Source organism: Cannabis sativa, unplaced genomic scaffold (genome assembly GCF_029168945.1).
Source record: "Cannabis sativa cultivar Pink pepper isolate KNU-18-1 unplaced genomic scaffold, ASM2916894v1 Contig2, whole genome shotgun sequence".
In the NCBI taxonomy this organism is placed as follows: Eukaryota; Viridiplantae; Streptophyta; class Magnoliopsida; order Rosales; family Cannabaceae; genus Cannabis; species Cannabis sativa.
The window spans coordinates 1029964-1101616 of NW_026870038.1; the positions used below are offsets into that span (position 1 = coordinate 1029964).

Consider the following 71653-nt stretch of genomic DNA (forward strand, 5'->3'; position numbering starts at 1 on the left):
GATTGTTTGATTTAAGGACTTTTGTCTATTTTCATTCAATTTTACTATTTCAGTGATTGTTCATGTACTAAATCATACTCTCCAAACTTTGATATCTACCAAATCATGTCCCTCGAACTTTGACATGTACTAAATCATGCCCTCTGAACTTTCATCTATGTTAGAATTTTTTTACTAAAATTGGACAAAAGTCCTTAAATTCAATAATCTCAATAGTTCAGGGGTATTTTTAACGACATTAAAAGTTCAGAAAGTATGATTTGGTACATGTAACAATTAAGAGGGAAAAAATCTTTAATTAGAGGGTAAATACCATTTTGGACCCTGTGTTCTGCAAAAGTTACAGATTGGATCCTGTATTTTGTTAAATGACAAAATAGACCCTGTATTTTCTAAAATAGTAAAAATAGGACCCTAAGCTTAATTTTTAACAACTTTTTTTTTAATACAACCAACTTGAAGACAATGCTTAATACGAACAGATACAAAAAAATGTAAACAATTTTGTCATAATACTTTTAGATCGGATTATAATTAAACTTTATTTTGACAAAAATCAATTCGGGGTCCTATTTGTACTATTTTAGAAAATACAGGATCCATTTTGTCATTTAACAAAACACAAGGGTCCATTGATAACTTTTGTAAAACAGAGGGTCAAAATTGTATTTACCCTTATTTACACTATAACATAATATATATTTAGATTAAATATGTGTATAAAATAATATGAGAGCCAATTGCACAAACAAACCACTCCTATAGTCCTATGCCACTCACTCATTGGCCTTCATAATCCATTTTGCTTACTCAAAACAACTCTCCACACCTTTCATTTCTTGCTGGGTTTTTCTCATTGGCCAAGTTTAATCATTGGGAAATGATAGAGTAGAAGGAGAAGAAGAAGAAATGCTCTCTTCAGCCCCATTTGCCCATCCTATCTCCATATCCATATCCATATCCTTTGCTCCCACAATTCCTAACCCTGTAACAATTGGAGTAAGATTAAAGCACGAAGCTTTACAACTCACTCACTCCTTATCTTCATCCACAAACCAATCTGTTCTTACCCAAGAAGAAAACAATTCTGGGGTTTACTATGATAGTCTCAGAGTTTTGGAATGGGACAAGCTTTGCGATTGTGTTGCCTCTTTTGCTCGTACTTCCTTGGGTCGTGAAGCCACCAAGGCAAAGCTTTGGTCTTTGAATCAAAATTACCATGAAAGTTTGAGGCTTTTGGATGAAACAAATGCAGCCGTTGAAATGCTTAAGCATGGTGGTTGTTCTTTGGATTTCACCGGCGTTGATGTTCTTCTGGTTAGTTTTTTTCAAAACCCATTTTGATTTTTGATGTGTTTTATTGGTTTGGTGGGAAATTCATGGTTTTGGTTACTAAAACTCTAGTGGGTCATTTAGATATAGTATAAAGAATTAAGTTGAAACAAGAATGGAAACACAAGAATTTTGTATGGGAAAGAATATGATTCGTTTTAATATGTAATTCTAATCATTTGCTAAAATTCAACCAAGTTAAGCTTAGGCATTTCTTCACTCTTGATCTTAATTTGAGACCTTTAGGCAAGTTTGTACTCATATGTAGTGTTGGATTTTGTGGACATAGTCGAGCTTTGTAGGTACAAATATTTAACTGTGAATTTTGTTGTGTATTAAAAATAGTTTCGTATTGAAATAATGTCAGAAATAAAAGTAACCTCACATAAGGAAAATGTTGAGAGTTTATACCTACAAAACACACAAATGACAAACAAAGCATACCAAGAGAAATGGCTGAGACAAAACAACAAGCAGTACTAGTAAATCCAGTATGAGAAAACAGAATGTTAGGCCCGAGGATTAGTATGGTGAGTAAGGGGTTAGTGGGGTATGCAGGAATTTAGTCTATTCTATGCATCATGGAGGGCTTTTACTCTCTGCCATTGTAAGAGATCTTAGTCTCGACTCTCGAGAGTTGAGCCGCAGACAATCAAAATTAACCAACTGGACCAGGCAGGGGGTTCTGGGCAAGCTGCGCATAAATCATCTTGTTGCGTGTCTTTAGAGCCCCAAGCAAATTTTGATTCAAATGGTGAATTTAAAAAGCAGCCATCCATCCTTTCGATTGGAAAAATTGATTTTGCTACAATGCTTGTATTGATTTTCTTTGTCATAATTCTAAAGTTAGTTACTGAAGGATGAGGGGTATGCCTTCAATGTCTTGGTGCTACCAGGGTGTTAAAAGATTAATTATTCTAGATTACCTTTTGGCTTCCTAAGTTTCACACCCGACCTTTGAGGTTCTCATTAAAAGCACCAAGTTACTTGGTTTGGATTCAATCAATGTGATTGATCCTACATCCAAGAGTAAGGCAGCAATGGCCTTAATGAAATCCACTATAGAACCGGATGAATACTTACACCCTCTCGAATAACATTCAAGTATTAAAAGAACACTTAAGCTATGCGCACCAAAATACTGATTTTGTAAAGCTCTTTCTAGTTTCCACACACTTGTACAATTAGCAAGCGTTCTCACACCTTAGGGTGATCATACCTAAGGCTATTCATTGAAGCTGAACAAATACAAGAGAAACCTATAACTGAATCTGAATGTAGCTAAAGCCACCAAGCTGCAGTCTTGAAAATAATCGTAGAACAGAGTTAATTAATAACTAAAATGTTTTCCCCTTCTATTTCGTAAATGGATTAGCTTCTTCTAAGTGTTATAAGTTTTGTATGTGAAGGTTCAATCTGCTATCCAACGTGCTCGAAGGAGCTCACTAGTGGAAGGCAATGAAGCAATGGCTGTCGTCTCTCTCTTACAATATGCCGATGCTCTACAACATAACTTGAAACTAGCTCTGAAGGAAGATGCAGATTGGTATAGGCGTTTCATGCCTTTGACAGAAGTAGTGAGTATTACTACCATATCCATAGACTCTTTAGATTTTAGCTGAGCACCATATGATTCAAAGTTTCCAACGCCTTATTTTTTCTTAACTTAAATGTGTGCAGATAATGGAATTTGTCATAAATCGGTCATTAGTTAAGTTGATACAGCAAATTATAGATGAAGATGGCTCTGTGAAAGACTCTGCGGTTTGTTACTGACTGCCTTTTTCAAGTGTAATACAATTCGCTATGTTTGACATTATTTTCCGCTGCTACAACCAAGTCATTGTCTTGATTGATTGTTCAAATGTTTTTCCCATTTGGTCTATTCTTTTAATGTTCGGTTTTCCTCCTATATTCAGAGCCCCAACCTAAAGCGATCACGAGATCAAGTTCGGACACTAGAAAGAAGGGTAATAGCTATTCATTCAATTTCATATTTTTTAGTTTTTAAACATTTACATGCTTATAGTTTGCTTGCCAGTTTAACTTCTCAATTTGGAAAACTTGGCTCATCTCGCTCACTTAATCTGTATTCAGGTATATCAGTTAGTGGACAGCCTAATCAGAAATGAAAGGAATGATTCGTCTTTAATGGTAAGAAACCTAAGTCAGATACCTTTCACTTGGCACCTTCAAGATCATTTCCCCAACCCAACACGCTTAACCGTTATTTTTTCAGGAAGTGTGTAACATTGAAGGAAGGTGGTGCATAAAATCAAGCTCTGACCGTATGACAAGTTTCAAGGGTCTATTGTTGACGAGGTCTGTAAAATTTGCTTTCTCACTTTCAAGTTTCAACAACTACTTTTGTTCTAAGATTTCTTCATTTGTTAGGAGCTCAGTTCTTCAATATTTTTGTCCTGAGAGTTAATATATTGTTATAGTAATTCAGGCGTTGGAAGTATTGTAGAGCCACTCCCTGCTGTGTCTTTAAATGATGAGTTGCAACAAGCGAGGGCGTCAGTGGCCAAAGCCGAGGCAGATGCACTTTCAATGCTCGCAACAAAGGTCACTTGCAGCCTAACTTACACTTTCATTTTTGCCTGTGATTAGAATCCTTTCACTTATAAGTTTTTGTTTTATTGCTTCGGTATCAGATGCAAAACGATCTAGATGATATCGAGTTGCTCTTGAATAGCATCATTAAACTAGATGTGGTAGGTGACGATCCCTGCTCTCTACCCTCGCTTATTCTTTTAGTTTCTTTCTGTCATTGTTAAAAGAGACACTCTTCAAAACTTGTCTTGTTGAAATGAGGACGACAAAGAAATTTTAGCCTAGCTCATCAAGCAAGTGTTGTGATATGCTAATGCTGTGCTTTAGGTCAATGCTCGGGCAACCTATGGTATGTCATATGGTGGTTCTTGCCCCGATCTGTCTCCACCAAGAGATGGTGGTTCAGAAAGCAAAGATTCAAACAATTTATCGACTTATAAGAGGGACTGGATCTTGTATATGCCGAAAGCTTACCATCCATTACTACTCCATAAACACAAGCAAAATCTATGGAAGGCGAGGAGAGAGTCCAAGAAAGCTTCTGAGGTATGATAATAAAAAATAGAATCTACTTTTACTTTGTTTCATTCCTAAATCGCTTGCTCTATGTCATGAGTTAGTTTTTAGCCTCTTAAGCATGCGAAAAGAAATTCATTTAGGATCATCAGTGAATATTGTCTTCTCAAACCCGAAGATAATACTGCAACGAGAGGAGAAAACAATACAATCACTCCATTTTTTATTATGCGTGATGAATGTTCCATTTTTTGTTGTAAGGAAAGATTGCTGCACTTGAGCAAGCTCGGCCAGTTCCAGTCGATTTTTTTATAGCACAGAAAACTCGAGTTTTGGTTATAACTGGTCCTAATACTGGGGGTAAAACTATTTGCTTAAAGACAATTGGATTGGCTGTTCTGATGGCAAAATCAGGTTCTTACATTTCCTTTCTGTACAACGGTTCTCGTTGGAATTACTGATTTTAATCAAACATGGATTTGGTATCTAGACATCTAGACAACTTCTGATAATTTGCTAAACTTTGCAGGACTTCATGTTTTATCTTCTGAATCTGTACGAATCCCTTGGTTCGATTCTGTTTTTGCTGACATTGGTGACGAACAGTCCTTGACTCAATCATTATCCACCTTCTCAGGCCATTTGAAACAAATAAGTGTAAGACACATCTTAATTCCTCTCACACTACCCGAGTCAAAGCTAATTTTTCTTCCAGAATTGTACTGTGTTTCTTTCCTGATGAATACTTTTCATGTTAACATCTTACAGGAGATTCAATCACAGGCTACTAGTCATTCATTAGTGCTATTAGATGAGGTATGCTTAAATCTAAACCATTTTAATCACGAACACGAGAAACATAGTCTTATGTCTAGATGGGAATGTACCGATACAATGCATACCATGTAATCTTGTATATGTGTTAGGTTGGTGCCGGAACAAATCCCCTAGAAGGAGCAGCTTTAGGAATGTCACTGCTAGAATCTTTTGCTGAAACCGGTGTTCTATTAACCATAGCTACGACTCATCACGGGGAACTTAAAACCTTGAAATACAGGTCAGTTGCCAAGTCAAAAGATGAAATGTTTGCAATTATAATGTCACATTTCGTTTCAGTCGTTTCACCCTTTTGAGATTTTTGTTGTATAGTAATGATGCCTTTGAAAACGCATGTATGGAGTTCGATGAAGTGAACCTCAAGCCAACTTACAAGATTCTTTGGGGAGTACCAGGTTCTTACTCGAAGCTATGTAATTTGTTCTAAAATTACAGTGATCTCAGCACTTACAATGACATCTTAGAAACCGAATTTTTATCTTGCAGGGCGTTCAAATGCAATCAATATAGCTGAAAGGTTAGGACTATCAAGTATTGTAGTAGAAAAGGCCCGTGAACTGTATGGTGCCGCGAGTGCAGAGATTGATGAGGTATCACACAACTTATTGTTCTATAAAAATAAGCTTTTGAGAAGAATATTTCGATTCTTTGATGAGAGCTATTTAGTCTCTAACTTCATATCCCATAATGCAGATTATACTCGATATGGAAAAGTTAAAGCAAGAATATCAAGAGCTTTTAGATGAAACACAGCATCATCTGATGTAAGAATGTTGTTTTCTTTTCTGAATTCTTACAAAAATTACGAAAGAAAATAATTCAATCGACTAATCCTTGAAATGATATGATGAATCACATTGGTTAAAGCTTAAATTTCTCATGTTGAGTTAATGTTGTAACAATAGGCTATCAAGGGATCTTTACGAAAAGCTTTTGGTAGCGAGAAGGAAGATCATGAAACACAGCGCAGAGCAAAGGTTCAGAAAAATGCGTGTAATATCCGAGGCTGCCTCCAAGGCACGCTCTATCATTCACAAGAATGTTCGCCAGCAGCGTGCATCTGCAACTCGAGCCCCCTTAAACATACAGAAAAGTACAACAGATAAAGAAAGCAACCATAAGAAGGCTATTAACTCGGGAAACACTTCTTCTGCAGCGAATATGAAATCGTCTTCTGCTGCTGTAGATGTTAAGCAATCACCACCAATAGGTATCATCTGTCATTGTCAACTTAAGATTAACAAAAATTGTTTGATAGAAGAATTTTAATGGCTATTTCGGTGTCGAATCGTATAGTTGCAATGTCATAATCTTCATAACTTGTTTCACCTTTCAGGAAAATCTAAGCCTCCTAAGGTTGGTGACATGGTACATATCCTTTCCTTGAGAAAGAAAGGGACAGTTCTAAAAGTGGATTCTTTTAAGGAAGAGCTTTTAGTTCAAGCTGGTAATTTGAAGTTGAAATTGAAATTGATTGATGTTGAAACATGATTAGGAACTGATTTGTGCAAATGAAATAGTGTGATTAGTGTTAATTATTGTCTTATAGTAACCATTGTTTAGAAAATCTTAATGATAAAAATATATATAATAATAATAGCACATATAAATTCTTGAACATGGATTTTGAATTAAGAAACACATGAAACTAAAATTTAAATTTTCAATTAGTAACATAAGTTTTCATGTTTAGGGAAATTTTATGGTGCATCTTTTAAAAATTGGTGTACTAATGAATCTCTTTCGTATTTTTGACATTTATATTTTTTCATATGATAGTCTACATCATAATTATTTATTTAAGGCATTCTGTAAATTTTTGAGAAATTCAGAATAATTTAACCGCCAAAAACAAAGTCAAAAAAGTCTGTTGCACAAGTGTTTTTTTTTTTATTATTTATTTTACAAACGCTTGTGAAATAGAGAGTTTGAACCCTACTAGTACTATCTTTATTGTAAATATTTTGAATTTTTCAAAATTGTAAAAAAATTAAATAATATAATTACAATATAAACCATCTTGAAATTATAATTATTTAGCTATCGAAAATACAAAAGAGTGCGTTGATGCATCTATTTTTGGGATGTACTATAGAAGCACTTAAAATGTTATAATCATTATTAAACATCCATTATTAAATAATCTTTAGTGATTAGAAAGAAAATGTAATAATACAATACATGAAAAATCTTAAAACTTGGATTAAACATGTATAAACATGAAAGGGTTTTCAATTAATAACATAATATTTCCATGTTATTATTTGACTTATTTTTCTTTTTAGCCAAATGTAGGTTTCTATAAGGTGAGAGAATATACATATATTTTGTTAGTCCTATTCTAAACCTTTTCACACTAATCTTTTGAAGAAGAGTTCCCTTTTTCTATGCTTTTCTAATATTTTCTTTTTTTTTGAGAAAAGCTTTTCTAAATTCAATGTGTGTACATTATATATTAATTAATTAATTATTATATTATATGTTGAAATATGACAAAGCCATGAGAGTGACACAATTGGTATATATATATATATATATATATATATATATATATATATATATATACTTTTTTGACTTATTTAATTTTTTTAAACCTCTATTACCAACTTAAAATAAACGTATAAGAAAAGAAAACTATCACCAAATGACAAAAATCACTTCCTCTTTTCCTTCCCATTTATGTGTTAGTGGAGTCCTTGTAATTGTTCAAGAACGTGTCATAATATAACATAAAATTATCATAATAAAGAATAAAAGAACAAAATAGAACAGAACAGAATCCACTTCTAATTTTTTATTTTATTTTATTAAATTCAATTCAACTTGGGTTGAATATGAATTTACTTTCCAAGAAGTTGACCAAACATTTAATTTGGTCTCCCAAGTTCTTCATCTTTGGAGTAATAAGTAATAATGTCATTGTTGGAAACATCAACAACCCACCCACATTCAAAGGTAACATCCAAGAAATAGAGCATGAAAATCAAAACAAAAGATGAGATAAACATGGGAAGAGGACCAAATATCCATAAGAATAGAGGGAAAGAGAAGTAGAAAGCTCTTAACCCTAGTGACCAAAAAAAGCTTCCTCTATTCACATTCTTTGCTACAAAATCAACTGTCAAATGTTGGTGTTGTTGATGATCTCTTGATATTTTCTTGTATGGTACATTTATTAGGATGCTTGCATGGCTGAAGTACCTACAAACATAACACAACATACATTTAACACATTATACATAAAAATACGAGTAATGATATGTGCATTTAAAATATAGACTTAAAAAATACATATGGATTAAGGAATCAATAGAGAGTGTTTCGCAAAAAATAAACTTTGTGCCCACCCTGTTATCCATTTACATGGGAAATTCCTGAACCATTAGGAGATCTTATGGCTCCCACCCTTTTTAACAATTAGAGGTAAAAGATACTCCTCGTACTTATCACGTTCTTTATTTAGACAGAAAATCTCTTTCCTACTAGAGAAGAAAAATGTGCATCACTAAACATTATAAAAACTACTAGATTCTTATATTAATGGTTTTACATATATTTATATATGTAAAAGAACATATACCTTATAGATTGGACATTGAATAAGAAGGCAACCAAGAAGCAAGCCAAAATGCAAAAGTACTTGAGAGAAAAGCTGGCCTCACTTCTATCACCAAAAACAAACAAATCAGTTTTGTTTCTACCACCATTGGTCATTAACACAGCAATGAGAGAACTCAACATAATGGCCGTCGATGCCAAGAGGGTCGACGCCATTATGTTATTTCTCAACGTTTGAACAGCAAGAACTCCGTTCTTTGACACATCCTGCAAAATTAAACACAAAATATAACATGTCGTTTATCACAATTAATCCATGCAAATAAAAAATTAACAAATGTCACACCAAATTGATCTCATTATATATATTTCATTCTCGAGTAATATAAAGCATTATTAATACAATTTTAACAATACTATATATTACTCGAGAATGAAATAGAACAGAACTACATCCGAAACGTATATATATATATAAAAAAATAATAATTGCTTATTACCTCCATCATGGCGCGGACCCAATACCGGCGATGAATGGCATTGACACCGATGACAGTCTTAGTTGGATGGTAAATAACTCGATAGAGAAGCCAACCATGGTAAACCACCATACCCAAAATTCCTAATGGCACTAACATATAATCAATAACCCTTTTCTCCATTTTTCTTCTTCTTCTTCTTGAAATATTCAATTTGTTTAGATTGTGTAGTACTATTATGTTTGTGCTTGGTACTAATAAAATTGGGTTTCAAACCGCACAAAGAAGAAAAGGGAAGCAAATTCACATTTGGCTTGTGAAGAAGTGAAGGAAGAGTAGTACTATAAATATGCATATTTATAGGGAAAGTAGAGAGAGTGACAAGGCTGGCAAATTGGACCTCATACGTGTAATGTAAGAGTACCCCTTATTAAGCAAACTCACACTCAACACACTCTTTTTATTTTTATTTAAATTAATTTTTTTTTTTAATTTTTTATTAAAAAAAATAGAAAATATCAATTATGTGTTTTTGTGTGTTTTGTTAAATCACAATTCACATCCTAAGCTCAATCCCTACGTACAGTTGACAACTTTTTATTCAGAATAAATAGTTATTTGTAATTAAAATATAGTATTTAGATATAAATTGTCACTAATTTAATTTTAATCACAACTAATTGTGCTTTTTGTGACTAATATCTTTAGTCACAGATTTTTTGTGATAATATAAGAATAATCATTTATAATTAGTTATTGTTAGACATTTATATGTATAAACTGAATATACGTATGTGTATATAATATATGTATAATCATTTATAATTAGTTATTGTTAGACATTTGTGACTAATTTACACACGCTTTGCTTATTCTTAATTTTGTAATATTTGTTTTTCCAGGTCATGCAAATATGTTCTTGCTACTATTATTTTAAGAACTGGAACAAATGCAACATATATTATAACCTTATTATTATTATTGTTTCCAATATGTTTTTACTGGACATAAAACTTTAATTTAAATTTATTATTCAAATCTCTCTAAATTAAATATTATTTATTTTTTATTCATTTATTTCCTTCCGAACTCATAATATAATACTTAATATAAAATATTGCATACATGCATCGCACGTAACAATATACTAATATATATATATATAATAATTTCAAACGAAAACTAAGATCTAGTAATTTGATTTAGAGTATTTTACATTAAGTGTTGAAAACAATTTTTATATATATATACATTTTATTTACAAGATTTTAAACATTTTGTATGGAGTATGATTAATTTTTAGGATTTTTTTATAAAAATTTTAGTTACATTTTCTATGCCTCATAAAATAATATGAAAACATCGCAAAAAACTATATAGTATAAATATTTTATGAAAATAACGATCTATATTTTTGCAGAATAACTTATTATCCATAAAAATATTTATAATATAAATTCGTGTTTATGTAACATTTTAGTATTTTTTTATTAGTTATGAAATAAATTATTTTAATCTATTTTGTAAAACATAAATTTTAAATTGCCATTAACCAAAAAAAGAAATGAAAGAAAATTGCCTATTTATTAAATTAATTGATATTTTTTTATTTATTAAAAGAAAAAAGCAAGTAAAAATAGAGCATGTTACAGGGCACTAGTGGTGTCTAGCACCTGTAGACATGTTGTCTTGTGATTAGCTAGCGATACTCTTTAAAAGCTATTATATTAAACGACCTGATATTTAGTTAGACCAATAATAATATTGATATGTTACTAATTAAGATGAGATTAAGGTAAAATTGAGTAGAGAGATTAACTAATTAAGGCTCTCGTGCTGCCCACTTTGGAAAGTAATCAACTAATTAATTAGTTAATTAAATACGCAATTAAATATATATACATAATTAATCCTAGTTTAGCAGTAAAGTGAAGCACTAATATTATGACCAAAACATATTCCAACATCATGTTGATCATGTGTGGCTGATTATATAATATTGTTACTTTTTTTAATTAAAATATTAATTTTAAGTTATTTGAATTTCAACTAACTAATATGTCATCACATTAGTTTGAAACTTTTGAAAGTTACAATAAATAATTCTAATTAGATAATATTATCCCTCAATTTAAATTGTAAATTTAAATATTGTTATTGTTGATGTTGAAAATTAATTCAATAACAAATTTGTGTTATGATTTTGAATTCTTTATATTAGGATTGATCTAATCAAATTTATGAATTATGCTAGTTTACATAATTTCTCTTAATTATTGGCAATTCTCTTTTTAGGCCTTCCGTCTTCCGTACTAAAAGTAGTTTGGACTGGTATTCCAGCAAAATTTTGATTAGTTTGATGTGTTCAAGAATTCGTAAATTTTTGAGTAATGAGGTATTCTATTTATAGGCGAGAATTATTGGGTCCGTCCCTTTTAATGGGCCTTGGACCAAATGGGCACTAGCCCATTTAAAGAAACAATTAAAAAAAAAAGAAGAGAGAAATAGCTGATGGTTGTCCTAGAGAACAAGAAGCTAGCAGCCAAGAAAAAGAAAGAAAAAGAGAGGGAAAGAAGAGAAGAAAGCTAAAGAGAGAAAGTGGAATTTGCTATTTTGCATTGAAGATCAAGTAGTTGATTCTCATTCATATTTTAGCTCAAAGTTTGGATGTTGAATCCTTGTAGGCCGATTTTACGATTATTTTCTCTAAAGTGCTCTTCCACAATACTCACTTGGTGAGACCCAAACTTTCTTTCATTTGTGTATCCATCTTTAAGATGATGATGATTGTATTAGTGATTCAAGATTGTTTAATCTTGATGTTGTTGTGAGTAGGGATGCACATTTTCTCCATGGAGATGGGGCTTCGTGGGGACCCGCCCCTAATGGGGCGGGGATTCCCCGTCTAAATGGGGAACGAGGCAGAGACGGGGATTACTTTTTATCCTCGAATGTTAAATGGGGCGGGAACGAGGATCACACTCCCCGTCTCGACGGGGACCTATTTAGTATTTTATTTTATATTTCTAGTAATATTTTATAATTTATAATTTATGTTTGTATTTTTTTAGTATATTAGTATTATTTTTATGAATTATAAGTTGTGGTTTGTATAATAATTAGTTTATTAAATAATAATTAATGTATAATATTTTAATTTTTACGTAATTTAATATTTTTATATATTTAAATTTTTATTATAAATTTTATTTTTTATTAGGGGATTTCTTGCCCCGTTCCCACCCCATCCCCAATAGAAAATAAGCGGGGATGGGGATAGGGGAGCACTCCCTGCCAATTTCCCGCGCTATGTGCATCCCTAATTGTGAGCCTCTAGTTTTACTAGAGAAGAATATTGTAATCTCATTATTGAACTTTGGTGATACATAATGGATGATTTGAGCGGACTACGGTCCCATGATTTTTTCCCGCATTGAATTTCTACGTAAAAATCTTGGTGTCTTATACTTTTATGCTTTATTTGTATATTTTCTATTACTTGTGGTGTTTTGGTTTTAATATTTCTAACATGTTTGATAAATATCTCATTTTTGGCATACAAAGCGAAAAATATTATGAATAATTTCAATAAGTTTTTCCAATAAGTGGTATTAGAGCTAAGGTTAATTGGAGTTGAATTCTTGTGTGTTGAAAAATGGATGAGTCGGATGGAATGATAGAATTGAGCTTGTCAAATTATGCCTCTTGGAAGCAATTGATGGAAGATTTGTACAAACCTATTAAAGGTAGTGAGAAACTGTCTAAGTTACATGATGAGGAATGAAAAGTTCAACATAAAAAAGTCATTGCCTATATTACACGATGGATGGATATAAATCTTCATGAACACATCTCTAATGAAATCAGAGCTGATGCTGTTTAGAAAAAGCTAAAAAATCTCTTTGCCAAAAGAACGACTGATAATAATATTTTTCTACTTAGAAGATTTGTAAATTTAAAGTACAAGGATCGTGGTAGTATGGTTGAGAAAATAAGTCAATTTCAGAGTCTTGCGAACCAGTTAGTTGCCATGAAGATGAATATGGATGATGAGATGCAAACATCATTACTCCTCAGTTCTTTACCTGACAGTTGGGAAACTTTTGTGATAACTCGTTTCTAATTCCACACTAGAAGGGACTTTGACCATGGATTTGGTCAAAGATAGTTTGCTTAATGAAGCCAAAATGAAAGCACAATGTGAATCTTTTTCTTCTTCTGGGACTCTTGTTACTGAAAAGCATGACATGCATGGACGAAGTCAGACTAGAAATTAGTATGGTTCTAGAAGAAGATCCAAGTCTAACAAAAATATTAAGTCTTATCATTGTAACAACCAAGTCACTTAATAAGGGATTGTATAAAATTAAAAAGAGAGCAGAATCAAGGGAAGAAAAACTAGAAAGAGACTAATACAATTGCCACTGAAGGTAATGTTTTCATTGTATGTGATGATGGGTGTGTTTGTCTTGCAACCCAAGATTGGAGTTGGGTTATTGATCCTGATGCTTCATTCCATGTTACTATCGTAGTGATTTCTTCACTTCTTACACTACTGGTGACTTTGGCAATATCAAAATGGGACACAGTGGTTCATCGAAGATTGTGGGTATTAGAGATATTTGCTTGAAAAGTAATGTTGGTAGCAAATTGATTCTCAACGATGTTAGGCATGTTCCAAACATTTGCCTTAACTTGATATCTACTAGAAGACTTGATGATGAGGGTTTCATAAATTGGTTTAGTGAAAGTAAATGGAAGCTCACAAATGGTTCTCTTGTAGTGGCAAGAGGAAAGAAAGCGAATACTCTCTATGTCTTGGAAGCTAAGATACACAAAGGAGAGATTAACTTAGTTCAGAAAGATACAAACATTGATCTTTGGCACCAGAGGCTCGATCATATAAGCGAGAAAGGACTTCAAACTCTTACTATAAAGTAATTCCTACTGGATTTGCAAAATATGCCTCTTAAAACTTGTGATCATTGCTTAGATGGAAAAGCACATAGAGTTTGTTTTCATACACGTCTACCATCTAAAAGATCTAATGTTATTGACTTGATTAACACTGATTTCTGTACTATGCTAACTAGAACTCTTTGAGGTGCACTTTATTTTGTTACTTTTATTAATGACCATTCTAGAATTTTTTTGATTTTTGCTTTGAAATCTAAAGACCAAGTGCTCGATGCTTTAAAAGAAATTCATGCTAAAATTGAAAGAGAAACTAGAAGAAAGTTGAAGTGTGTTCGTGCAAATAATGGTGGTGAGTATAAGGGTCCATTTGAGTACTACTGTAGACTCCATAGAATCAAGCTTGATAAGTCAGTTCCAAAAACTCCTCAACATAATGGTGCTAGAAAGAATGACTAGAACAAATGAAGAAAGGATTAGGTGTATGTTTTCCCATGCTAAGCTACCTAAGTACTTTTAGGGTGGGGAGGCTGTGAGAACTCCAATTGATTTTATTAATCTTTCTTCTTTAGTTGCTCTGAATGGTGATGTGCCTAAGAGAGTATAGAGAGGGAAAGCTGTCTCATATGATCATTTGAGAGTCTTTGGGTGTAAAATATTTGTTCATATTCCTAAAGATGAGAGATCCAAGCATGATGACAAGGCAAAACCATATATTTCTTAGGGTATGTTCATGAAGAGTTTGGGTACACATTATGGGATTCAGTGAACAAGAAATTAGAAGCATTTTTGGGGACCGAAACTCAAAAATAGAAGTTTTCTATCGATAAAAAGTATGACAATACCCTAAATATCGAGGAAACACGAAAAAACAAGATTGTGAAAAAACAGCCTGAAAAATGGCAGGCCATTTCTATAAAAAATGAAAGACTATTTTTTTTGGGATTTTGCCAGTTAAATGGTACCATTTTCTGCTACAAAGAACACAAAATCTGAATTCGAGCTCAATACAACCCCAAACTTCAAACTATGCCTCAGATCACCTAATTACATCACAATAAACATAACCTAAGCAATAGCAGTAGCTCGAACACACATAATCGAAAAATGTCATTGTTGACGCAAGTTTTAGTTTTTGAACTCAAAATTGCTCAACCATTAAACTAGGCACCAAAACCAGTTCAAATAAACTTCAACTAACTCAAAAATAACCCAGCAAACCCATCACCTAGGGTTCAAATATAATCAAACCTCAAACTTTGCATGCTTGAACTAAAGTTGAACTTTCAAAATTAAGGAAGAAAGAGTTTCTAAGGCTTACCTTTGATCTACACCCTTATTTTCTACTAGAAATCACAAGAAATTAATAAAGAAAAACTTTATTTTCTGCTGGTTCTTTTGGCCAAAGGAGAAAGAGACTAAGAGAAGAGGTGTTAATGGTTTTTTTTTTTTTTTTTTTTTTTTTAAATAATTTGCGAAAATGAAACAATAATCAATAATTGATTAATTCTAGTAAGACATTATTCGACTTAAAACACTTAAAAAAGCCTAGGATTCTACTAAAGACAAAGTTAACCACTTGGGTCATTTCTAAAATTGTCCCTTACTTCTCATTTGAGTTATATCAAGACTTAAAAGGGAAAATGGTCAAACACTACAACTCCATTTAAACCCGATATGTCAAATATCACTTATGATTGTCTCGCTAGATAAAATATTCTAAACAATCCCATTTGACTCTAACGGCCATTTGTCACATTTTTATCGTTACCGAGCAAAAATCATAAAAACAATAAATTTCACATATAGCATATATATAATACACCAAGAGTTTAATAAAATCTCTAGAATTAAAAAATTATAACCCTAATACTTATTTCTTGAAAATAGGGCCCCACAATATATATAATCACATATAATCATAAAATGTAAATAATTAATACTAATTACTCTACTAATTATTTATATTATAAGTATGCGGTCATTATTCTTTTGGTATAATGGTTAAGCTAGTTTATTCATATAATAGAGGTTAAGGGTTCAAATACTTTTGATTTTTAAAAAGTTACTTTTTCTATTTCTATCAATAAAATTTGTATTTAGCACTACTATATTAATTATTGTTATTTTTTATTTTAAATTATATTTAATACTATAAAATATATGTTTGTATTTATTTTTAACATGTTATATTATGTAGGAAAAAAGTACAGTCCCTCCTTTTACAAAAAAAAAAAAAAATTATGTCATCCTCAGTTTAAATCTTATATCTGCCACTGCATATAAATAATTTTGTTTGAATAAAATTATAATATAGTTTAAATTTACACTAGGTAAGCATTAATATTTAAATAAATAAATAAAAATTTGTAACTCCACTTGGATTATTAAATTATACATTACATAATATAATAATAATCTTATTAGAGATTACACCATATGTACTTTATTTTCTAAATAAAATAATCAAGAAGTTGACTAACCCTATACATAATATAACAACCAAATTAAAAGAAATATTATATTTTTTATTAAATCTCAATATTTTTTTATATAGTAATTTCCTTGTTAGAAACATCAATAACTTTGTTCTCAAAGGAAACATCCAAGAAATAGAGCATGAAAATCAAAACCAAGCAAGAAACAAACATGGGAAGAGGACCAAATATCCATAAGAAGAGAGTGAAAGAGAAGTAGAAAGTACGAAGCCCTAGAATCCAAAAAAAGCTTCCATAGTGAACATTCTTATCTACAAAATCAACTGTCACTTGTTGGTGTTGATCATCTCTTGATTTCTTTTTGTATGGCACATTTATTAGAATGCTTGCTTGGTTTAAGTACCTATATATAATAATAATACAACAAATTAATTAACCAACATTAACAAAAAATAAATAAAATTAATGATCATGATTGTTGATATTCAAACTTTTTAAATCTTCGCTAACTAGGTTTTGAGTTTGTTTTTCGAAAATATTCTCGCTTTATAATTTACAGAGAAATGTTAAGAGACATCTTAAGATTAATTTCAATCGCTATAAAAGATTATTAAGCCCTATTATTTGTCACATCGATATATATGATGTTGGATATTTTTTTTAGTAAATCAGTCAAGTATGTTGTTCAACTACAATAACAAATTACAACTAATTTTAATCCCCTATTCAAGTACTTTCAAACCAAACTCCTATCTATATCCTCAATCTTCCCAATATCTATACTATGTATTGTGTTATGGGCACTTCATGGTAACAATGCTGGGTAGTTGGATACATTAACGTGTCTAATGCTCTTTACCACGTAAACACTTTATTTATTAGTGCTTAGGGCGGAGCATAACATTCAGAAAATTGAAAAAATTGTTCAAATCGATCTATCGAACACTGTTAAATCGAAACGAAAAATCGAAAAAACTGCTCACGGTTAAAACCGTCAATGAACGATCAATTTTTTTTGAGTAATAAACCGACCGTTATACATATATATTAATTTATTAAGTTTTTTTTTTGCTTAATGTATTGTAGTTACTAATAATATAATAATATATTATTATTTTATTAATATTAAAATTAAAAGAATAAGATAATTAGTTTTTAAATAATTAATGTATATGTTTGTAGTTGTAAAATGTAGAATAATATGTTTATAGAATAAATTGGATCATATTTTAAAGAAAAAAAAGTTCGGTTTGGGCGGTTTAAACCGACCAATTACCGTTCAAAACGGTCAATTTTAAGATAGGTTCTGGATTGGTCGGTCGGTTTTCAATTGCACCAATCTAGACCGAAAATCGAATTCTGAATTTTTATATAGAAAAAAATCGACCAAACCGACTGATGCTCATCCCTATTAGTGCCTGATCTTAAATATAAGCGGACTATATTTGTACCTACAACTCTTGCTAACAAGTCTCATTTTTTTCAAAATATTATGTTATATATATATATAAAAAGGCTTCAAATTTTTTCAAAAATACCATTTTATATAAAACATTACAAAAATATCATAAATTATTTTGGCTTCAATATTCACAAAGTGACCTTAGGTGTAGATTACATATGGAATTGGCTTTCTTCATATTTTAAAAATAAAACATAACATATAATATTTTGATGCATATAAATTATGTATAAATATGTAACAATTATAATTGATCATACCTTATAGATTGGATGTTGAATAAGAAGGCAAGTAAGAAGGAAGTCATTATACAAAAGTACTTAACAGATAAGCTGGCCTCACTTTTATTTCCCATAACAAACAACTCATGTGTACTTTCACCAGTACCGGTAGTCATCAAAATCGCGATGACCGAACACAACATGATGGCAACCGTCGCCAAAAGTGTCGACGCCATCATGTTGTTTCTCAATGTCTCAACCGAAACCATTCCATATTTCGTTACATTCTACAAAAACAAACAAACAAACAAACAGAAACAACGAAGATTAAAATAAACATATAGCTTAGTGATACTACACTTCTTTTCAGATATCCAGAATATCGAAATTCATATTAAAAAAACATGGCGGGACTCACCTCCATCATATTTCGGACCCAAAAACGGCGGTACATAGCATTGACACCGATGACGGTCTTGGTTGGATGGTGTCTAACTCGGTGGAGAAGCCAACAATGGTAAAGAACCATAGCCAAGAGTCCCAATGGTATTAACAAATAATCAATAACCCTTTTCTCCATTTTTCTTAATTTTATCTTCTCTTAACAAAAGTAATGAAGAAAAAGTTCTATAAATATGTATGTATAGAATTGAGTTAAAACTTATATAACAAGATAAGAGAAAGAAAAGCTAATTAAGCTATATGGGATTTTGCTTTGGAAGAGAGACAATATATTTACGCGTATATATAAAGAAAAGTGGCTTAGATATTCTTCTTAATCATCACATATATACGTACGTGTACGGCCTTAATTTCTTTTGTTATTATCTATATAAATATTATTATTATTATTATTATTATTAAAACCCTAGCAAGGCACCACCGTTGTTGACGGCGTCATCTTTGGGTTTTATCAATTAAGGCTGGCATCTTCTTCAATGTCAAACCATGATTTATTAAATAAAGAAAACATGTACACATATATATAAATATTTATAATGAAAAATTAATTGTTAGGTGGTGAATATATCTATGAATAAGTTACATCTTTATTTTTGTTTTCATGTGATGATGGTACATGTGTAATATAATTATAAGGAACCTTTAATTTTATGAATTTTTTAGATAGTTGCATGCATTCATATTTATTTTTGATATATTTTTTTACGTGTGTGTAACAAGTTGTTTGAATATTTAACTTCTTAAATTTGTAAAAATTCTCTTATTACTATACATTGTAAATAAATTATATTATATATATAAAATACCTAATTACTATAATTTATACATTTAGAAATAAATGTACATGAATTTTTTTGGTGAGAGAGCATAGAATTTTGAGAAATGTTAAAGGGTACCAGTGGTGCTTAGTACCTTCTTATGTGTCAATATCGCTATTGGTCTAACTAAGTATCGGGTCCCATATAATTTAATATAATAGTTTTTAGGGAGTATCGCTAGCCAATCGTAACGTGACATGTCGAGAAGGTGTTAGGTACCACTGATGTCTTATAACAATGCTCTAGAATTTTAGTGTAGCAAATATAAATATTTATGTGTGTGTGAGCACTAATTATATTAATTGCTCTCTCTCTCTCTCTAATCTCTCTCCTTTGAAAAGTTTCACAACGTACGGTACACGATGCCCTTTGATCAGAGAGATTTCGTATCAATAAGTATAAGTGTTTATAAATTTCAAAAACAAACAAAAGAAGAAAAGTATATAAGTGAATGTGCTTGGAATATCATTCCAATTTTATTTGATATTATTTTAATGAAGAGTAAGATATTATTAAAATTATAAAATCTTATATTAATGGCTAGGTGAGCTGTATGATCATGAAAAGGAGTGTCAAGCATATAAGTTTGACTGCAATTTTCTCTATATAGTGGTTGAGTTCCTTACATCACATGGGGTGTACGGTACTTGAATAATGAGTTTCATATATATAATATATAATGTGCTTTATTATTTTAATTACAAGTTCTATCTCAAGCTAGGTCATCAATTCATTAACAAATGTATTATGAAAATTAATTAATTAATTGTTGTTAGTTGAGTCGTAAAAGCAAATTAGAACCTGCCTAGTTCTTTGGAAAGTCGTACGGAAAATAGGTTTCATATATTTGATATGATATAATAATAAAAATGTTTGGATTTATTTTAGGGATTATTTTACAAAAATATAAAAATAACAAAAAAATTACAAAAATATAGTTTCACGGAATTTTAAATATTTTTACGATTTTTTTTATTTTATTTACAGAAAATACGGTCTTTTTATGTTGTAATCTTGTTAATTTGTTGATTTTTTTGTTATCCTGTATGTTATTTTTTATTGTTATTTTGATGTTACTTTTATGTAGTTTTCTTGTTGATTTTATGTTGTTTTCCTGTTATTTTTTGGAAAACCGTAAAAATGTAAAAAAAAAAAAACATTCTTTGAACGTAAACTTGTAAATATTTTTGATCATTTTCAAATTTACTTGTCTATCCCGTTTAATAAATAGATTGTATTTTGGTTGATACGACTAATATAAAACTTGTTAATGAATTGTTTAATTAATTTAAGATTTTAACAAGTCATAAAAAAGATCATAAAGATGTTAAATAAGTTGTTAATAGGTTAAGGGGTCGATGTGTTTGATCCAATTATAGAAAAAATCCATTTATGAAAGGTTTACATAAATTGTATCTTATCGTGTCAATTCGTTTATAAATTAGTCGTGTTTGGTTATCATTTTTTGATACAATTATTATATAATAAGTCGTGTTAATTTGTGTTGAGCATATATCTATATATTAATATATATGAATCTCGACATAACATGAATATAAACACAAATGGCCACCCTCTACACAAGGCCACTAGGTCACCATCTCGCCAGGCTGCAAGATCACCATCTCACGAGACTTTATTTAGGCTTGGAAGGTCCAAAATGTTAAGTTTCCCAACAATTAGCAATAAAATAATAAATAACTTAAAATCCGAGATGTATTGAGAAGGTAAAACGCCAGAGGTACACCAACATTAAAGGACATGAACGAACAAGACAAATCAAATCTACGACCACACCACATAACAAGGCTTCAAATGAGGAGTGACATCAGTGCAAGAAGGTATACGAAAGTTGTAGCATCTCGACGCTTCTAATAGCATGCATGCTTGAAACCCGACTACCACTACCTTTTTGGCTCTATTAGTATCTCCAGCAAAGCCTCGGATCTAATAGAGCTTACTTATAAATAAAACGTCACCCTCTTTGTAAAGTAGTTGGAAAATCAATGTATCAATTACCAATAATCCAAGAGAAAAATACATTTTTTATTATTACTCTGAAATATTTTTCCTTTGAAGTTAAGTTTCTCTATAAGTTTATTGCAGTTTTACGAGTTTTCACCGTTTACATTAGGGTTGGACACAATTAAGTGTTTAAATATTAATTGGGCTATTTATTATTAATTCAAAGAAAGAAAATAACCTAGATTATCCTACTATTTTCAAATCAAAAAATTCGATAAATATTAGTATATGAACATATGTGTACGTAGAATTTTTTTCTTTTCAAAAACCAACAATTCCATATACTATATATATGCGGTTTGAAAATTAGTATCAACATGTAACACAACCTAGTAATTTAGTTTTAGTCACTAAAAATATATTTAGTGACAACAAATTATAACTTTTTTGACTAATATTTTTATTCAACATTTTTTAATAATTACATATATAGAAATGATTTATGCTTAGTTACAATTCTTTTCACCTTTAATCGTAAATTTATTTTCTTGCAACTAAAAGTTAAAAATAGAACGGTAGCTTATATACATGGTGTTAATAACTACAAAAAACTGTTACATTTAGTGACAACCTTTTAGTTACAACATAATTTTTTTATGATTAAATGAGACTAATTTTAGTTACAACAAAAAGTTACTTGTGACTAAAACGTAATATTCAGTTACAAGTTGTCATCACTAATTTTAGTTTTAGTCACAATAAATATATTGTGACTAAAAACACATTTAGTCACAACAAATTATAATTTTTGTGACTAATACTTTTAACTACGGATCTTTTGGTCACAACACAATAATGACAATTTATAATTAGCCACAATTTTTTTATCTTTAGTCACAAATTTTATTGTGACTAAAAGTAAAAAAAAATTGTAGTAAATGTCAGACATCATCACATGCATCACAATTTTGATTTCGATATTTTTCTTTTGAAGTTTCTCTATAAGTTTAACGAGTTCGTATAGTTTAACTTGAAAATCCGATAAATACTAGTATTTGAAAATTAATGTCCAACACAGTAGTATACAGTTTGAAAATTATGTAACACAACCTAAACAAATATAATAAATAATAAACTAAACTCTACATGAATAAAATTGATTTTTTCTAGCACTACTTTTTCATCAAAAGGGGGTAGAAAAATTAGTACGTAGGGATATAGCAAGTTTTAGAATTATGTGACATGATAATATATGACTCAAGATTTTTAAGCTACAAGCTATTAATTCATTGTAAAAATACCATTACGCTACACTCAAAAAAAAAAAAAAGACATGATAATATGACTCTACAAAAAATCGGATTTTAATGATAATTTTTTAATCGTAACTTAAAATTTTTTATTTCTAAATATTTCAATCTTGAATATTTTAGAAGTCTATCCTCCATCTTGCTTTAGTGTGCAAACATACTTCCAAATTATTATTTATATATATATATATATAATTTACTATTCCATATAGAAAATCTCTAAAACTCAAAGATTAAATAAAATTTGTAGATTTGTAAAAAAAAACTTAATTGTCTATTAATTGAATGATTTAAAATTGTTAAAAAAATAAACTTTAATAAATTTGTAAAATTTAATTTTGAATAAGGTAAATTAATAATTAAAAAAGTTATGGAGAAAAATCAATCTTCGATCCACCATCATTTTTCATTTATCTCTTTGTTCTAAATAGGATTTTGGTAGTATTCAGATACACTTATTAATTTAATTTTAATTACAGTAATTAGTGTTGTAACTAAAAATACATTTAATGACTAATATTTGTTGCCGTGAACTTTTTAGTAATAACATAAAAATAATAATTTATGTCTAATCACAAAACATTTTTATATATAGTATGACATCGATAGCTTATATACATGGTGCCAAAGCCAAATATCATATGCGTCACAATTTTAGTTTTGATATTTTTTTTTTACATTTCTCTTTATTAATTACATTTTTACGAGTTCTTACAATTTACGTACATTAGGGTTGACAATTAAGTGCTTTACTATTAATCGGACTATTTAATTAAAAGAGAAAAAGTAACAAGCTCGATTATCCTACAATTTTCAACTTGAAAATCAAATAAATGTAAGCATTTGAAAATTAGTGTCAACCTGCTCATGTAACACAACCTAACCAAATATATGATAAATAGCATACTAAACACTACAAGAAAAAAATTGATTTTTTCCTTACACTACTTTTTCATCAAAAGCATGAAGAAAAATTATTAGTAGGATGGCAAATTCAAGAATTATATAAGTTAGGTTGGTTGAACCAAAATCTAGAAAACTAATCACTATAAGAAATGTCACTTTTACCAGTACATGCTATTGCATTGGTAAAAGTAATTTTTACCAGCGCATTTCGCAAACTGCATTGGCAAAGAGATTAAAGTTTTACCAACGTACATTTGCAGTGGCTAAAATTTAACTTTTACCATCGCATTTACGCGTTGGGAAAAATTATTTTTGCCAGCGCTTTTCATTTTATGTTTGGCAAAAGTTCTAATACCAACATTGATTTACCAACCCTCTTTTACCAACACATCACAAGTAAATTCTATTTTACCAGCGCAATACCAACTTTTTCTAGTACAAAAATGTGCTGGCAAAAGTGACATTTCTTGTAGTGAATTAAGAAACAAAGATGGGAATATATAAGTTCTCATAACAACAAAGGAAAAAAGAGATAGTTCCTCTATTCATATTTCTTCCTTACTTCCTCTATTGTGAGGGTTTATTTATCAGTTAAATTTTTAGTGAGGGCTTTTATATATAATTTTATTTAGTAATTAATTTAAAACACTTTCCCTTGCTTTTTCGTCAAATTACTATTAGGGTAATATGCTATTTTGACATTTTTTTTTTTTTGTAAAAATTACTAATTGAATTATATCTATTTTGATAAATAATAATTTATAGACCCTGTGTTTTTTAAAATAATACAAAATTAATAGATTATGAACTTAATTTTTATCAATTTTTTCATTTAATATAATCAATTTGAAACCAGTATCAATCACGAATAAATAAAAAAAATATAATTAATTTGGTCATAACACTTCCAAATTGAATTGGGAAATTTGATTTTCTATACTTAAAAAACCCTAAAATTATTTCCCTAAACCTAAATGTTATACCATAGGCAATATATGACTACTTTTGCTTTATCCCCAAAATACCCCTGACATTTGAACCAAACCAACTCTCTCTCTCTCTCTCTCTCTCTCTCTCTCTCTCTCTCTCTCTCTCTCTCTCTCGGCCAAAACACCTCCACAGACCACACGGGTCACCTCCACCACCTCCTCCACCACCTCCAACGACGACAACGAGGACCACCCAGCCCAGCCCCCTCTCTCTCTTCGTCTCTCTCGGACCCGAAGCCTCAACCGACCCAGCCCTTTCTCTCGGTCGCGAAGCCTCAACCCCGAGAACCCGAAGCCTCAACCCCGAAACCTCAACCGACGGTGACGGCGCACGGCGCAGCGACCCCATAGCCTCTCTCCGTGCACCAGCCCCTCTCTCTCTTCGTCTCTCTCAAACCGAAACAAAAAAAAAATCACAGTGGTCCGATGGGGTCCTACCAATCGGACCCATCGGACCCCATGGTTCGACCATCGGACCCAGCCTCTCTCTCTTCGTCTCTGTCAAACCGAAAAAAAAAATCACAGTGGTCCGATGGTCGGACCATGGGTCCGATTGGTCGGACCCCATGGTCCGACCATTGGACCACTGTGATTTTTTTTTTTATTTCGGTTTGACAGAGACGAAGAGGAGAGGGGGCTGGGTGGGTTGAGGCTTCGGGTCCGACAGAGGGGGCTGGGTGGTCCTCGTTGTCGTCGTTGGAGGTGGTGGAGGTGACCCGTGTGGTCTGTGGAGGTGTTTTGGCCGAGAGAGAGAGAGAGAGAGAGAGAGAGAGAGAGAGAGAGAGAGAGAGAGAGAGAGAGAGAGAGAGAGAGAGAGAGAGAGAGAGAGAGAGAGAGAGAGAGAGAGAGAGAGAGAGAGAGAGAGAGAGCGAGAGAGAGAGAGAGAGAGAGAGAGAATTTCTTCGGTTCAAATGTGAGGAGTATTATGGGGATAAAGCAAAAGTAGTCATATATTGCCTATAGTATAACATTTAAGTTTTAGGGAAATAATTTTAGAGTTTTTTAAGTATAGAAAATCAAATTTCCCATTTAATTATTATTAAGTTTTAATTTAAAATAAAAATTATATATATAAGCTCAATGCTTATATTTAATAATTTTAAAAAATATAAAATTTAATTATTATTTGACAAGACAAAAAATTCAAATCAATAACTATTATTGAAAATAATATTTACACATACTATGATATCAAGCTATTATATATACATGAGTTGCTTATACATAAGTGATATAATTATTTTTATCATATATACGCAATTATATATATGAATTTGACAATTTAACATAATTTTTTTTTTTAGACTATGAAAAAAAGTACATCATATTTTTGTCTTTATGTTTTTATATTTATATATGGATGAGGTGTAAAATTCATTTGGTACGTATATGCATGCATAATTATTTGACTTTTTATTAATTAGTTTTTTTTGACCAAGTTGCCAACTTGAAACTAAAATATGAAACATGAAATCACCAACGACAAAACTATCAACGAAAACGACAGCATTTATAGTACTTTTTTGTGTGTTAGTGAATTGTCATTTTCTAGAATAAATGGTACGGAATATACAGTATCTATATATACATATATGTGAAAACATATTGAATAAGTTGGTACTACTTTTATTATTATTTAATTAATAAATATGCAATTTAATTACTTGGATTGAATATGATTGATCACAACAACAATTCATCAAGATATATTAATTACACATATATATGTTATTTATAATTAATTTCTCATCAAGAAGTAGTTGACCAACCTAAACAAAAATACAAACATAATTATTTATTTATTTATTTAATTAGATTATTGGTCTCCTAACACTAATGTCTTCATCAGAAACATCAACAATCCCCTCACAATGAAAGCTAATATCCAAGAAATAGAGCATGAAAACCAAAACAAAGCTGTAAATAAACATGGGAAGAGGACCGAATATCCATAAGAATAGAGCGAACGCGATGTAGAAAGCTCGTAACCCTAATGAAAAGAAATAGCCTCCCATGATCACGTTGTTCGCTACGAAATCAACTAGTAGTTGTTCGTGTTCATCATCTTCCGATAATCTCTTGTACGGCATGTTAATTAGAGTGGTCGCATTGCTATAATAACTGCAAAACAAAACACGCAAAAATGTTAAAAAAATACTTTAAGGTGTCCAACACAATAAATATTTATATTATTATTAACGTAAATAAATACCTGATTTAAAATATTTGAGTTTATATAACTTTAAATTTAATGTACTAAATTGCACCCACACCATTAATAATATTTCATGTCTTAGAGTAGTTGTTTGACCTTATTATAGCAAATGCTCCACATGAATTGGAATATATTAATTATCTTACATAAGAAAAAAAATAATTACTTTGGAGGTGATCATTTTGGTAATTTTATAAGCTTAATTAATGTAATTACTCTAATTACTATTAATTATTGATGATTTAATCTAATATTTACATAATAACAAAATATAGATTATCTCAAAGGGAAAATATACCTTGTTGATTGCAAGTTGAATAAGAAAGCAACTAAGAAGGAAGCCATTATGCAAAAATACTTGACAGATAAACTAGCTTCACTTTTATTTCCAAAAACAAACAATTCAATTTTAGCTTTTCCATCGTAATTAGTCATCAACACAGCGATTAGAGAACTGAGCGTTATGGCCACCGTTGCCATAAGAGTCGACGACAATATATTGTTTCTCATCGACTGAACAGACACAACTCCATTATTGTGTAAATTCTACAAACAAAACAACAGTTTAATAATTAGACTTTAACGACTAACATATATAGACACGAAATCTTTAACGACAGTTTAAAACTGTCATTAAAGAGTGTCGTACGTTTTTGCCCTACTTTCTTACCTCCATCATAGCACGAGTCCAAGAATGGCGATGGATGGCGTTGACACCGATAATCGTCTTGGTAGGGTGGTATATAACTCGATAGAGAAGCCAAGCATGGTAAGTCACCATAGCAAAAAGCCCTAATGGAACTAACATGTAATCAATAGTCTTTTTCTCCATTTCTGCTTCTTCTTCTAATTAGAGATTGAAGAAAATAGTTTAGTATAAAAGTTGAGCTAGCTAATAATATTATTGCTTTGTGTTATAACAAGATGTTGCTTTGTGAGATTATATTCGTATATATAAAGGAAAGCAGATATTCTTCTTCATAGGGTACGTGTACGGTCCTTTCTTTCTTTCTTTCTATAATAATATATTAATATATATGTGTGTATATATATATATATATATAATAAACCCTAGCCACCACCATTGTTGACGGCGTCATCTTTGGCTATATCATGCTTGGCATCTTCGAAGAAAACTGCAATGTCAAATCACTACACAAATTAATTATCTCATCACTTTATTATATTCACTAAAATATAATCAACACAATATATATATAAATATGTATATATATATACGCGTTGAAAAACTTCATGGCATATTCCTTCGTACATGGATCGTATTCAGACATACGATACACGATCTATATAGCTCCTGATCAGAGACAGATCGTATCAACTTATATAAATATGTATATATGTATGTATTGTGTATATATATATAGGTTGACTTCAAAAATAAGACAGATATATAAATATATATAAATATAGTAACGTGTTTAATTATTTTCTTTTAAAAAAATTGAGTAATATTGTGGCAATTATTTCAGGTTACCTATTTACTTTCAAGTCAAAGAAACTATAATATTTTATTCAGGGCATTGTTATTATTTGGGGTGCCTAATACTATATCAATATTAGCTATTTATATTATTTTATTAAATTAAAATGTGTAAATAAAATTATTCAATATTAAAATGCATTAATAAAAATATTTTACAATGCTTAAAGTCTCCTAATATTTTTCTTTTATTTAGGTGAGTATTTAAATATTTTTTGTATTACCGACAAAAGTACATATATAAGGGAAGGACTGAAGAATTTGCTATATATAGAATATATACAAATTAAATACGACTAAAAAAAAAATCTACATATATCAATATCATCAATTAGTCAACTACTTTTGTATTGTATTGATCGTACTTTATAATTAAATTGAGTACTTATATAGTTGCATTTGTGTGATTGAATAAAGTTATGAATACATATTTAACTATAATTTTAACTAGTTGAATGTATATAAGATTTAGTTAATTAAAATTTAAATTCACAAAATTATTTAATATCGAAAATAGTTCTGAAAAAAATAACAAATTTAGAAGGAACCATATAGCATATATACATCTATGAAATATTCCATTTTATAAGAGTTGAAAAACACAATATCTCTTTATCATCATATATATATAGCTAAGTGTACATTTTGTTCAAGATTTCAAAGTTAATTTATATGATTATATAATAATTAACAAGTTGATCAACAATAATATACTAATTTCTTCTTATTTTAATTGATCAACCAAGCTGTTTTTTTTTTTTTTTTTTTTTTTTTTTTTTTATAATATATAGACCAACATAGTTGAAGAGAAAAATTTAATTAAGGCCCTTTCACTTTTGACTCTTTTATTATTTTTTTTACATATAATTTATAATTTTTTTTGAAGGACATATAATTTATAATTAAAACAATATTTTATGGTCATCCTTTATGGGCTCTTTGTTTACTCTCGGTTGGGATACACTGAAATTGATGTGGAATCAGGTTGTCAAAGAGTCATCCTCACTTTGTTGAAAAAAGAAAAGAAAAAAAAAAAGAAAAAGAAAAATTGACTGACACTACAAAAAATTGTACTTTTAGTGACAATTTTGTAGTCACAACATAAATTTTTTGTGACTAAATGTAAAAATTTTTGTAGTGTGAGTTTGGTTATGTAATTTCTTTCTATTTGTTTCAATGTTAAAAGATGTTAATCTCTTGTATTGTAAACGAACTGAGAGCACCATGGCATATTTTCTTGTTTAGATGGTTGGGTTTTTGAAATTTTTAATTTTTTTTTTAACGTGGGACGGAATTTTTTCAAAAATACTGTATTTTGTGTAAGTTTTATACTGTATACTTTGTTAAGTTTTCACTGTTGTTTTACGGTTATTTTTTAGTTGTTCAACTGTTATTTTTAATTGTTCTATTTTATTGTTTTACATGTATTTTTAAAAAGATAGTATTTTTGTAAAAAATTCTGTGCCGCAGTAAATTAAGTTGTAATTTTTTTTATTTAAAATTCAGTATTTTTGTAAAAACTCTTCTTTTTTTAGACTATATATATTACGGTTAGAGTCGATCCAAATATTTTGAGAGCGTTGTGTAAAAGTTTAAAATTAGATCATTTATTAAAAAAAAATTATATATGTACATTACACCATAATTTTATTACTAGCTTTTATTTTTAAGATACAATTATAAATTTTTTATTTATGTATGTATAATAGAAAGAAAAGAAAATTGGTTAAAAAAAATGAAAAAAATTGAGCCTTAAAAAATGTGAACCTTTATACAATGGCCCAAACTATCTAATATTTGGGCCGCGACCCTGGTTATGGTTTTGGTGGCGGAGTTTACATGATTGTGTTTGAATCATTGTGTTCGGGTTTTTGGTAGATGCCTTCAATGTTAATTTCTCCATTTCTTAAAAAAAAAATACAAAAATTGGGTCTTAAAAAATAAGTCTTGTGCAATAATTCAGGCTACTTAATGTTTGAGCCGACTCTGATTATAGTTTGGTGACCGAATTTACTAATTTGTATTCGAATTTTTGACAAATGCCTTCAATGAGAATTTCTCCATTTCTAAAAAAAATTAATAATGTATATGTACTATATAGACTAACTTTTCATTTATCTTATCCAATATATATTTAATGTAATCCAATAATGGCTAGGTATAAATAATTAATAATTACCTATATATATATATTCTTTTAAGATAAGCTTTTTGTGAGTTTATAAGATAAGCAGCCAGAGAGCATGTGACTCAGCATGATTCCAACATGGTTAATTATTAATTCTAGTGTAATAATAATTAAGATTACCTTACCAAAAAAATATTAAGATTACACATTTTTTAAATTTTTGTTTGACCACTAATTTAGCCGATCCTCTAAATTTTAAATTTTAATTTTATATATATATACAACAATATTTATTGTTTTTATTATATATTGAATTTTATTTTAATGTAATTAGGTACAATAATATTTAAAATTCATATATACAAAACTTAGTCATAATGTATATATAATATCAAAGTAATAAAATTGAAAATATAAAATTTAATCTATCATGAAGGATTGTTTAGCATATCATCACATGGATGAGGTTAGCACTTAGCAATTAGTAATTAATAAATAAAAAATTGTATGGTACCAATTTTTTTTATTTTTATTTTTAATTTGTTGGTGTAAAAGTGATTCAAAATTAAAGAAAATTATTATAAACATTATTGAGAAGGAAGAAAGATCGACTTGTCTAGTATTTTTCGTCTAGCTAGCTACCACTAAGAATAATACTAAACCGGCCACTTTAATTAAACTAAATATCATATTGTTAATTGTATGAATATTCCATTTAAAATATTAGATGAAAATTTATATATTTATGTTTAAATTATACTCTTTGTATTTTTCAGCTCGTTAAAAAAATTTCCAAATAATTCATAATGTCATAATTAACATATTTGTTAAGTTTTTTCACAAACAAAATAATAATATTAATAATTATATTCTGTTTAACACATGTGACAAAACTTGATAGAAATACCACTGCATTGTAAATAGTTTGGGAATCATTTTAATTAGTAGATTGAAAAATTCAAAAAAACAATAATACAAAAGTAATAGTTTAGGGACAAAAAATCTTTAAAGAAAAAATTAATGACTACAGTTACTACAATATTACCCAGAGTTGTTGTGCCTTGGATATATCTAAGAACTCTTTTGCAGGCATTCCAATGTGTGATTGTAGGATTTTGCATGTATTGACTTAGTCTATTTACAGCAAAGGAAAGATCGGGTCTTGTTAAAGTGAGGTATTGTAAGGAGCCAATGATGCTTCTATAAAGTTTGGGATCATGGAATGGTTCCTTGTTATCTGTGTACAACTTGTTACCAGGGCACATAGGGGTGCTACATGGCTTGGAGTCTTCCATATTGGCCTTCCTTAGGATGTCTTGAGCATACTTAGTTTGAGTGAGATGAATTTTGGAGGCAGTTCTGTATGCTTGAAACCCCAGAAAGTAATGTACAGAACCCAGAGTTTTGAGGCTGAATGTATTGTCAAGAGCAGAGATAATTTGTTGAATAGTAGCTTTGTCATGACCTGTGATTAAGATGTCATCAACATACACCAAAATGAGGAGTAGATGACCCTTGTGATTCGAGAAGAAGAGGGAATTATCTGAAAATGGAGTTGGTAAAACCGCATGAGACAAGGGCTGTTTTCAATTTTTCATACCAGGCTCGTGGGGCTTGTTTGAGGCCATATATGGCTTTTTGAAGCTTGCAAACATGAGTAGGATGATTACTGTCTTCGAAGCCTTTTGGTTGTTACATGTAAATGGTTTCTTTGAGTTCCCCATTTAGAAAAGCATTGTTTACATCCAGTTGTTGTATGTCCCAATTGTTTGTTACAGCAAGAGTGAACATAAGTCTTAAGGTAGATGGTTTCACAACCGGACTAAATGTGTCAAAGTAGTCTATTCCCTCTTGTTGTTGAAACCCTTTAGCCACAAGTCTGGCTTTTAGCCTTTCCACCGAGCCATCACTGTTGAGTTTGGTTCGAAATAGCCACTTATTTTGTATTACCTGCATACCATCAATATAGGGAACAAGAATCCATGTCTTGTTTCTAATAAGAGCATAATATTCAGTTGTCATAGTTGAGTTCCATTTAGGGTCAGCTAGAGCTTTCTTGACAGATCTTGGCTCAAGAAAATTATTATTGAATCTAGTTATTGTAGCAGCTAGGAGTTTGGGCTTGTGTATACCAGACTTGGATCTGGTTTGCATGGGGTGATATGGTCAGGTGTGATCAGGGAATGATGTTTGTAGTGGTTGAGTTTGTGCTATAGCAGGTGGTGTTGATATTATGTCTCGGGAGGGGTCTGAGAGTGGTGCCTGTGGCTGAATGGGGGTTATATCAGTTGGTGATGTGGTTCCTGTCTAGGGATAATTATTGGAGAGAAAGGTAAGGTAATTGGTTGGTAATTTGATGAGGGAGTATGTGTAATAGTGGGAAATAATTGAGAATAAGGAAAAGTTTCCTCATCAAATTTGACACTTCTCACTATGTACACACGGCCAGTAGAGTGCAAACATCGATATCCTTTATGATAAGGACTATAACCAAGAAACACACACATAGAGGTCTTGAACTCAAACTTGTGTTTATTGTATGGTCTTAGGAATAAGAAGCAAGCACAACCAAACATTTTTAAAAAACTATAATCGGGTTGTTGGTGAAACAATGTTTCAAAGGGGGAGATGTAAGAATTTCTTTGAACAGGCAGCCTATTAATTAAATAGGTGGCTGAGACAAAAGAATCCCACCAATACTTTAAAGGCATTTTTGCTTGAGCAAGCATAGTGAGCCCAACTTCAGTGACATGTCTATGTTTTCGCTCCGCTCTACCTTGTTGTTGGTGTGTATGAGGATACGGGTGTCTAAAGACCACACCCAATTGAGCTAGGATAGGTTTCAATGGTCTATATTCCCCTCCCCAATCGGCTTGGAGGCTTTTGATTTTGACCCCAAATTGTCTTTCAACATAGTTGTTGAAGAATTGAAAAATAGTTTGGGTGTCAGATTTAAGTTTGAGTGGGAATATCCAGGTAATTGGTGAAATCATCTATGAAGATTATGTAATATTTGAATCCCTAGCCTCATGAGTGGGATAAGGGGAAGGTCCCCACAAATTGGTATGGATAATGTCAAAGGGTTTGGTTGTGTGATGTTGTGAAGATGGAAAGGTACATTGATGTAATTTTCCATATTGACAGGCATTGCAAAAACTTGGACTGGCTGTAGGAATTTTTAAAGAATGTAGAACTTTATTCAAAACAACTATGGAAGGATGGCCCAATCTTTGGTGCCATAGATTTACAAGAGAAACATTTTTGCTATTATTGCTACTCTTATTACATGAAAAAGATTGTAAATGCTGTCTTGGAATAGGGAGATGGTGAGATTGATTTGAGTGAGGTGCTTGACTTTGGGAAGGCTTGGCTTGAGTGGGAGGCAGCTTGGTACAAGCCTTCTTTAATTGTTCCCTGAAGAAGAGGGGTCTTGGTTTGGTTGTCCTTAACATAACAACAAGAAGAGTTAAATTCAACTGAAACATCATTATCTTTGGTGAATTTGGAGATACTAATTAGATTCTTGGTAATGGAGGGGACATGTAATATGTTTTTAAGGTGTAGGGGTTTTCTAGCTGCTAAAGAACAAGATCCAATATTTTTAATTTAAAGAGAAGAGCCATTACCTACTACCAGTTTTTCTTTGCCCTTGTAGGAGGTTTGGTGTTGAAGCTGTGAGTTGTCTGATGTGACATGGTTAGAAGCACCACTATCCAAGTACCAGTTGGTGTCTTCGGTTGTGGAAGGTGAGGCCACATATGCCTGTGGTTGATTGTTGGATGAGGCAGGATGTAGGTTATCTTCAGGACCATTGTAGCTGAGATCAAACCGTTTGTAACATCTTTGAACTGTGTGACCAACTCTGTTACACAATTGACAGATTGGTCTATTTCCTTGATTGGGAATTCTGCCTCCTTGAGTGCCTCTGCCTCTGGTCTGTGTGTTGTTGCCACGACCACTATTTCCTGTATTGAGGTTGCGATTTTGTTGATTGCTGTTGGGAAATGGAGGCTTCTTGAACTGTGCCATATTCGCAGAAGCTCCATTAAGATCAAGTGAAAGGGCAGCAGCTGCATATTTAGGGCCCAAACCAGCAAGTATATACAGAATTAATTGATCATCGGTGATTTGATTGCCTACTGCTCTTAATCCATCTGCAAGATTCTTCATTTTTAAAAGATATTCATCAATTTGCATCGTTCTTTTCTTGGTGTTCTGTAATTGGTTCATCAGGTGTATGAGGCGAGCTTTAGAAGTGGTGCCGAAGAATTGTTCGAGAGTTCTCCAAAGTTCATGCACAGAGTTGCAATTGACAACATGTCCGAGCATATTTTCAGAGATAGAGGACATTAGCCATGACAGTAAAAATTGGTCTAAACGCATCCAACGAGTGAATTCAGGGTTGATTACCTGAATTGTTGATTATGGTGGTTGTCGAATGCGTTGCTGTGGAGTGTTTTGATTGAGCAAGATCGATTCAAGATCATGAGCCCTTATTGCTGGTAGAACTTGGGATCTCCAGAAAAAGTAGTTGTTTCGATCTAGACGCAGAGGTGGCAAAAACATGGTTGTTGGTACAGCAAAGTTGTTGTTGTTCGAACCTCCTGGTGGTGCCGCCATGGATGAACCTTCGACTCTTGATACCAAGTTGAATATTATAGCAGTAGTAGGAAAGATAGAGAGAACGAGAGAGAGTGAAAAGAATCTTGTGTTTCATTACTTGAATTGAATGAATACCAGTACACTATATATAGTCCAATAACAGAGTAGAGAGAGTACAAAACTAATAACAGAAATAACTGAAATTATAACAACCTGCAACTAACTCTAACAGACTTAGTTAAACTAATCTTGACTATCCTCTTATGCTTACAACTCTCTCAAGAAAGCTATTTTGTAAGGTGCAAGACATTATTAGTGAAAAGTTAGTTTTCTTTATTGTGACCTTGTATTCCACCATTGTTAACATCAATAAAGTTTGGTCAAAAAGCATTATTGATTAGTCACTACAAAATGGGTGGTGAACCACGCTCGTGTCAATTTCTTTAATCTTCATTCTATTGCATTTTCTGGTTTTGTCCATTACTTGATGACATATTTTATTACTTCAGTTCGTGTTATTTTTGGAATTTTGGTAAATGTTAATTCGCCACATATTTAAACACACCAAGATTCACCTATAATTCTATTAACAGAGGAATAAAGTAATAAAAAACTTAGCATATATAATAAAAGAAAAATTGGACAGAAGAAAATTATTGTAAAGTCCTTTTTTGGCAAGTTAGGTGACAAAATAATTTTTCCTTTTTATGGTAAGATTGCCTTGCATTCATTTTCGAAATCTTACCTCTTTTATTCGGTTATAAGTTGCCATTTTCCTTGTTTGGAAAGTTGCACTTTCAGCTGAACTTTCCTTTGTTGAAAACTTCTCAAAAGAGAAGGAATTCTCTTTTGGAAAGTTGTCCTTTTAAGGGAAACTTTGATTATTGCCTTTTCCTTATTAATTTCGATTGTATCTTGATACAATCAGAATATCTAATCTGTTTTTGGCAGGAATCAAGCTTTGAAAGAAGATCGGACCCGATTTTAGTAAGTTTCCCGTTTCTGGGCAGATCTGCTTCGTCAGCAACCGAATTTGATGTAGCAGATCGTGTTTGTTTTTGGAAAGTCTTTGTACAGCTGCTAATTCGATCTTGTGGTTGCCTCTTTGGTTTCTATGATCTATAAATAGAGCCTAGAGAGCAACCATTCGAATTACCTCTTCCATTATTCATTTTCTACATTTATCTTTTGAGAGAAGAGAGTCTTTCTTTGTTTTGTGAGAGCCTAGTTGTTCACCTAGGTTCTAGTTGTTCTATTTCTGTTCTTACTCTATCCTAGAGGTTGTGAAGAACTACTTGACTGAACAAGAGATTGGTCTTCGGGAGAAGACTTGATTAAGCCTTACTTCGGGAGGAAGTAAGCAATTGGTCTTCGGGAGAAGACTTGCTAAAGCCTTACTTCGGGAGGAAGTAAGCACTCACACTTCAAAGACGAAGGGAGTTCGGGCTTGAAGGTGTTTCAAGAAGTCAGATTCGTAAAGTGGATTACAAAGGATTGCGGCAATACTTTAGAGGGAGTCTAAACTTGTTTAAGTCAATTGTCTTTGTAATTTTGATACTTTATTAATTGATTTCATTCTCTGGGCGTGGCCCCGTGGACTAGGAGTGTTCGTGAGAACACTGATACCACGTATAAATCTCTTGTGTCAAGTTATTTATTTTTCTGCAAAATATTTTATATTCTGCCTGTTCCGTTTTGCTGTAGCAGAATTACTTTCTGCTGCTGCAAACGCTTACAGTTTTTATATTTTCGTATATACAACTGACATTTGCAAAAACACGGTTTTTCAATTGGTATCAGAGCAGGACACTAAACTCTTAGTGTGGTCCTATAACGTTTTTGTTAGAATGTCATTTTTTGCAGAAGGAAGTTCTATTTCTAGACCACCATTGCTTAATGACTCTAACTATCCTTACTGGAAAGTTAGAATGAGAGCCTTCATCAAATCTCAAGATGAGAAGGCGTGGAGAATGGTTCTATCAGATTGGTCTCCTCCAGTTGAGACAGATTATTCAGGTAATACTATTATAAAATCTGAACTGGAATGGTCTATTGAAGATGATAAACTATCTGCCTACAATAGCAAAGCCTTGCATGCTATCTTTAATGGTGTAGGTGAGGGTTACATTAAACTTATATCATCTTGTGTTTCTGCTAAGGAAGCTTGGGAGATTCTTCAAACTCAGTTTGAAGGAACTTCTGATGTGAAAAGATCTAGATTTATCATGCTTCAAACTAAATTTGATGAGCTTAGAATGTCTGATAATGAAACTTTAACTGAATTCTATGAAAAATTATCTCGACATTGCTAATGAATATTTTGCTCTTGGAGAAAAGCTTGATGACTCGTTCTTGTGAGAAAAATTGTTAGAGTTCTTCCGTAAAGGTTTGATACGAAACTTTTGGCAATGGAGGAAGCTAAAGATTTTAGCACTATGAAAGTGGAAGAATTGATGGGTTCCTTACGTACTTTTGAATTAAATCAACAGATTAAACAAAAGGACAAACCCAAATCCATTGCTGATAAAGGTAAAAGTATTGCTTTGAAAGTTGCTAATAATGAAAATTCTGATAGTGAATGTGATGATGAGATTGCTTTATTAACTAAGAATTTTCAGAAATATATGAAAAAGATGGGAAATAAAAAGAATATTTCAAAAGGTTCAAAAGGTAATGCTTTCATTAAACCTTCTGTCTCTAACAAAAAGGGAATTCAGTGCAGGGAATGTGAAGGTTTTGGGCATATTCAATCTGAGTGTGCAAACACTTTGAAAAAGAATAAGAAAAGTTTCAATGTCACTTGGAGTGATGATGAAACCGAAAGTGATGAAGATATTATCGAAAATGTTGCCCTAACCTCTCGTTATGACTAATGTGTTGTGTGATTCACAGTGAAAGATAGATTGGTATGTCTGAATAATACCACCAAACAAGAGGAATCAGATTCAGATGAGTCTGAAATCTGTGAAGAATCCCTTGCTGAATCATACAAAGTCATGTATGAAAAATGGATTCAGGTTGCTTCTGAAAATAGAGAGTTGAATAAATTGAATAAACAATTGTCTCATCAGATTGAAATGTGTGAGTTGAAAATAAAAGAATATGAGACAAGTGTTTGTGATAAAGATGAAAAAATCTCTCTATTGAAGAAGGAACTTGAAAACTTTAAGAAAAATGTTCAAATGCTTAATCCTGGATCTTCTATTTTTGAAAAAGCTCGTAATGCAGTCGAGAGGTTTTGCAGCCTTGGTTCTAATGGAATGGAAAGTTCGGAGTCACGAAGTTTGTAAAATCTAGTGTTCCAACGAATCACCATGAGGCTACAAACTCGCCGTAACGAGTTTCACATCCCGTGGCGGCAAGAACAACCTTTCGATGCAAAGCAAAATCTCCGGGATTTTCGAAAAGGGTAAGATCTCGTGTAAAAAGATTTGTTCCCATTTGTCATTTTTGTGGTAGAAAAGGACATATCGTACCTAAATGTTTCACATTGAACAACCTGTTTAAAACAAATTATTTTGATAATTTGAAAAAATCTCAAAAGAAACATAAAGGTTTGAAACAAATATGGGTGAAAAAGAAGTGTCTAGCTGGTTTTTCTGATAAAACTGCTGCATCTCAAATGTGGTATTTTGACAGTGGTTGCTCTAGACATATGACAGGTGACAAGGATTTCTTGACTAACATGCGGTCTATGCAATGTGGAGAAGTCACTTTTGGTAATGGCTTATCAGGAAAAGTTGTTGGTATGGGAACTCTAAATTTTGAAGGGTTACCTAGACTGAAAAATGTGATGTTAGTTGAAGGACTGAGGGCTAATTTACTTAGCATCAGTCAAATCTGTGATCAAGGGTTTACTGTGTCTTTTGATAGTGATCATTGTTATGTTATGAATGATGACAATGAATGTATCTTGCAAGGATTTCGATCCAATGATAACTGTTACACTCTAACCCCTGTGTTTACTTGTCACTCAGCTATCAACAACACCACAGATCTGTGGCATGCCAAGCTTGGGCATATTAATTTTAAAAACCTGAAAAAACTGTCAAATGCAGGTATTGTTCGAGGTCTTCCCAAGCTTGGTAAGGAAAGTGAAGGTAAGTGTGAACCGTGTCAACTTGGGAAGCAATTAAAAATCAATCACAAGCCTGTGTCTGATATCAATACCTCAAAGGTATTGGAATTGCTTCACATGGATCTTATGGGTCCAATCCAAGTTGAAAGTTTGAATGGTAAACGATATATCTTTGTGTGTGTTGATGATTTCTCTCGTTTTACTTGGGTAGATTTCTTAAGAGAAAAATCTGACACTTTTGATGCCTTTAAAACTGCGTGTCTGAGATTAAGAGTTGAGAAAGGTTGTAATATTGGGAAAATTGTTCGAATTCGAAGTGATCATGGTAAGGAGTTTGAAAATTCTGTGTATGATGATTTTTGCAAGTCTACAGGTATAACTCATGAATTTTCAGCTCCTAAAACTCCTCAACAAAATGGAGTTGTTGAGAGGAAGAATCGAACTTTGCAGGAAATGGCAAGAGTGATGTTAAATAGCAAGAAATTGACAAAGCGCTTATGGGCTGAAGCTATTAACACTGCTTGCTACATAATAAACAGAGTATTTATTCGTCCAGGTACCTCAAAAACATCTTATGAAATCTGGAAAGGTAAGCGCCCCAATGTAAGTCATTTTCATGTTTTTGGATGTGTGTGTTATGTCTATAGAGATCGTGAGCATATTGGTAAATTTGATGCTAAAAGTGATGTTGGTGTATTTATTGGATATTCCTTAAACAGTAGAGCTTATCGTGTTTATAACATGAGAACTCAAACTGTTTTGGAATCAGCTAACGTGGTTGTTGATGATTTTAGAGATTTTTCAGAGTTTTCCACAGAAGCCAAGATAGATAGTCTCATGGATACTCCTCCAAAAGTTGTAACAACAGATCCTGATGCAGCAGAACCCATTGCTGATGCTGCAAATGACGAATCTGCTGCTGAAACTGGAGAACCAGAACCGTCTATCTTGACTCATCCAAACATCATCACTGACTCTATTCAGAAAGAACCAAGCACCAGAGTCAAACTGAATCATCCAAAAGATCTCATTCTTGGAAATCCTGAAGAAAGCATGGTAACTCGCAGAAGGTATATTAATTTAATCAGCTTTCTTTGCTTTGTTTCTCAATATGAACCGAAAAATGTGAAGGAAGCCATGACTTTTGAGGAATGGCTCAATGCAATGCAAGAGGAACTCAACCAATTTGTTCGCAACAAGGTATGGATTTTGGTCCGAAGACCAAAATGTATAAATGTTATTGGAACAAAGTGGTTGTTTAAAAATAAAAGTGATGAGTTCGGTACAATTGTGAGAAACAAGGCTCGTTTGGTGGCACAAGGGTACACTCAGGTAGAAGGTATTGATTTTGATGAAACTTTTGCTCCTGTTGCAAGATTAGAATCAATACGTTTACTTTTATGTATTGCTTGTATTCTCAATATTAAACTGTTTCAAATGGATGTGAAATCTGCCTTCCTAACTGGTATTTTGAATGAGGAAGTTTATGTTGAGCAACCAAAAGGATTCGAAGATCCTCAATTTCCAGACCATGTATACAAACTTGAAAAAGCTTTGTATGGTCTGAAACAAGCTCCTCGAGCTTGGTATGAAAGGTTGACTCAATTTTTACTTTCTCATGGCTATCACAGAGGTAGTGTGGATAAAACTCTTTTCATCAAACATATAAAATCTGATTTTATCATTGCTCAAATTTATGTTGATGATATAGTTTTTGTTTCTACATCTAACCATGAAGTGCAGGTATTTGTTGATCAAATGAAAAGTGAATTTGAAATGAGCATGGTTGGTGAGCTTAATTTCTTTCTGGGTCTTCAAGTGAGACAAATGGAAGGAGGTACATTTGTATCTCAAAGCAAGTATGCTAAGAACCTGGTCAAGAAATTTGGCCTTGAATCGGCTAAGCAGGTAAGTACTCCTATGAGCACCACTCGAAATTAACAAAAGATGAGAATGGAGTAAAGGTAGACACTACACTCTATCGTAGCATGATTGGAAGTCTCTTGTATTTAACTGCTAGTCGTCCTGATATATGTTACAGTGTGGGAGTGTGTGCTAGATATCAAAGTAATCCTATGGAATCTCATGTATCAGCTGTAAAAAGGATTATTAGATATGTTAATAGCACTCCTGATTGTGGAATTTGGTACTCGAAAGATACCAATTCAAATCTTGCTTGTTTTAGTGATGCAGATTGGGCAGGAAATGCTGATGATCGAAAGAGCACAAGTGGAGGGTGCTTCTTTCTTGGGAATAACCTAGTATCGTGGCATAGCAAGAAACAGAATTCCATCTCCTTATCCACTGCCGAAGCCGAGTACATAGCCGTCCGGCGGTTGTTGCACTCAACTATTGTGGTTGAAACAAATGTTGATTGATTATGGGTTTGATTTGGGTGTTTTGACTATTTTTTGTGACAATACTAGTGCCATAAATATTTCCAAAAATCCTGTTCAACATTTTAGAACAAAGCACATTGATATAAGACACCACTTTATTAGGGAACTTGTTGAAAATAAATCATTGCAATTAGAATATGTTGATACTAAAAAACAATTAGCTGATATTTTCACAAAGGCCCTAGATGCAAGTCGCTTTGACTCCCTCAGAAAGTCTTTGGGAGTTTGCATTGTTTAATTTTATCTGTTCATCATTCGTGTACAATAGTGTTGTGTGATTCTTCTCTAGCTCTAAATCTTCTATCATTGTTTTTGACAAATCATGTTTATGCTTTTGGAATATAATTAGTTAGGATCTCTCGTACGATCATACTTTGTGATGTTGTATTAAAAGATTCATGTTACTCTTTATTTGTGTCTGGGATTAAATAATGTTCTTATACAGAGTTGAGCAATTTTTGTTTCATGCTTGTCAGGCCCCTTGCTGGAATAGAGCTACCCATACTGAAGTGTGAAAGCCATCTGATGAGTAAGCTGGAACATTGTAATTAGCAACTATGATGAGGATGCACTACCATAGAAAAGGGCTACCTTCAGTATGGTGTGAAAGCATCCAGTTGCGGGATCAATTTGAAAAAGGCGAAAATGAAAAATCATGCCAAGGACAATGATCCTATTTTCACTGCACACACTTATGCCTGACAAGTGTGTTCAACTCTGTAAGTCTCCTCTATTAAAATTAAATTAATAATCCTGGTTCACAATTCTCAGTAACATGCATATCTTTTTCCTCAACATCAATTAAGTATGATCATCTCATGAGATTCTAATTAGTTATTTTCCTTGAAAGCATAACATGTAATCTACTTTGTCAATTGTCAATGATATTTGATTTCTCTGCTTGATTCGAATCACATATACTCACTGTACACATTATTTTTTAGTTTCGGTTTTGTTTTAATAAAAAAAAAAAACAAAAAATAAAAAAAAAGGGGAGGCGTGTGACTTGCTTCATGGGTCAAGGAAAATCTTGTGCATAAATGGTAAGTATCAACATTCATTCTTTCTTTGATTTATTATGATATTTTTCCAAGTAAAGATTAATCTTTATATGGTAATGTGTCTTTATTCTTGAAAGATTGCTTTATTTTTGGAAAAATTTGTTGGCATTTCTAGTTACCTTTTATTTTTTTTTAAAAAAAAAAAAAAAAGGAAAGGGGAAAGGAGTTGAGAAGTGGGCGGTTTCCTCTTTTGGTTCATGGGCTGGCGGTTTCATTTTGAATTTTCAAAATTGGTTTCCTTTTTCTTGTTTTGATTCCAAGGTTATATAAACCAAATTTTGTCACTTATTTCACCACCTACCCGAACCCCCTTTCTTGTTTCTCTGTCAAACACTATTCATCTTCTCTTTCAGTTTCAAAATGGTGAGAACCAAGAATCTAGGGCACTCAAAAAAATTAGAAGAAACCGTTCCAACTCCTTCTAGTGCACCCCCTGCTGCCTCAGTTCCTCCTCCTGCTGTTGCAAAGCCTGGAGATTCATCGCTTCCTCAGCGTGAATCTCAAGCCGTGAAGTCAAAACGTCCACCCAAGCAAGTTGCTCGCAAATCTGTAAGGCCCTATCGCACCTGGACTTCCTCTTCTGAATCCTCGAAGGAATCTCCTCCTCCATTGGCTGTTCCTCCTCCTGCTGCATCAATGGCTGGCACCACTCCAACAGGCCCTTCCACTCGAACTCGAGCCCAGCAAGCCTCGGCTGAGAAAGAACTTCAAGCCTCTCAATCTCGAGAGAAGTCTGCTCCTCCAGCCAAGAAGAAACTCAAGACCAATCCTCCCTCGACTTCCTCGAGTTCCAGTTCAGAAGAAGAGGATCCAATGGAAGTCTCTTCAGACAAATCAGTTTCTCTGCATACTGAGAAGGACAGTGAGGACACAGAACTCGAGCCAGAGCCTCCTCGTTCAAAACCGCTTCGCGGAAAGGCCTCTGCTGCTGCCAAAGGCAAGCAGCCCATGGAAGATCCTCCATCTGGTAATATCCCTTCCTCTATCTCTGGCTGTCCAACTTTTTACTATCGAGACAATGAGCGTGACTGGAATCTTTTTGCAACTCGTAAGTTTGAAAGTGAGAGGAATTATGATTTGCATGCCCATCGTGTTTATGGTATTGTAAAGTTCATCCAATTTCATCAATGGGAACACACTCTTACTGGTTTTATTGGATTCATTGCTAACATTATTAAAGAGTTTTATGCTAATCTTACTGATGATTTTCTTGATGAGAATTCTAGACTGTATAGAAGAGTGTATGTTAGGGGTCATTGGTTCTCATTTTCTGAAAAGGACATTGCTCAGGCCCTGCAATTGCCTGAGAATGTTTCCAATGCTATGATGTCCATGGATCGTGACTTGATGCACTCTGAACTCACTGGTGCACGTTCAGAATTGAAACCAGGGGAGAGTCTTCGAATTACTCACCTCACTTTTGCTCATGCTTCCCTGATGCGGTTTGCACTAAGCAATTGGGTTCCAAATTCGAACAAGACCGTGGTGTCTCAAGAAGTGGCTACACTCCTTTACCGCATCACCTCTGGAACTTCCATTGATCTAGCCTCTCATATTCTCAACCAGATTGTCTCCTTTCGAAGAGGTAAAAAGCCATCCTTCAAACTTGTGTTTCCAAATTTAATCTATAAGGTTTTATCCTCTCAGAAGAATGTGGCCCAAGCACATGAAACACTTGAGCCTCCCATAACTGGCCCTACATTCCAACCTTCTGAGTATTTTGATGGTGTGTTCCAAAAACGACCAAAGGCTGGTGCTGCTGCTGCTTCTGCTGGTGCAAGTTCAGGCTCTGCTGCTGCAGAGCTCCTGGAAGTCAAGTCTGAACTTCAGAATGTGTACACTCGTCTTGAAGCAATGGCTGATGTCCAGCATGACATGTCCAGGCAACTGTCCACCTTAATTCAACTCTACAAACATTAAAGTGTTATAGTTTGTTTCTTTTTACTTAAACTTTGGTTTATTTTTGTTCTTTGTTTACTTTGGCACTCCGATAAACAAAAAGGGGGAGAGATATTATATTTTTTGGGTTGTTGCCCAACTCTGGACCCTCTTTTTCAGGGGGAGTTGTGGTGTGTTAGTACCTGTGAACTTAATGTTTCTTAATTTTTAAAGTTAGCATGTTTTTTGGTTTTGTTGTGATATTCGATTGTGTTACTCAGGGGGAGTAGTATCGGTTGCTCTTGCTAACTTTGCATTGCAGGTACTTTATGAAAAAATTATTTTGTTCATCTAAAGTGCCAAAGGGGGAGATTGTAAAGTCCTTTTTTGGCAAGTTAGGTGACAAAATAATTTTTCCTTTTTATGGTAAGATTGCCTTGCATTCATTTTCGAAATCTTACCTCTTTTATTCGGTTATAAGTTGCCATTTTCCTTGTTTGGAAAGTTGCACTTTCAGCTGAACTTTCCTTTGTTGAAAACTTCTCAAAAGAGAAGGAATTCTCTTTTGGAAAGTTGTCCTTTTAAGGGAAACTTTGATTATTGCCTTTTCCTTATTAATTTCGATTGTATCTTGATACAATCAGAATATCTAACTGCTTTTTGGCGGGAATCAAGCTTTGAAAGAAGATCGGAACCGATTTTAGTAAGTTTCCCGTTTCTGCGTATCCGCTTCGTCGGCAACCGAATCCGATGTAGCGGATCGTGTTTGTTTTTGGAAAGTCTTTGTACAGCTGCTAATTCGATCTTGTGGTTGCCTCTTTGGTTTCTATGATCTATAAATAGAGCCTAGAGAGCAACCATTCGAATTACCTCTTCCATTATTCATTTTCTACATTTATCTTTTGAGAGAAGAGAGTCTTTCTTTGTTTTGTGAGAGCCTAGTTGTTCACCTAGGTTCTAGTTGTTCTATTTCTGTTCTTACTCTATCCTAGAGGTTGTGAAGAACTACTTGACTGAACAAGAGATTGGTCTTCGGGAGAAGACTTGATTAAGCCTTACTTCGGGAGGAAGTAAGCAATTGGTCTTCGGGAGAAGACTTGCTAAAGCCTTACTTCGGGAGGAAGTAAGCACTCACACTTCAAAGACGAAGGGAGTTCGGGCTTGAAGGTGTTTCAAGAAGTCAGATTCGTAAAGTGGATTACAAAGGATTGCGGCAATACTTTAGAGGGAGTCTAAACTTGTTTAAGTCAATTGTCTTTGTAATTTTGATACTTTATTAATTGATTTCATTCTCTGGGCGTGGCCCCGTGGACTAGGAGTGTTCGTGAGAACACTGATACCACGTATAAATCTCTTGTGTCAAGTTATTTATTTTTCTGCAAAATATTTTATATTCACTTTTGTTAGTTTCTTTGTAGCAGAATTACTTTCTGCTGCTGCAAACGCTTACAGTTTTTATATTTTCGTATATACAACTGACATTTGCAAAAACACGGTTTTTCAATTATTATACTTATATAAATCACAACAAAGCTTCCATGTATATGAAAACAAAGTTTACACACACTAATATGACTCAATAGATAGAGAACAAAGTTTGCGTACACACACTACACTTGAGTACACATACACTCAAGTGAGCCATTATTCCTTATTTCCCTTATATATTAGTAATGATATGACATAGCATTACTAATATGATAGAGATTATTATGAGATTTATATATATATATATTCAATAATGAAAAGGTCGACCAAATATTATATGATCGTGTACATATAGAAACACGTACTACAAGGCATGCATGCATGCATGCAATATTAATTCATCAACAACGTCTATCTCGAATGCAAAGATGGCCAGTCAAATGCCAACTTTCACCTTTAACATCAACACCCAATGGTTTTGCAATTAGGGGACGTATTATAGGACATAATGAGGGTTGTTTACCCTTTGAGTGTTCCCCGTATTGCTCTACATATTTCTTCCATGACTCATTGGGATCACCTATTGAGAACTTCGTCCAACTAGCGGCGCCATTCTCAAACCTACTATGCGTCACACGAACAAAGATCACATCATCTCTATTCTTCTCATCATTGTTGTTTAGGATATCATCAATCTCGACGATGAATATGTCTCCATAAGGTCTAACAGAATGCGTAAAAAGAGGCAATGAGATGGGATCAATAGATACCGCAGCAAGATCTGCCGTTACAACAATTCTTTTTCCATCAGGACTGAAAAAGGGATGGTTTACATGACCCGCGAAATCATCACCACTTCCTAACACTTTTATCACAACACGAGTATTCGCGTTCACTAAGTACACTGCAAAATATCCTGGGTCAAGACCATTATCACTCGCGGGTGCATTACTTGGCTTGTCGCGTGTTGAGGAGAAAACGATCCAATCTCCACTCGGAGACCACTGACAATGTGTGTCAGTCCAAGCCCCGTTCGTTAGTCTTGTTACTTTGCCATTATTGGACTCCCCAACCTGGGAATTCTCCATTATGTATAGATTTTTGTATCCACTTTCTCCACCATCTCTTGTAGATCGAAAAACAAATCTTTTTCCTAACTCAAAACAACAACATTGCTATTAGCAAAATACGTGCATAAGACCTAATATTAAAATGCATCAATAACGATTAATATAAATGTTAGTCAAATTTATACCATCTGGACTAGGTGATGGAAATGCATTGTTGTTTCCATTTGTGAGTTGGATAATGTCTTTAGATTGGAAATGATGATGATGCCTAATATTGGGCAATCGACAAATATCCAATTCATGGTTTACATTGAATGCTGGTCCCTTGCATACAAACAACTCATCTCTTCCATCGATTTGGTTCCAAACTGGTCCAAACAAATTATTTGGGCCTTCGGTCTACAAGGGTTATAGTTCAGGAGGATAAATCTTATTTATTATATCATATATATGTATGTATGATTATGTTTATGATATGTACCTGGTAAACCATATACAATCCATCTTTGTCAGCTACCCAAACTCTCATGAACTCATTGTCAACAAATGCAAGCCTCGAGCCATCTCTCGAAAATGAAGGAAATACTCCTTGAACCCTAAACAAGTCTACGTTTGGAGGTGGACAGTCAAGCTGGATGATTTTTCTTTCCATACTATTATATTCAGGAACCTGTAACAAATAGTAAGACTCAATATTAAATTACACTATTAATAACATATATAATCTATATTTATTGTGTTGGATATCTTTAAGTTAACTTATGGGCATTAATTGCTATGGGACAAAAGACATCGAGAATTGCTAAAAAAATACGACTGGTGCCTAGCATTCTCTTCAGTGTTATACCACTATTGTTGTAATTAAGTATCAGATCTCATATAACTTAACAAAATAATTTTTAAAAAATATTGCTAACTAATCGTGCGGTGCTACCTATAGAAGCTGCTGGACACCACTGATGCCCAATAGCAATGCTCCTAAGATGCCTGGCACCTAGGGCCGGTCCTGAGTTAAAATAGGTCATAGAAAAAAAAAATTGGCCCTTACTATAAAGATTATGAATGGTATTTTTAAAAATTATTAAAAAAATATGTATACTTTTAAAAAAGTATAATTTTTATCTGGGCCCTTAATATGGGTGGGCCCTAGTTCCGGGCCTAGCCTGCTTATGTCTAGGGCTGACCTTACTAGCACCACTATGAGGTGTTGCCCTATAATTTGTTAATGATTTTTTATAATTTTTATTAAGATAAAATAAATAAGACCCCGATATTAAGCTACACCAGTAACGATATTACACCTCAAAAGATGCAAAGCATCTAAGTGCCCTTTAGCATTTCTCGTTCTTTGTTTTTTGTGTGTGTAATTAATAAGCAAACTAAGGCAACAATAATTAAAAGTCAAGAAAAGTTTTGAGTTATGTACGTACATTAAGATTGTCGCTCTTGCAACGATGGTAACCAATAGCAATTTTATTGTGATCTCCCCCCTCATCCACGATCACAAAAGGGTTAAAGTGGTCGGCCTTTGGTCTAGTTCTTTGAGTTATTTTTATGGGATCTCGATTCAAAGTAGCTGGATAATGAAAAACCTCAATGTGTCGATATTGTTCAAACGAACGAGCAGTATCATCAAATTTTGATTCTTTGCGAATAGTTGCGACGGCCACAGTGGTTTCGTCGATGGCAGCTGGAGTCATTGCATGAAAGCCTTCGGGAGTAACACGAGGAGTGTCCGATGTAAAACCATTGCTAATGTCAGCTCTAAACACACCCCAATAGTTTCCAACCTTTCGATGGAAAAATAAAATGTTTTCACTTCCCCATGTTGGCCATCCACCATTCTTTATAACCATCTTACGATCTAAATCAGGTCCATCTACATTAAACACATAAATATCTGTTTTTAGATCTTCAATTTCCCCTTCCCAACCTTGTTCTTTAAATGATGCCACTGCAATCTTTTTTCCAGATGGTGATACTGATGGACTTAAATCAGCTTTTCCCTAAAAATACACAATATTGTATGAAAGAAAAGAATAGGTTAATTTTGTTATGTTCGTAATGCATTTATGGGACAATATTCATGAGAATTTAATGAGAATAATGGGTGTGCAGTGTATATGATGATAGTAGCTAAAGTATGTGTGATGAATGGGACAATATTCATTATGTTTTAAAAAAATTTATTTCTAGTGACAGCAAAATTTTTTATTATAAATATGTAACAACTTTTAATATATATGTTTACTACATAAAGGTTTATTCTTAGTGACAACGAAATTTATAATGACTGAAAAAAAATATAAAAAAAAAAAATTATGTTATTATTAGTATGTATTATCACTAGCTAAAGGTATTACAAGAAGTTATTGTGTCTAGAACAAAAATAGTAACAATTTATATTTTGAAGGGATAATTATGTACTATTTAGTCAAAGAAAATTATTTATTGCTACTAAAAAGTTATCAATATAAAATTGAAGGTGTTATAAAACAGGGAATTCTAATTAAAATTTAAAATCCAAGCGTATGTCTATGTATAAAACAATAATTAAATATTTAGTTACTACTTTACAAATTATGATGAGTAGTTTTGATGTAAATTTATATAAATTTAGAAAATTTTACATCCATCAATAACATGTGAGAACATAATATTAATCATACCTGTGGGGTGAGTCGTTGAGTTTCTGAAGTCTTAAGATTTGTTTTATAGACTGATGTCCATGGGAAACGACGTTTGTGAGGATTATCCTTAGTTGTGACATAAACAAGATAATCACCAGCAATACAACCACTATCCTCCATTCGAATACCATCAAAGGTCCCAAATTCATGAGCAAAATCAATGGTTTCGACTTCAGGATAATCACTATTATTATAGTGAAGAGCTATGTATAGTGTTTCGAGGTTGCCTTTTCTTTCAGATACGTAAACCAAGCCCGAGGAGATATCAACATCGTTTTCGCTATCTCCAGAAAGGCGTTTATGAATTGTTTGAAGAGCATTAGATGGAATAGGTCGGCCATTGTAGTTATAGGACACACCATCAGTCATGTGAACCTCATGAGGATTTTTGTTCGATATATATTGTGAGTATATGTCCAATGGTACCGGGGGTCTATAAGTTGTGAAGAAAGCGATGCTACTCTTCTCATTTTCCATACCTATTTTAGTAGTTCATAAACTTAGTAAGAATTTTGATTTATTTTAATTGTTTCGATAAAGATATTTTATTATTATAAACATTCTTCTGAAAGTGTTTGGATATCATTAATAAAATAAAATTGTAAATACATTAAGAAGTAGACAAATTATTTCAATTTAAAAAATAATTTTTTAAAAGTCAATTTAGAGAAGTTATAAATCATAGCTTCTCACTTCTAGCTTAAAATTGATAGTAAAGATAAGAAACAAAACAAAAGGTTTACTTAATTGAAAATCAATTAGTCTTCTATATCATAAATATATTTATGTTCATGTTGTCAATGTAGAGTAATTAGTTCATAAACAAATAAATTTTGTTTAGGTAGAGTTTTTTTACTTTTAGAGCGTTCACATCTCATGAGCTAAACTTAGTTCAAAAGTAAAAATACATATATAAAAAAAATGCTGTTAAAAATGAGTTCCATCAAATGATTAGAATCTCAAAAATGACTTAAATAAGCTAATTAGCCAAAGACAGCTAATAATAGTACTATAGGTAATGAATAATAATAATAATAATAATAACATATAAATATGATAGCATGAAAAAGAAACAAAACAAAAGATTTACTTAATTGAAAATCAATTAGTCTTCTATATTTATTATAAATATACTATATACCTTGTGGATGTGTAGAATCGAAGCCTTGCCAAGTCTTGGATATATAATTTGGAAGAGAGATAATTATGATAAACACCTATGGAGCTACAACTCCTATTTATAGTAGTTTCAACCAATCAAAATTCTCCACCTAATTAACCAAACATCTTAGTTAACATAATTTACTAACCTTCCAAACTTGGTTAACTTTAACTCAACAGATCATGCACATGCATGTGTTTCTCATGTATATAGTAGCTGGCAATGCTGTCCTAGTTATAGAGGTCCATTGCATTTATCATCATCATCAATGGATATAAATTGGAAAAGCCAAAACACACCAAATAAATAAATAAATAAATAAAAATCTATTAATTATAGAGTTTGAGGGTTGAATTGAATCGGATTAGATTATTAAGATTGAATTGAATTAGATTGGATTGATAGCGGATCCAAGATTTAAATTTAGGGTGGGCGTTGTTATGCCCATATTTCAAGCGGCCAATATAAACATATGACACGTAAACATGAAGTTAGAAATAAAATTTATATATATAAATAGAGAGGAATGTAATAATGGTTACATCACCTCGGTCCACCATCGCCGAAGGTGGCTCAACCACGTTTAGCCGAGAGAAACAAGAAAGAGAGATGCATATTGAAGGAGGGAGCTCACAATTAGTAGAAAGGGGCACTACAAAAAATGTCACTTTTGCCAGCACATTTTTGTCTCTACTCATTTTATTGCCTCAAATACCAACATATTTTTGTATTAGTTTTGAAATGTATATTGAAATTAAAAATATTTTTATTGCCTCATTTTATGCTTTTCCTTTTACTCTTTTTTTTTTCTTCCTAGCTAGTAGCTAAAATCATTTTTTTTATTTTTTTTTGTGTGTGAATAGAGGTGACAACACATTATATATGTGTATTTTTTTCTTTTTCAAAATTTTAAAAAGTTTTTTAAACTAAACTATTTATTAATTTGACTCAAAAATTATACCATTGTAATCTATTTTTTATGATGATCATTTTAATATATGGGAAGCATATATTTTTTTGCCGCTACAGAAACAAATGACCCGAAAGAGTAATTTTTAAGTTTTTTTTTTCTATGTATCTAGTTAACAAAAATAATCAAACTCTCAACTTAAACGAAATTTAATATATCAGCCAATTTTATAAGTTATTAAGTAATAAGTTTATACACTTAGCTTATTTTGTAACAATTTTGATATGTTTCTAAAATAAATATATGGCAATCACATAGTATCTTAAAATTCAATACAACAACCAACATTTACTCCATATTTCTTAGAATAAATTACATCTCAGCATGTAATTATTAAATTGTTTAGGGAATTATTGTTGGTTATTAAAATACCAGCTATTATGTAATAGTTTCACACACATACCGGTGGTTTATTGTACTTGTAGTTTTTTTGAAATAGATTGAAAACACCAAGGACGAGGCACAACAAAATCCATGGCAAACAGGGGTGCATCAAAGAGCAGGACATGATGATAGCCAACCAAAACTTCAAAGATCAACAAGAGTGTGAAAGTCATCAAATCTGAAATGTGCTAATGTTGATATAGCTGAAGAAGAAAAGTTAAAAAAAAAAGAGTCATATAAAGAGGCATACCAAAACTCCAAGTGGCTAGGAGCTATGAAAAAATAAATAAGTGCGCTAACGAAGAATCAGACTTGGGAGTTGGTGCCAAAGCCGAAGGAAGTAAAATTTATTTTGTGCAAATGGGTCTACAAGGTAAAAACTTATCCTGACGGCTCAATTGAAAGTTACAGGGCTCAGTTAGCAGCTCAAGGATTCTCTCAACAGTATGGGTTAGATTATGACGAGACATTTACCCCAGTTACTAAGATTACAACAATGCGAGTTTTGTTAGCACTTGCAGCTAGTAAAGACTATGGCAGATGGATGTGAAGAATGCCTTTTTACATGCAGAACTAGATCGAGAGATATACATGGTGTAACCAAGAGGATTTGAGGATAGAGCACATCCTGACTATGTTTGCAAATTGAAAAAGGCACTTTATGGATTAAAGTAAGCTCCACGGGCATAGTATGCCAAGATTGCTGAGTTCTTAGTAGAAAGTGGATATATTTCACGGTGCATGCAGATTCAAGCTTATTCATTAAAGTAAGGGAAGCAAAAATCGTGATTGTTCTGGTATATGTCGATGATCTCATTATCACTGGAGATGATGATGCATAAATTTTTCAAATGAAGGAGAACCAATTAGTACACTTTCAAATGAAGGAGCTTGGAGAACTGAAACACTTCCTCAGATTAGAAGTTGACCGAACTAAGGAAGGCTCATTTCTCTGTCAGCAAAAGTATGCTAAAAATTTGCTGCAAAGATTTGAAATGCTCGAGTGCAAGTCCATCTCAACACCTATGGAAGCTAATGCTAAGCTGCTCATGCTGAAAGTGATTCGCAAGATGGAGCAATGTATCGACAACTGGTGGGAAGTCTAATCCTCTTTACATTGACTCGACCTGACATTTCTTCTATAGTTGGAGTAGTAAGTTGATATATGCAGCAATTAATGAAGCCACATTTAGAATTAGTACTACGAATACTGAAGTATGTAAAAGATACCATTAACTATGGTCTCTTCTATAAGAAAGGTGATAAGGTTAAGATCGTTAGCTACTGCGATGCTGATTATGTCAGAGATCATGATACCCGACGATTAACTACTGGGTAAACTTGGATTTGGAGTAGTGTCGTAGTATAGCGAAAGGCAACCAACAATATCTTTGTCAACCACAGAAGCAGAGTATAGAGCAGCAGCAATGACGACTCAAGAAAGTGCGAGGTTGATGCAACTAATGAAGGATTTACTCCAATCCACAGATTTTGTAGTGCCACTTTATTGTGATAATCAGACTACTATCCGTCTAGTAGAGAAACCAGTGTTTTATGCTTAAACAAAGAATGTGGAGGTGCATTACCATTTTCTCAGAGAGAAAGTACTTCAGGAAGAATTAGAGTTGCACCTAGTGAAGAGCGAAGATCAAGTAGCAGAATTATTCACTAAAGGACTCAACAGAACGAGATTTCAGAAACTGAGAGACCAACTCAATATGAAGAGTCAGTGTTGAGGGGAAGTGTTAAAAGATCAACACCTACTCTATAAGTGTCTAGAATTTTCTATCATTTTAGTAATATTATAGAATTTTCTAGAATCATAGAGAATTAATAGTCATAAGAAGTTTCAAGAATATTTTAGGCTATAATAAATTGACAATTCTAAGAGAACATTCTAGCATAATAATGCACCATCCTTTGAGTAGTATAAATAGGGAAGTTGGTTCTTTGGTGGTGCATGGTGAGTTGAGTGATAATTCTAGTGCACAAGTAAGTGTAATCTAAGTATTCTAAAGAGTGTCCTAAAAGTATAAGTTATATACAAGAGTGTTATCAGGGGCGGGTGTAGGTGTATAGTACGTTGGGGTGGCCTTGGCTCTCTCAAAATTTCTAAAAATAAATGTATGTATACTTAATGAACAAAAATCATATACATTAATTTATAGTTCCTCATGAGTCATTACAAAGGAAAGTCAAAGAAAAAAAAGTAGAAAGTGGTATACTTAATTGTTAAATTATTTTATTTTTTATTTTTATAATAATTTATATAATAATATATTATTTATAAATTAATAATAGCTTATTATTATATAGAAAATAATAATTAGAGTGAAAAATAAAATTTAGTGTATTATTTTTAAATTTTACTACAAATATGCATGTTATTTTTAAAAAAATTATAGTATATTATTCAAAAGGTTTTTTAAGTATACCTTTTATATCTTTTCACATTCAGAATAGTTTTTTGATATATTTTTTTTATAATCATGTATATTATAGTTATTTAGAATAACTTGTAAATTTTTTAAAATAGTTCACATTACCAAAAATAAGATTCAAATATTTATTGCACAAGTAACTATTTTTTCTTTTCTAGCGCAGAATAATTAATTGTTTAAATCTTATTTTTTGGCACTACAAATTATTTGAAATCTTTTAAAAATTTATAAGTGGTCCTAAATAATTATAACATACACAATCATAAAAAAAAAAATAAATTAAAAACTCCTAAATATCAAAACAATTAGTAAGAAGTGTGTCAAAACACGCCTTTTAAGAGGTGTACGTATTATAGACTTATCCTATTATTTTTAATTAATTAAGTGTCCTTTAAAATTTTAATCATGTGTTGATTATCCTGCTTTCAAAATTCTCTCTGATTTATGAATAGATCTTTTATCTAAAGTACCAACTTTTATTGCTAAACAAATGTTATTTTTTTGTCGATACTTATTTTTAATAATAACCCCCAAGAATTTAATTCTGGCTCGCCCCTGAGTGTTGTAAAGGTGTCTAGAATTAAAATAAGAGTGCAAGTGTTTGGTGTATTGTGGTCTAGTAAAAAGTGTTCAAGTCTTGGTGTAATTGCTTTTACAATAATAAAATAATTATGTTTTTCATGTGTTGTAGTGTTCAACAGTCTAACACCAATCTAGTTTGTATATTACTATCAGTGTAATTAAATATTGAGTTCCATATAAATTAATGTAATAACTTTTAAAAAATATCATCAACTAATTACAAGGCACCACTTCTAAGTATTGCTAAGGTGCCTAATAATGCTCTTAGGGCTCGTTTGGTAAGTCGTATTGTATTGTATTTATATTATGTTGTATCGTATTGTATTATATTAGTATTATTTAATAGAATACTATGTTTGGTATATTGATTTGTATTAATAGGTTGCATAAAGCTGTAATATATTTTCAATAAACTCGACTTCAACACCAAATATGGATTAGGTTCGGGTCAGGTCCAGCGTCCGAGTTTGGCGTTTGGGGTTCCAGTTCGGGTCTCTAGATCTAGGTCAAAGACTAAGGTTGACTTCGGATCATTTTTGTAAATATTATAATACAAGTTAATACGGATTATTTATTATATATTAAATAATACATTTTATATTGTTTTAAAAAATTTCATCTACAATACATTATATTATCTAAATATTATGTTATTTATTAATATTATTTAATACAATATGCTTATACGACCTATCAAATGAGTTATTATTTTTTAACACCACATAAAGGTGGTACCTAACACCAACTAAAAGTGGTACCTAACACCAACTTGAGGTGCTATATTAATCATAAATTAAATAGAGAAGAGTAGTCCCCTCATTATTTATAAAACGTGTATAGATCTGCCCATAAAATTGAAATGTGAAGCTGTCTAATATTTTGTAATATAATTTATTTTTGTGATTTTTTTTATAACAATTTCTTTTTGTGATTTAATATTACCTTGTGTAGTGTATAATTTCATTTTGTAATTTTTATTTTCTTGTTTTGATAACATCTTTTGTATGTCGTAACCAAAAATAAAATAAAAAACTTGTTAATAATTTATAGTTATATTAATAATGTAGTATTAGTTATTTTATGGTATAATGAGGTATGTAATCACTATGTTGATTGATCAATACGATCAATCATACAGACCGTTGATGTGAAAGAGATTATTCATTTTTATGGGGCTCCTTATGAGTTGTTGTATGGTAAGAAGTGTCGTTTTTCGAAAGAAAGTATTTTGGTCGAGAATAAGTTTAGAGGATCAGTGGTGCTATAGAAAAAATTAATACTCAGATACTTGCTTCCCAAAACTAACAGAAAAGTTATTCAGACCAAAAGCACAGAGACATAGAGTTTCAGGTAAGAGATCATAATTTCCTACGAATTTTACCAATGAAATGAGTAAGTGCTGCGAAAAGAAAGCCAAGTTGTGCCATAGGTTTATAGGACCTTTTGGGATTCTCAAAAAAGTTGGACAAGTAGCATACCGTCTAGCCTTACCTCCAGCATTGTTAACAGTGCATAATAATTTTCATGTATCAATGCTGAGGAAATATGTGTCAGATCCAACTCATGCCTTGAGTTATGAAGCTTTAGAGCTATAGCTACACTTGTCCTATGAGGAACAACTAGTTTAGATATCCTCAATAGGAAGGATAAAGTCTTTCAAAACAAGACGATATCTTTTCTCAAAGTACTCTGGAGGAATAACGAGGTGGAGGAAGCCACCTGGGAGTTAGAGTTTGACATGAGGGCTCAATATTCGTAGTTGTTCAGGTTAGATTTTGGGGACAAAATTCTTTTAACGGAGGAATAATTTTAGTGATCGCATTTTTAGACAGGAATTAGCAGACAAGTAACATTTGTTAGTAAATTAATTAATATGTATGATTATGTAAAAATAAGTCGTATTATCAGAAATGGGCATTAGTAATTTGATTTCTCGATTTTAGAAATTTTATTGAATTCTAGGTGTGCCATGTATGTTATTTATGAATTATGATATTTTTATGTTTTATGCCTCATAATAGTTGAATTTGATGATTTGGACATGCATTAGAGTCACTTAGATACGATTTAGTATCTTAGAATTAGCGAGGCAAGATTTATAGATAGTTAGAATGTTGGGATTACACGAGGATAATTACTTATGACTATTTTACCCCTAGTTATAAAAGTTACTTAGAAACCAAGTAAAGGGTGTCACTACAAGAAATATCATTTTTACCAGCACAGTTCGCTACTGCCCTGGTAAAAGTAACTTTTACCAGCGCATTTCGCAAACTGCGCTGTCAAAAAGGTCAAAGTTTTACCAGCGCACATTTATAGTGGCTAAAATCTAACTTTTACTAGCGCACTTACGCCCTGGAAAAAGTCATTTTTGCCAGCGCTTTTCATTTTGTACTGAGAAAAAATTCTAATACCAACATTAATTTGCCAACCCCTTTTGCCAATATATTCGAAGTAAATTCCATATTACTAGCATAATACCAAACTTTTGCCAGCACACTTTTTGTAGTGTGTTGATTGTAAATTTAGCCAACTGAAGCAGAGTCTGACTATGATCAAATTTCGTTATGACTGTCACATGTAGAATGATAATAAATGTAAAAGACACAAGAATTTAAAGTGGTTCGATCCCTTTGATCAGGTAATGACCTACCCCTATTTTGTTGTATTCACTCTTGAGATAATACCATGCAGATTACAAGCTGAAACCTTATAATTTCTAGCTATAACTCTCTTCAGTATTACAATAATAAGAAAGATTTAAGACTATGAGAGAATGCAAGAACTCTGAACACTTAGGATCTTAGTGTATCGTGAATGCATGTGAAGAGGTCCAAAAGAAGGTCCCTTTAATGTAGGGTCAAGGCCCTTTATATAGTGTTAGGATTTTACAAGTTGTTATTCAATACATAACAGATGGAGAATATCCCTAGAAAATAGGGTTGTTACAAATTGGTGTTGAATCCTTAAAATTGTGGGTTGTTCAAGTAGTTCCGAAGTTGTAGGAGTGTTGTGGACAATTTTGAATCTTCTAGAAGGCTCATGGGAAAAATAAAATTGTTAAGGTGTAATATGTGCATAGGAGCCAGCCACATTTAGGGACTGCCCAACATATGGGCTGTCACCCTTGGCCGGCCAACTAGAGGTCCGACCAACGTCTTGTGTATCCCTGTCTTTGTTGGTGAAACCGTTCATGATCCCCATAGCTTTGTTGGAGATTCTGATATCAGGATGAACTTGTTTTAGAAGCTTGAAGAAGTGGATCTTGTAAGTCTTCACCCTACTCTTGTTGCAACCCTGAGATCTTGAGGGTTAGGGGGCTGTACGACACTAGCCTGGCCAATTAGTGTTGACCTATCTCCCATGTGTCTTCTCCTTTTGGCCACGTGCAGGTGCCACATCAGGTTGGCCAAAATTGAGATAACATTTGTCCTTAACCTGTCCAAACGTCTAACTGGATAGGGACTTTACACTCTGCTTGGTACTATGACACCCTTTGCCACATAGATATGCATGGTCACACTTTGATCTCTTTGATTGGCTACTCTTTTATGTCAGTTATTGTGAGAAATCGTGTTGACGGCTGCACACTATCCCATTTTTGAACTCTTGGCTTTTTCTCTCCCATGCATGCCTATTTATGTGGACTTAACTCCCCATTAATACTTTTGAGGGAAGAACCAAATTCAGAAAACTATAAATAAGGGACTTCTTCTCTTATTTTCCTTTTCACTCTCTTCATCTTCTCTTCTTCAAAATTTCTCTCTAAAAAAGAAAACTCTCCCAAAAACTTTTCAAAAGCCGAAGCTTTATGAGCCAGAGGTTCTTCATGAGGATATGATTGCATGAGCAATGAGAAGCTAACATGTGTATCAGGGAAGGAATATGAATCAGCTAAAGAATTGCATTATTAAATGCACATTAAATAACTCACTTCTGCTATTATGGTTGATAGAAATATTCGAAATCGTGACCACATAGGCAGAAGTGAGATAAGAATAAAAATTATTAACTAGTAAGATTGATGAGACATCAAGTCCATCTCGGGATGAATAGAATACATAATGGAAGTTGTTCAAGACGAATTAACAAAGAACTTGCAGCTCATTGACCCACATACTTGTGAGTTAAGAGCTTGCAACTAATTGACCCACATACTCATGAGTATGTTCAAAGAGTGATAGCAACTTCATTCATCTCACTCTTTATGCGTTGAAGTAACCGCCTCGCTAATACCTTCCAAAATGACAAAAGAGAACTACGAGAAGTGTTTTATCTCTATACTTAGCAGTTTTCCTACAAAGACAGTAAAGAGTCAGCATAATTGTCTATATATAAAGACAAAAGAGCAGTTGAACGGTTACTTAATGTTATCCCATATGCATAATAATTAAACATGGGAAATATTAACGTTTTCATGAGTCGTTATGAATGAATAAATCTCAAGGGAATAACTGTTACCCTAGATATCTATAAATAGGAACAGAACTCAGGGTAAAATGGGTAAGAAATCGAGAGAGAAAAAGCTAGACATTATTATTATTATTAAGGATAAAAGTTGTATATATATAGAAGTTCTGAAAAATTTATTTTGATTTGTCAAAATAGTAATTATTTATTTTATAATAAATAATTTATTTTTCAAATTAATTAATTAAATTAGGAAAAAGATAAAAGTTGTCTAAACAAAAAACCCTCCAATGTCTCGTTAAGACATAGGTAGCACCACTATCATTGTGTTCTGGCACAGTGATAGGCACCCACACTAATAGGGTTGTCCCCACTAGATTTGTTTTTGGGTTAATTAATTAGATAATTAATTCAAAAGATAAATATTCATTTAAATTTGAATTTGAAAAGTAGTTAAATATATTACTCTTTGTTGAGATATTCTCTCAAGGTAATTGAGAGATTCTCTCAATCAGTTATAAGAAATAAATATCTATAACAGAATCCAGTTATATTATTTATTAAAATAATTAAATATGAGTTAAATAAATAAATTGAATTTAAATAAAACCTTTATTTGTTTAATTTAAATATACCGTATAAACAAAAAATTATACACATTATTTTTGGTAAGCCTAAAAATAATTAATTCAATTTATCTTTTCTATCCATCTCTATAGAATAGTTATTGCTCATGTGTTGAGAATTCAACCAGAACTTTGTATACACTTTATTCTACTAGCCCACACTAGTCTTTGTGTGTGGTGGAATATTCGAAAGACTACGATGTGAGTACTTTGAGATCAACTAAGGATACAACATACAGAAAGACTTGAGGATACTCAAAGGCTTCGAGAGGTAAATTATATTTTTCATTTATTCTTTTTTATATTAATATAATATATACATATGATGATCCTGATGATGTAGTACAGTGATAATAAGATACTTTTATTCTGGAGCGTACCTGATTTAGTACCACAAAACTAAAAGTCAGTTCAATTAGATAAGGAGGGTATGTCTATGAATGAGGAGAGAAGCCAGTTGATCCTCTGAAGGTATGATGTTGGGAAGGATGATGTCCATACACCTACTGGTCAGATCATCCTGAGGTAGAACATCGAGTTGGCTGCAAGGGATCTGAACATTCCTTTCAAGGGGATAATAGTGGATAGGTTTGCAGCAACAGACGAATTTCAGCCTCCATGAGTCAATTGAGGCCAGAGAGGTGGGTCATGGCCGCGAGCGAGGATGTTATGTTCCTCAATCAAACTCTCTGTCATCATGTCATTGGGGTAAGTGTGTTCTAGTTCTGTAGCACTTGCTTTCAAATTGTTGATGGTTTGATATTTTTTTTTGCTAAGTATCTTCCCTTCATCTTTTTAGGATGTTGAGCGTTGTGAAAACACAACAACAAAATTGGCTCTGGAGCTGGAAAATGTTCGGGGTTGAGTGAGATGCCACCGAGATGAAAAGGATTGTGGCCCTAGTGGACCTGGAGAAGAATAAGACAGAGTTGGACACTGTTAAAAAGGACTTGGAGAGTACCAAGGCAACTCTAGAGAAAGCCAAGAAGGCCATGTACCAAGACAATCAAGAAAACTGTGCCATGAAAGACAACCTTACGAAGGTTCGGAAGAAGAAAGTGGGCGCCAAAATTGAATCCACAAGATAGACCTATTTGGAGGAAAAAACCAAATCGATTAAGGCAGCTGAAGACTTCAAATAGCTCAGTTATACCCAAGCCCCATGACAACTCATCGCATATGAAGCCAAGTATAATGAGGCAGAGAGCAAGTTACAGGCCATTGTGGAGAATTTTGAGGCACTTCAAATGGACCTCAACTTAAAGATTGAGTAAGTCTGACTCTTGGAGGGACAAATATCCAAGCCCTTTCCAAGAAACGGGACAATGCCTTGTCTACAAAAGAAGACCTGAAGCTTGAAAAAGATGATCAAAAGCTTTAATTGGATGATGGAAAAAATGAAATTTCTGACATGAATGCAGATAGGGTGCGAGAGCTAAAAGAAGTCATTGAGGTGGCAGCCTTTACGATATGGCAAACAGACTGAGACATCTCTCAATGTATTTAGCCTAAAGGAAAAGGAGACGAGAGCCAGGTTTATTGCTTGAGAGAAGGAGATACTTTGGAAGGAAGCACTTGAGAATCACAAGAACAAATTGTCGCTCTTCCGTCTCAAGAAACATGTGCCGACTCCACATCATAGGAACTCCCTGTTATCCATCGGGCATAAGAGCGTGATGCCAACCTTCCATCCCAAGAAAAATACAATGCTTTTGATCTTCAAGCTTTGAACCCCACTGGCCCGAAGGATTCGGAGGCGATCGTCCAGCCTCAAGTTTAATTAACTTTTTCCTTTTATTTTTTATTTAGAGGACTTGGGTTTCCCTTTTAGTATTTGTGGAGTCAATAGTTTTTCCCTAACCACGTGCCTTTTATACTTGTAATATTTTATCTATCTTTTGACAAGTTCCTTGGAACTAAGATAGCTTTTATTACTTTGAATATAATTTCACGTTTTTTCTTTGAACTAAAGGAACTTTTTATTCAAAAAATTGCCAAATACAAACAAGGCTCAAAGCCAGCCCGAACACACCACAGCTGCTGCAACAGGAAACCAGCAGCAGCCCCAAAACACCTTACGAACTGTTTACAACCTTAATTAAATAATTGTTTCTCTTACACTCCTTAAAAGGGCCCTTACAAACAATTCTCATCTGCACAATCTTTCTCACTTCCAAACTCAATTTACTAGGAACCATACAACTTAGATCAAACACACACCTGTTTCTGTTCTTCCACAAAAGATACAACACAACAGCCATGACCGCATTTAAAATGCGCTTTGTCAGATCTCTGGTTGCGTTGCAGCAGTACTGAAGCAATTCAGCAGTCGAACGAGGCCAATGGAAGTCCCCCAGCCACCTATTGACTGCTACAAAGACCTGAGAAGTGTAACAGCAGTTGAAAAAAATATGATCATGTGTTTCCACATCAGTTTCACAAACGGGACAAAGATGGAGTGACCATTATGCGATGAAGATAATCCCGAGTAAGCAATTGAGAGTTTGCAATCTGCCAGAATATGAATCTATGTTTTGGGATCACAAGAGTATCCCGAATTGCACTTGCATAGGCAATCGGAATCTCTTCCACAAGATAATTATAGCAATTTTTGGTGCTGAATTTATCTCCCCTAGCAGCTTGTTGGAGTTTAGCCTCATCCAAGTACTCTCTTATGCTCAAAATCTTCCTGAAGTACCAACTTGCATCGTCCTTCTTTGCATAACCCCATATGCTTTGATCTTTCAAATAGATTGAATTAATCCACTTGACCCATAAGCAATCCTCCTTCTTAGAAAGCGCCCACAGGTACTTAGCCAACAAAGCCTTGTTCCACTTTTTTCCTTCCCGAAAACCAACTCCCCCAAGTTTTTTAGGGAGGCACACCTTTTCCCAAGAAGCTCGGTGGAGTTTTCTCTTATTCCCTGATTTTTCCCAAAGAAAGTCACGACAACTTTTATCAATGGCTGCTGTTATTTTGGAAGGAATGATGAATATGCTCATCCAATAATTTCTAATACCAAGCAACACCGAGTGAATCAACTGCGCCCTTCCAAGAAAGGACGTATTTCTACTCGCCCAACAATTCAGATTTCTGTTCAGTTTGTCAAGAATGATCCCACAATCAGAAGCCTTCCATTTAGTTGGTCTAAGCTGGACTCCGAGGTACTTCAGCGGAAACCTTCCTTCCTCTATCTGCACTATATCAAGAATCACGGCTTTTATCTCTTCCCGAACCCCTCCAAAGTAAATTTAGGACTTTGAGGTGTTAGCAGACAGACCTGTATCATTACAAAACTTAGTGAAAGCTTCAAAGATTAACCTCATCGAGTTGATATTTCCTTTGCAGAAGATAACAAGATCATCCGCAAAACACAAGTTGGTCAAACGAAGATGCTTGCATAAGGGGTGAAACCCGAAGCCCTTTTTACTAGAGTAGTAGCTCAGCAACCTAGTGAGGTATTCCATAACTAGGACAAAGAGTAACGGGGACATCGAGTCACCTTGACGGAGGCCTTTCTTCCCTTTAAAGGAGCCTTGGATTCTTCCATTAAGCAACAGATGATAACTAGTACCTTTCAAGCAGGTCATAATCCAGTTGATAAATCGAGAAGGAAAGCAGAGCAACCTAAGTAAATCTTCCACAAAATTCCAGTCGACCGTGTCATAAGCCTTACTGAGATCAATTTCACGTTTTTGATTCATATAACATTATAACTTTATAGAATTTTAATTAAGTTATTTACTCTGAATTCTCTGAGGCTCCGGTTCCAACAACTTGAGCCCTTAGGTTTCAATCTTATACTTAGTTCTTTTTTCAACATTTTTATTATGTTATCGATTTAGGGACTCCTAGAGGTTCCGATTCTAATGGCTTGAGCCTTTAGATTTCAATGTATACTTCATTTAACCCATCAATTTTAGGATGGAAATTCTCACGAAAGCAATTTACTTTCGGTTCCTTGAGGTTCTGGTTCTAATGGCCTAAACCCTTTGGACTTCAATTTTCACTAATATTTAAGAATTCCCTTTTCATTGCTCAGAATTTGCAATTATGAAAGCTTGAGCTTCCCTTTTCATTGCTCAGAATTTGCAATTATGAAAGCTTGAGCTTCCCTTTATTGTCTACTTGAGTTAACTTACAATTTATTGATCTTATAGTGGTATGAACTTTTCACCCACGAACTCCATGAGGGTTTCGGTTTCAACGGCCTGAGCTTGCCGATTTGAACTTCCACCCCAAGACCAAAAAGTGAATGATTATGGTTACAAGTCTCTCAAGTGAGCTATTTTGTAAGGTGCAAGACATTATTAGTGAAGAGTGATTTTTCTTTACTGTGACCTTGTATTCCACCATTGTTTACATCAATAAAGCTTGGCCAAAAAGTAGTGATTAGTCACCACAAAATGGGTGGTGAACCATACTCGTGTCAATTTCTTTAATCTTCAATATTCTATTACATTTTCTGGTTTTGTTCATTACTTGATGACATGTTTTATTACTTCAGTTCATGTTGTTTTTCGATTTTTGGTAGGTATTATAATTCACCACATATTTAAACACCAAGATTCACCTATAATTCTATAAACACAACTTATACAAAGTAGCAATTATTTCACAGGAATAAAGAAATAAACAAACTTAGCATATATAATAAAAGAAAAATTGGACAGAAGAAAATTATTATACTTATATAAATCACAACAAAGCTTCCATATATATGAAAACAAAGTTTACACACACTTCACTTTAGTACACACACTAATATGACTCAATAGATAGAGAACAAAGTTTACAACACACACCACACTTGATTACACATGACCTTTATTATACCTGAGTGAGTCATTATTCCTTATTTCCCTTATATATATTAGTAATGATATGAGATATTGTTCCTTATTTCCCTTTTATATTAGTAATGATATGAGATATGATTACTAATAATAGAGATTATTATGAGATAATATATATGTATTCAATACTAATAAGGTCGATCGAATATATATTTACATAAATACTTAAAAATTGTTTGATGTGTTGCTAATCAATACTCAAATTCAAAAAATAGTGGCATAAATACCTATATCTTCAAAACAAACTGCTTTGTTGGTACCCACTTCACAGCTAAATTTTTTTATTTGAATGCCATGTGTCAATATTTTATTAGTCAAAATAATAATTTTATAACAAAACTAATTTTGAGTGATTTATAAAATAAAAATTTATTAAAACTAAAGGAAAAGAAAATCAGTTCTCTTTTATTTATTATCTTCTTCTACATGAACCACGAATCCAGCTCCTACTCCCCATCTTTTTCTACAGATCCTAACACCTGAAATATTAAATGATAACTTAATAATATTATTTCTAATTATTTATAAATATAGATGTTTAAAACTATTTATTCTATACTTCATTCTTTTTGTTTCCAATAAACTTATTAATCAAAATTTATAAACAAATCATAATTTGTACTGTTAGATGAACATTTGACCAGGTTGAAGAAGATGAACAGTTCATTCGTTTATTAATTATATATTTTTTAATATAATTTATAGTTTTAATCAATTTTTATTTGTTCCATAAAAAAAGAAAAATAAATCTCTTATAAAAATAATAATCATTTAAAATTAATTTTGTTTTACCATTGTTGTTTTGACTAATATAATATTGACACGTGGCATCTAAATAAAAAACTAACGGAGGTGTGAATTGGGTACCAACAAAATAGTTTGTTGTGAAGATTTACGTATTTATGCCACCAATTTTTGAATTTAGGTATTTATTAGCAACAAATCATATATTTTAAGTATTTTTGTCGCAAATTTCCTTTTTTTTTTAATATATATAATATATATACATATGGTGATTCTCAGAATTTGGTACAATGAATCATAAATTTTTATTTCGCTACGTACACGATTTAGTACCAGAATACCAACCGTCAGTTCAATTAGATATGGAGGGCATGGCTCTGAATGAGGAGAGAAGCCAACTGTTCCTACTACAAGAAATATTATTTTTACCAGCACAGTACGCTACTGCCTTGGTAAAAGTAACTTTTACCAACGCATTTCGTAAACTACGTTGGCAAAAAGATCAAAGTTTTACCAGTGCACATTTGTAGTGGCTAAAATCTAACTTTTACTAGCGCATTTACGCGCTGGAAAAAGTTATTTTTACTAGTGTTTTTAATTTTGTGCTGGCAAAAGTTCTAATACCAACGCTAATTTGCCAACCCTTTTTGCCAACATATCAGAAGTAAATTCTATTTTGCTTTTTTTGTGCTGGCAAAAGTGACATTTTTTGTAGTGTCCTCTGATGGTATGATGCTGAGAAGGAGGATGTCCATGCGGCTACTGGTTAGATCGCCCTGAGGCAGAACACCGAGTTGGCTGCCAAGGATCCAAACATTCCTTCCAAGAGGAAAATAGTGGATAGGTTCGCAACAAAAGACGGATTTTAGACTTAGCTAGGTAGAAATAGGTAGCAATGTGGCTCTATTTTCTGTGGATGTCCTTGATCAAGTATCAACCTCCATGAGTCAATTGAGGCGGGAGAGGTGGGTCATGGCCGCTAGTGAGGATTTTGTGTTCCTCAATCAAACTCTCCGTCATCAGGTCTGTTAATCTATTTTTGGCATATTTAATTGACAAAAATATTTTATTATTTATTGTATATTTTCGGCTGGAGAGTTTAATTTGGTGTCCATATTTTGTGTATCTAAATTTGGAAGGAAAGTTGTCTAGCTTTCCTATTTATAGAAATTGAGGTAAAAATAGTAAGTTTGATTACACAATTTATTATTATCTAACCAGCTGGTATATTCTGATCTTGTGTAAGTTTCCTATTTTATTTGATCAAATTTCTTGAAGAGAAAAATGAAGCTAAACTTTCTTTTTCTATAAAAGGAAAGTTGCACTTACTGCCCACAATTCTATAGGTACAGAAATTAAAATTCTTGGGCTGATTGAAGATTTATTTTAGGAAATTTTCTAGTGGGGTGGGGTCTTGTTTACACCGTGTGTAAGTTGTCAGCAAGGTGTATATTGATTATAAATACACCTTATAGCAGCTAGGTTTAGTACCTCTTTTGAATCTTTGATTTTCACTCATATCTTTAGAAAAGAGTCTTCGTTTTGTAGAGAAGTGCTTGTTCAACTCTTACTCTGTTTATTTGTATTTTGTATTGTCTTGAGTCTGTATTCAAGACTACAAAGAAGAAGACCAACAATGCTACATTTGAGAGAAGGTTTTTCAAAGCTTTCGGGAGATTGCTTTTCAAGTCTTGCATCGGGAGGAAGCAAGCACTCTTCAAGGAGATTGAAGGGAGTTCGAGCACTTGAAGTTTTAGCAAGATTCGATTAGAAGATAGAATACATCAAGCTTGCGGCATACAATAAGAGAGAGTCTATTTATGCATAAGTCAATTACTTTGTATTTTTGAGATCTATCTAATGAATTTTATCTCTAGGCGTGGTCCCGTGGACTGGTAACAATCTGAAAGGATTATTGAAACCACGTATAAAAATCTTGTGTGTTTTTACTTTTCTGCACTGTTTATTTTTCTGATTTCTTCTGGAGTTACAGAGTTGTTTTCTGTAGCTACAAAAAAATTGTATCAGTATCATTTTCATTGTTCCGCATTTAATTAAATTATAAAACTGGGAATATCAAAATATGAAATTTCAAGGTCATCGGGGTAAGTGTTGTGGTTCTATAGCACTTTCTTTCCAATTGTTGATGGTTTGATAATTTTTTGCTAAGTATCTTCTCTTTGTCTTTTCAAGATGCTTTCTTGTCGAGTGTTGCGCAAACACAATAACAAAATTGGCTTTGGAGCTGGAAAATGTTCGGGTTGAGCGAAACGCCACCGAAAGCGAAAGTATTGCAGGAGTTGAAGAGTACCAATGCAACTTTAGAGAAAGCCAAAAGGCCCTGCACCAAGACACTCAAGAAAATTGTGCCATGATAGACAACTTCGCGAAGGTTCAGAACAAGAAAGTGGGCGCTAAAATTGAATCCACAAGATAGACCTATCTAGAGGAATGAAACAAATTAATTAAGACAGCTGAAAAATTCAAACTTAGTTATACCCAAACCCCTTACCAACTCATCACATATGAAGCCAAGTATAAGGAGGCGGAGAGCAAGTTACAGGCTCTTGTGGAGAAGTTCGAGGCACTTCAGACGGACATCAACTCAAAGCTTGAGCAAGTTCGACTCTTGGAAGGACAAATCCAAGCCCTTAACAAGGAACGAGACAATGCCTTGTCTACAAAAGAAGACCTAAAGCTTGAAAAAGATGATCAAAAGCTTCAATTAAATGATACGAAAGATAAATTTCTGACATGAAGGTGGATAGGGTGCGAGAGCTAAAAGAAGCCTTTGAGGTGGAAACCTTTACGAAATGGCACGTAGACTGAGACATGTCTCTAGCATAGTTTGGCGTAAAGGATAAGGAGACGGGAGCTAGGTTTATTGCTCGAGAGCAGGATATACTTTGGAAGGAAGCACTTGAAAAATATCAAGAAACATGTGTCGACTCCACATCTTAGGAACTCACTTTTATCCATCCGGCACAAGAGCCCGATGCCATCCTTCTGTCCCAAGAAAAAGACAATTTTATTGATCTTCTAGCTTTGAACCCCACTGACCCGAAGGATTCGGAGGGGACCGTCCAGCCTCAAGTTTAGCTAACTTTTTCCTTTTATTTTTTGTTTAGGGGACCTGGGTCGCCGCTTTAGTATTTGCGGAGTCAATAGTTTTGCCCTAACCGCGTGGCTTTTATAGTTGTAATATTTTATCTATCTTTTGAAAAGTTCCTGGGAACTAAGACAACTTTTATTACTTTGAATATAATTTCCTGTTGGAATTTTTACTAAGTTATTTCTGGATTCTCTAAGGCTCCAGGTTCCAATGGCTTGATCTTAGGCTTCAATCTTATACTTAGTTATTGTTCCAAGGTTTTTATTAAGTTATCTACTTCTGGATTCCTTGAGGTTCCAGTTCCATTGGCCTGAGCCTTTGGATTTCAATGTGCTTACTTTAACCCGTCAATTTTAGGATAGAAATTCTCACAAAACCAATTTACTTCCGATTATATGATGTTCTAGTTCTAATGGCCTGAACCCTTTGGACTTCAATTTTCACTTTAATTTAAGAATTCCCTTTTCATTACTCTGAATTTGCAATTTCTAAAGCTTGAGCTTTCGTTTACTGTCTACCTTAGTTAACTTATAATTTATTGATCTTGTAGTGGTATGAAGTTTTTACCCACAAACTCCCTTAGGGTTCCAATTTCGACGGCCTTATAGCTTGCCAATTTAAACATCCACCCCGAGACCAAAATGTGAACGCTTATACTTAAAACTCTCTCAAGTGAGCTATTTTGTAAGGTGCAAGAAATTATTAGTGAAGAGTGATTTTTCTGTATTGTAACCTTGTATTCCACCATTGTTAACATCAATAAAGCTTGGCCAAAGAGTAGTTCCTCTCGGAAATTAGTCACCACAGAAATGGCGATGAACCACACTTGTGTCAGTTTCTTTAATCTTCAGTCTATTACATTTTCTGGTTTTGTTTATTACTTTGTTTTTCGATCAATTCTTGATAGGTGTTAGTTCACCACATATTTAAACACAAGGGTTCACCTATAATTCTATAAACACAGCTAGCTTAGTATAGCAATTATTTCACAGGAATAAAGAAATAAAAAAACTTAAGCATATATAATAAAAGAAAAATTGGATAGAAGAAAATTATTATACTTATATAAATCATAATAAATATATATATATGAAAACAAAGTTTACAGTACACTCTTCACTTAAGAACGGATGACTCAATAGATAGAGAACAAAGTTTACAACAGACACTACACTTGAGTACACATACACCCGAGTGAGCCATTATTCCTTATTTCCCTTATATATTAGTAATGATATGAGATATCATTACTAATAACAGAGATTATTATGAGATATATATATATATATATATGTTTATTCAATAATGAAAAGTACGACCGAATATTATATGAATGTGTACAGTGTACATGATATAAGAACACGTACGTACTACAAGGCATCCATGCATGCATGCAATATTCAACAACGTCTATCTCGAATGCAAAGATGGCCAGTCAAATGCCAACTTTCACCTCTATCATCATTAAGATGCAATGATTTTTGTACCATTCGGGGACGTATTATAGGACATAATGAGGGTTGTCTACCCTTTGAGTGTTCCCCATATTGCTCTACATATTTCTTCCATGACTCATTGGGATCACCTATTGAGAACTTCATCCAACTAGCGGCGCCATTCTCAAACCTACTATGCGTAACACGAACAAACTTCACATCATCTCTTTTCTTCTCATCATTGTTGTTTAGGATATCATCAATCTCGATGATGAATATGTCTCCATAAGGTCTAACAGAATGCGTAAAAAGAGGCAATGAGATGGGATCAATAGATACCGCAGCAAGATCTGCCGTTACAACAATTCTTTTTCCATCAGGACTGAAAAAGGGATGGTTCACATGACCTGCGAGATCATCACCACTTCCTAACACTTTTATCACAACATGAGTATTATTCGCGTTCACTAAGTACACTGCAAAATATCCTGGGTCAAGACCGTTATCACTCGGAGGAGCATTACTTGGCTTGTCACGAGTTGAGGAGAAAACAATCCAATCTCCACTCGGAGACCACTGACAATGTGTGTCAGTCCAAGCCCCGTTCGTTAGTCTTGTTACTTTGCCATTATTGAACTCCCCAACCTGGGAATTCTCCATTATGTATAGATTTTTGTATCCATCTTCTCCACCATCTCTTGCTGATCGAAAAACAAATCTTTTTCCTAATCAAAATAACAACATTGCTATTAGTTATTTTTTTATATAATTTATTAAATTAAAATACGTGAAACCTAATATTAAAATGCATCAATAACGATTTATATAAATATTAGTCAAATTTATACCATCTGGACTAGGTGATGGAAATGCATTGTTGTATCCATTTGTGAGTTGGATAATGTCTTTAGATTGGAAATGATGATGATGCCTAATATTGGGCAATCGACAAATATCCAATTCATGGTTTACATTAAATGCTGGTCCCTTGCATACAAACAACTCATCTCTTCCATCGATTTGGTTCCAAACTGGTCCAAACACATTGTCTGGGCCTTCGGTCTACAAGGGTTATAGTTCATGAGGATAAATCTTATTTATTATATTATATATATG

The 71653-nt window shown here is 32.8% G+C and overlaps 7 protein-coding genes across 7 annotated transcripts in view; 1 reads left to right on the forward strand and 6 right to left on the reverse strand.

Moving 5' to 3' along the window:
- Positions 1-736: 736 nt before the first annotated feature.
- LOC133033039 (uncharacterized) lies at positions 737-6856 on the forward strand. Its single transcript, XM_061107574.1, has 18 exons — positions 737-1317; positions 2742-2909; positions 3013-3096; positions 3252-3302; positions 3430-3486; positions 3572-3654; positions 3777-3900; positions 3990-4049; positions 4216-4434; positions 4671-4818; positions 4934-5061; positions 5173-5220; positions 5331-5461; positions 5554-5636; positions 5728-5831; positions 5935-6005; positions 6147-6451; positions 6578-6856. The coding sequence occupies exons 1-18, from the start codon at positions 910-912 to the stop codon at positions 6730-6732; spliced, it is 2427 nt and encodes an 808-aa protein (XP_060963557.1). The 5' UTR covers positions 737-909; the 3' UTR covers positions 6733-6856.
- A 1151-nt stretch (positions 6857-8007) lies between these two features.
- Positions 8008-9618, reverse strand: LOC133033058 (uncharacterized). Its single transcript, XM_061107609.1, has 3 exons — positions 9300-9618; positions 8822-9066; positions 8008-8442 (listed from the first exon to the last, which is right to left on the reverse strand). Exons 1-3 carry the CDS (start codon positions 9459-9461, stop codon positions 8109-8111), a joined length of 741 nt encoding a protein of 246 aa, XP_060963592.1. The 5' UTR covers positions 9462-9618; the 3' UTR covers positions 8008-8108.
- Positions 9619-16672: 7054 nt separating this feature from the next.
- On the reverse strand, positions 16673-19030 carry LOC133033059 (uncharacterized). The gene is made up of 3 exons (XM_061107610.1): positions 18732-19030; positions 18353-18600; positions 16673-17033 (listed from the first exon to the last, which is right to left on the reverse strand). The coding sequence occupies exons 1-3, from the start codon at positions 18891-18893 to the stop codon at positions 16742-16744; spliced, it is 702 nt and encodes a 233-aa protein (XP_060963593.1). The 5' UTR covers positions 18894-19030; the 3' UTR covers positions 16673-16741.
- Positions 19031-26471: 7441 nt separating this feature from the next.
- LOC115717121 (uncharacterized) lies at positions 26472-27878 on the reverse strand. The gene is made up of 3 exons (XM_030646066.2): positions 27649-27878; positions 27277-27524; positions 26472-26884 (listed from the first exon to the last, which is right to left on the reverse strand). Exons 1-3 carry the CDS (start codon positions 27808-27810, stop codon positions 26575-26577), a joined length of 720 nt encoding a protein of 239 aa, XP_030501926.2. The 5' UTR covers positions 27811-27878; the 3' UTR covers positions 26472-26574.
- A 4421-nt stretch (positions 27879-32299) lies between these two features.
- On the reverse strand, positions 32300-32761 carry LOC133033071 (uncharacterized mitochondrial protein AtMg00820-like). The gene has a single exon (XM_061107629.1). It carries the CDS (start codon positions 32759-32761, stop codon positions 32300-32302), a length of 462 nt encoding a protein of 153 aa, XP_060963612.1.
- Positions 32762-46132: 13371 nt separating this feature from the next.
- Positions 46133-51104, reverse strand: LOC133033060 (uncharacterized). The gene is made up of 6 exons (XM_061107611.1): positions 50955-51104; positions 49793-50292; positions 48554-49129; positions 47605-47793; positions 47309-47522; positions 46133-47206 (listed from the first exon to the last, which is right to left on the reverse strand). The coding sequence occupies exons 2-6, from the start codon at positions 50288-50290 to the stop codon at positions 46455-46457; spliced, it is 2229 nt and encodes a 742-aa protein (XP_060963594.1). The 5' UTR covers positions 50291-50292; positions 50955-51104; the 3' UTR covers positions 46133-46454.
- A 19117-nt stretch (positions 51105-70221) lies between these two features.
- The window catches only part of LOC115715833 (uncharacterized), a 5415-nt gene continuing 3983 nt past the window's right edge, over positions 70222-71653 (reverse strand). The window contains exons 5-6 of the mRNA XM_061107612.1: positions 71386-71599; positions 70222-71262 (exon numbers count right to left, since the gene is read on the reverse strand). Of these exons, the coding sequence (XP_060963595.1) occupies positions 70502-71262; positions 71386-71599 (975 nt within the window). The 3' untranslated portion in view covers positions 70222-70501. The remainder of the gene's footprint in view (positions 71263-71385; positions 71600-71653) is intronic.

What these genes read in the sequence shown, in the direction of transcription:
- LOC133033039 (XM_061107574.1), top strand. Translation starts at nt 910, where the DNA reads ATGCTCTCTTCAGCCCCATTTGCCCATCCTATCTCCATATCCATATCC. An exon ending in CATTAGTGCTATTAGATGAG is followed by an intron (nt 5,221 to 5,330) that starts GTATGCTTAAAT and finishes TATATGTGTTAG; the next exon opens with GTTGGTGCCGGAACAAATCC. An exon ending in GATTCTTTGGGGAGTACCAG is followed by an intron (nt 5,637 to 5,727) that starts GTTCTTACTCGA and finishes TTTATCTTGCAG; the next exon opens with GGCGTTCAAATGCAATCAAT.
- LOC133033058 (XM_061107609.1), bottom strand. Translation starts at nt 9,461, where the DNA reads ATGGAGAAAAGGGTTATTGATTATATGTTAGTGCCATTAGGAATTTTG. An exon ending in GGGTCCGCGCCATGATGGAG is followed by an intron (nt 9,067 to 9,299) that starts GTAATAAGCAAT and finishes TTAATTTTGCAG; the next exon opens with GATGTGTCAAAGAACGGAGT. An exon ending in TTCAATGTCCAATCTATAAG is followed by an intron (nt 8,443 to 8,821) that starts GTATATGTTCTT and finishes TTATGTTTGTAG; the next exon opens with GTACTTCAGCCATGCAAGCA.
- LOC133033059 (XM_061107610.1), bottom strand. Translation starts at nt 18,893, where the DNA reads ATGGAGAAAAGGGTTATTGATTATTTGTTAATACCATTGGGACTCTTG. An exon ending in GGGTCCGAAATATGATGGAG is followed by an intron (nt 18,601 to 18,731) that starts GTGAGTCCCGCC and finishes TTGTTTTTGTAG; the next exon opens with AATGTAACGAAATATGGAAT. An exon ending in TTCAACATCCAATCTATAAG is followed by an intron (nt 17,034 to 18,352) that starts GTATGATCAATT and finishes TATTATATATAG; the next exon opens with GTACTTAAACCAAGCAAGCA.
- LOC115717121 (XM_030646066.2), bottom strand. Translation starts at nt 27,810, where the DNA reads ATGGAGAAAAAGACTATTGATTACATGTTAGTTCCATTAGGGCTTTTT. An exon ending in GGACTCGTGCTATGATGGAG is followed by an intron (nt 27,525 to 27,648) that starts GTAAGAAAGTAG and finishes TTTTGTTTGTAG; the next exon opens with AATTTACACAATAATGGAGT. An exon ending in TTCAACTTGCAATCAACAAG is followed by an intron (nt 26,885 to 27,276) that starts GTATATTTTCCC and finishes TTTGTTTTGCAG; the next exon opens with TTATTATAGCAATGCGACCA.
- LOC133033071 (XM_061107629.1), bottom strand. Translation starts at nt 32,761, where the DNA reads ATGCAAACCAGATCCAAGTCTGGTATACACAAGCCCAAACTCCTAGCT.
- LOC133033060 (XM_061107611.1), bottom strand. Translation starts at nt 50,290, where the DNA reads ATGGAAAATGAGAAGAGTAGCATCGCTTTCTTCACAACTTATAGACCC. An exon ending in GCAAGAGCGACAATCTTAAT is followed by an intron (nt 47,794 to 48,553) that starts GTACGTACATAA and finishes TATTTGTTACAG; the next exon opens with GTTCCTGAATATAATAGTAT. An exon ending in TCCATCACCTAGTCCAGATG is followed by an intron (nt 47,207 to 47,308) that starts GTATAAATTTGA and finishes GTTTTGAGTTAG; the next exon opens with GAAAAAGATTTGTTTTTCGA.